Consider the following 70,141-nt stretch of genomic DNA (forward strand, 5'->3'; position numbering starts at 1 on the left):
TCTGTGTGTACCTTCAAATAAATTCCTTTGGTTGTCCACCACACTCACCGATTCTTCCCCTGGAAATGTTTTGTTTTTCAAGCCTGTTTGCTTCACTTATTCTTCAACAAACCATATTGAAAGCTAAATTTTATGAGCAAAGATCATCTGTAGAAACCTCATTTCTGCCACAATTTCTTCTCTGTGTGTTTTGACACTGACTCCAATGTGTGACACATGGGCCAAAGAATATCCTCACATGAGTTCAACAACTTACCCAACATGCAGAGCCTGGCCTATATGACAACACTCTCAAATCAGACAATAATTGTAGTCATATGCCTCCCAAAAGTACTGTAAGGATGGTTGTGGGCTCCAGTTGGGTCAATAAACTGGTATGGTGTGTGGGGGCTGTCAGCCAAAGATCAAGCAACATCATCATAATACACGATTGGATTCTCAGCAAATTACACAATCTCATTCTTGGCAAAGAACACAATGCATTGCTTGCGCAGCCAGTGTACCGTTTCTTATGGATGATATTGATTCAGCAAGAGCTCCAGAGTCAACAATTCAAATTCCCCAACTCTTGTTGAGTACACTTGCTTCCATGAGTCCAAGCACCTACTGCAGCCTTCATCCAATTGCAACTGTTTGCACAGTTCAACAGAAGAAACAAGCAGCAAGACACCCACTACAATTGGGAGTGCATTTTGTGGATTTAAACAATACTAGGCTTAGCAACATGGAACAGGAACGAGCTGCAAAAGGAACCCCGGATAACACACAGGGGAACAAGTTGTGCAAGGAACCACAATCACATTTTGAACCAGATTGTAGTCAAGCCAAAGCAAGATGTCCACCATGGTACCAAGTCACATGGTGTCTCGAATTGCATGTCATTGATTCCTTTGATCAGATCAAAATCTTGCAAACAGCTAAGCTGAGTATTGGCACCGAAGTGCTCTCTAGAGATCCTATTAAATCTCCAAATCAGCACCCAGGTCAGTGCATGGTGGGGGTACCAGTAAACAATCTTTTTGGGAACTTTGATGGTCTTGACTCAGGAACATCTTAAGGTGCAGTTCCATAATCAAGTTTTGACACAAGTGGTATAAACCCATAACTTGTAGTCAGAGTTTTCATACAGTGGGAATTGAAATTGGACTCAATCAAATTCTCAATCCACCACCACTCACATTCTTGTCACTTGATTCTCATCACACATTCTCAAGCATGGGACTTAAAGTTTGAAAATTTCAAACCTTTCAACACAGATAACTATTTCAACAATGACATCCTTTTCAGCAGAAATGAAGAAAACCCAAGACACACTTAGTGCGGCGGGAATAGTTGTGAAAAAAAGACAGCGGGAGAAGGTACAGGTAATACAACTACAAGAAGCCAGTCAAGAAACAGGGAAACAAGCGGACAGAGTGGAAGCTCAAACACAAATTCACAAAGTCAACCGTTACAGAATCAGTCTACAGGAACGGAGCAAACAGCCAATCAAGGAGGCGGTGGTAGACAAGGTGGCAATGAAGGAGGCAACGGGGGAGAGAAGTATAAGAAAACAGAAGAGTGGACAAGAGAAAGGACAAAGATGGTGCAGGCACTGGGGAAGAAGATGGTAAGTAAACCCAGAGAACCATCCAATCCTAAATTTTGCTGAGGGGACAAAGAAGAGGTTCAGCTTCTTTATCTTCCTCTTTCTAAGAAAGGTCACAGGAGGAGTGACGGGGGAGAGAGGAAACATACCAGATGAACCTGTCTCAGAAGGGACCGTAAACTCACAAGACAGAGAGTGAAAGAGAGCAACAATGAAAATATAAAGGAGCATAGAAAGGAGAAGACTGATGAGAGGAATGATTGTCAATGTTCAAACCGCTGTAGAGCCAGAGGACGAAGAGTCAGCAAAGGCAAATTGGTGGGGGGCAATTCAGTTTGCCTTAAACACAAGACAAGACATCCTTGCGGACAACATGTTATGCGGCTTCAATTTGATGTACGGCAGAGAGGACCAGGGCGGTGAAAAGGGTGGTAGTTGCATGAGGCGAGGCAGGTCGCTGGTGAGGTATTGCACGGAACGGCCAAGGACAGAGTCGTTGATAATAGGAGAAGACAATGCAGACAATGAAGTAAAGGTGGTAGGACAAGATAGCCAGCAACCAGAAGATGGGTTTAGAGAGAGAAGAAGGGAGGCAAGGAAAGATAGTGGAAACAAAGTCCTGCAAGAAGCAGAAGGGGAAGAAAGTAAGTGTCAGACATGGAGAATAAGAAGAAAAGGAGGTAGTCCTGACAGAAGAGTGACATTGTGACAATAGATACCAAGGCGGGAAACCGTTGGGGGATTCCTCCTTATTAATACCCCTGACTCCTTACTTCAAGAATAGGATGCAGACACTGAAAGCTTATGGACTGTTGGCAGTTTGTGAACCAAGTCGGATCAAGAGAGATCGTAGAGTGGTAGGGAAGAAGAAGGTGAAAACGCTCAAGGAGCTACAAGAAGATGATTTGTTGGCGACTTACTCGGGACTAGTACCAAGCAAGGAACTCCTCATGACTCACAGCTTCTGGATTGACAATATGGACTTGTTCATACGTTACTTGAAAGATGAGTACAGCAGACCATAAGCAGCTCTGATGTTTGGACAAAAAAAAGAGAATGTGGTGAACGTAAAAAGAATTACAAAATGCTGGATGGTAGCGTTAAGATATGACATAAAAGTTGGATTAGTAACAATGAGGTTAAGGAAAGGAGGAGGCAGGAAGTTGATGATGAAAGATGCCGCCTACTTACATGAAGACCTGTTGAGGGAAGGAAAGCAGGACACAGAGGCAAAAGGAGAGCAATAGTTTGGTGAGAGTCAGTATGCTCCAGGAGGAAAGAATGAAGGGATTGATCCAGTGACGGGATTAGCCTTGAATCCGACATGGGGGGGATACGCCAGTGCAGGCACAAGTAACAGCCGTGGTGAGTGAAGATCTTGAAAAGGCAACGCGGATTCGTGGGACTGAAATCTTCTCACCAAGTAGGCTACAACAGAGGGAGCGGAAGAGGAACAAACCCAAACGTGAGGGGTGTCCTAGCAGCTTTAGGCGGAAGTCAGAGAGGCACGTCAACAAGGGGACACAGCTGGTTTCAAGGAAGAGGAACAGGATGGTGGCCAAAGGAGAGAGGAACAACTAATGGTGGGAGTGGATTAGAAGGCTCTGAAACATCAACAAAAGAGTGAGTTCAAGTCCAAGTGAGAAGGATCAGTAGAGTGCAGATATGTTAAGTAGAGCTTGTAATTGAAATGCATCACCTAATTGTGTCCTGTGATGTTATGATCTAGTCCTTGTCCGTGCTGCAATGACAAGGGAATGAGACCAGGTCACAAGAGGAAAATCCCACCTCCACAGGGAGGAAGAGGAGAAAAGACAACACGCAAGATAAAACTGAAAGGAAGAGAACCAAGTGTGGTGACTGTAGGAAGAGTAGAGGCAGAGATTGAAGAGAGCGAGTCAACAAAGAAGTCACCACTGGACATTCTTGAACATGAGAAAAAAGGTTGACAATCTTAGACTCACAGATGTCAGAACCAGAAGTGGTCAACAAAGATTTAGAAGAGAAGCCAGAAACAAAGACCTTCGAACTAGGTTACAAAGAAGAAACAGAAGAGAGAGGCATCTAATGATTAGGACACCAAAAGGCCTAATATTAGTAGACTTACAAGCTACCTTTGGAGGCGTAGCAGGATGCGGAAGCTTGACCGGTAAACGCCTGGAGGGCGATTATGAAGGGATGTTTTGGGTTTATGGAAGTGTTCTGATGGGTAGATGATAACTTATTCATTCAACCAAAAATGAAGAAGGAAAAAACGTCGATGTTGGAAGTAGTGGAAGGAAGTGCCAGATGGGGTGTGAAAACAAAGGAAAATATGCCAAGCCAGCAAAGAGGAGAGATATATAGGTTTCATATGGAATGGGCAAGAGAGATTGGTGAGGCTGCCAGGAGCAAAGAGACAGGAACGATTGATTAGCACAGACAGAAGAAACTCTGAAGAGGCAGAGAGCACACTCATTCAAGGAGATAGAGAAACTCATGGGCAGACTGATTCACAATACTTACATGCTAACCCAGATGAAATGTTTCTGCGGAAACCTACACTACCTACTAGCTTTGTAGAAGAACCATCTAGCAATGAGAAAACTTCCCAAAGCGGTGGTGACAGACCTTGAGAAATGGTTGGAGGTACTTGGGAAATCCAAAAGCCACAAGTTGATACCAAAGAAGGGCGTAGAAAACATAGGATGGGAGGTGATGCATTGACAGGGTATGGGATAGGAGTAATTGTAGGGAAGTGCTGGACACAACTAAGGTTCAAACCAGGTTGGAACAAAAGAGATGAGGAAGGAGTGACAAGAAAGATTGCATGGATGTTGTGATTCTCTGTTTGCGGTGCTACTTTTGTTCTCAAGTTCGCTTCCAATCCCTTAATGAGATTTCCTTTTGCCCTAAGGAAAGTTGCATATATAAAAACGGAACCTTGCGTGACAACTTGAAATTCAAGCATGAATTTGACAATTGTACCATCTTGCCGAACTCCCTAACCCCATTGAATATACTTTTTTTATAGAAAGATACAAGTCTGGCCTTCATATTTGTCCTGCCAAAGAAACTGAGAACTCTCCTGACACCAGTACCCCTTCACTACTCATCATAACATATTTATCAAATCATTGTACATTGTGTTTGTCAAAATTTCCCTGATTCTTTCAAGACTAAAAAATTGTCATCTTTCTGTTCATTTTGATTTTTGTACTGACTGACTGCAGTGTTTCATCTTATACTTCTTGACTCAAAATTGGACTGTAAAGTAACACAATGCCCAAACCCGACATCGACAAGCCAACTGGTCTTGGGGATTATTTTTTGGGAAACTTTGAAATAGAAAGTGTGGTGTGTTGCTTAACTTGTTTGTCTACAACCACTTTCACGTACTGAGGTACTGTCTTTTGGAATAGGTCCCTGTTGAGCTCGGTAAAAAATCCGGCTATTGAAGCTATGTCGTGTTCATCAACTGCGGTGGTGCTGACCGCGACAAAGAAACTCAATACAAAATTCAGGCTATAGGTTACTCCTTGCCCTCAATGGCACTTACCAAGGGAAAATTCTACTTCCTGTAAGGCTTATTCTTTCCAACCAACACTGTGGAAACCCACAATGATCAGTTCTATTTTGAAGGATCTGACCATGCGTTGCTGGTCCAGCACATGAGTTCAAAGGCAAAGTAATGGATTCTATTGGAGTTACTGGCCTTGGTATTGTAACCAAGCTCAAAACCATTGTTGAACAATGTTGCTCTGGTCTCAAAGATAATGAAGATACACAAGACCCTAAAACTCTTGTGATGACTGTCAAACATACAGACTATCATCCAACCGTAAGTTACTTCCTCTAACATTGTCTTCATTCAGAATTTTGACTGACGCCTGCGAATTGCTCATAGATCAAACCGGTGCCAACGTTTTACATTGAATACCGTGTGCGCCCTTTAAAATATCTTTCAGGTATCCCTTGTATCCACGAATTGGGTCGTGAGGCCATGTTCCACAGTTACCTCAAGGATTCTAATGAAGAGACTCGTTTTACATAATGATTGTAAGTGTTGGCTGTTATGTTCAAATCCAAGTTGCTAATCATCTTTACATCAGGTCAACCGGGTTTCTACTACTTGTGGACATCTTCATGCGAGGGAATTTGAAGGAAAAGTTTCAAAAACCGAAGAGGTCAATGGCGGTGCAGGGCGCCCAAAACCAAAAAAGTAAAGAATTTGAGGACTAATCGTGATTCATTTTTAACTAATTAGACATGAGCAAACTGCATTAGGTTCAATCCAAAAGCGGTGAATGCGCCCTTCAAATCCCCAGTTCTACCACAGCCATCGACTGCATGCTTAGGATCTGGGCCCGCCAACCATCCCATTGCTCCAATGTTGAATTCTGGCAGTGAATCTGATAGTCCTCTTGACAAAGAGTCTAGCACCAAGAAGAGACCTGCTACCACAGTACCTAAAAAGCAAGCTCAAGCCCGCCCTGCTTGCTGAACTTCGAGCTCCACAACTCTTGACTTGACTTCTTAAGAATGTGCTGTGCCATTTCACTGGTGGGTAAGCAGATTCTCATTGAAGTTCAATGGACCATTTGCTTCTGCTTACACATTTTGTTACCCTTTTTTTCATTAGGCATCTATAGCAGGAACTTGAAACACTAGAAAAAGGTGAACCCTTTACTCTCCAATTCCTGATTTTGAACAATTTTCTGTCTCATTTCAACTTTCCTAAGTTCTTGGTATACCGTATGACAACCAAATTGTTCATTACTTTTGTTCTACTACTTTTGATCTTGAGAGAGATTCATATGTCCTATCAAACAAGTCTGACTGTTGTATTTGCCTGAGTTCTTTATATAGTAACCAAAGTTGTTCATTAGTATTGTTTTACTACTTCTGTTCTTGAGAAAAATTTCAAGTACCAAGACTAAGCAACCCTGTGCCAGCAAAGCAGCGCGGCGCAACAAAGGCATTTCCGGCTGTGTTGCTCCGCAACATGCAGCATACATGCCGCAACCTGTGTTACGTTGCGCCTAGCACCGCAACACAGGATAGGTAAGCCAAGTTGCGCGCCGGCTCACCCGTCGCGCAACAAAACACACGCAACAGCGCCAAAAACCCATAAAAACCAACGCTTTTGTGGACCACAACACAAAGAGTGATGTTGCGGTTGGAAAAAAAATCTGATCCCAAGGGCTTTGAACACTTATATAAAAGTTGTGCGACATTGCGGCGTGTAAATTCCGCAACGCGCCAGCAGCGCAGCGCGCAACAGCTGCGTTGCTGGCCCAGGGTTGGACTAAGTGTCAGCCCTGAGCCCTGTGTACAGGACCACGGACTAACAAACACACATGTAAATATATGTAATATGTATGTAATTATATGAAACTTGTCTAAAACCATAAGAATTACAACTCATGGCTCAGTTTCAAGAGTCACTTAAGTAACAAGACTTACTAGGACTTAACTAGTAATAGTAAACCTAACCCAAACCTAACCCAAACCTAACTCAAAGAAAAGCAAACCTAAGCGCCAACCACAAGTTGACACCTAGATCTGGAATATATAAACTCCTCTTCTTCCCACTCTAGAAGAGGAACCAACTTATTATCATTCCACAATTCCACATCACAACTTACTTGATTCTTACCAAGAATATTGAGTATAGTGATCTTATTGTATTTGATCTTATAGTTCTACAACTTTCCTCAAGCCCTTGTAAGCTTTAAAGTGGTGGTTCTAAACTAGTGGGACTATATAGTTAAAGAACCAAGCTTTAGAATTGCATAGGATACCTCCTGAGTTGAGTGTAAAGTATCCGGCGGAACCTTTGAGCAATCAGAGTGTAAAGTTCTGCAGGCTCTATCCCCAACAGAGCTCTTGAGTAAGCTCCTTTGAAGGATTACTCAGCCATCCCACTGGCTTTAAACCCTCTCCTCAGAGGTCAACTAACTGAAGTCTTTACTTGTGTGTACCAAGTAAAGACTATGTTAACCTTTTTTTTTCTTTTTCTTTTGAATGTATTTATAGTGCAATACCTGGCCCTAGGGCATAAAAACACACTGCGAGAACAGAGATTAGAAAGTAGCACAAGAGGATAGCTTAGATACGTGTCTAGCGGCTGTAACAAATCTGTGGGCCTGTATTAGTGCCTGTTCCTGGACGATATGAGGTAGAAGAAAAGAAAATTGATATAGAGAGAGAACATAGCATAGAAGATGAAAAAAGGTAACAACACTGTGGGAGGTAGCTATGTAGGGTTGGTTCAGAGGTACAGCTTTGACAGAGATTTAACGGAATCCCTCCACGCCAGATGGCCAGTGCGGAGGGAACACTCCTAGGCGCCAGTGATGTCCCCATTGGTCTTAAAGACATCTTATGTGTTGGTGGTGGGTTTCGACGGAGAATACTCCGCTATTTCTAAGTCTCAGCTGTTCCTCTTCCCCTCCCCTGGCTCCGTTCCCTACAAGCGCACAGAAGTGAAAAAGATGACAGAGAAGAAAAGAAATTAGAAATAGAAAGAAATGCAGATTGATTTGGTGTGGTTGATTGTGATGGTGGCGGTGTTTGATTTGAATTGTTGGTGGTATTTGGGAGATGGTTGGGAATAGGTGACGGGGGTAGATTCGGAGTTGAAGAAGATTGTGAGTTGGGTTGTAGTTGATTGGGAGGGACGATTAGATGTTGTGTCCTGAGCTTCGAGTCTTGAGTCTTGAGTCTTGCTGTTTAATGTGAGTTTGAAAGTTGGTGTTTGGTTCTTGTGGTTTGTGATGGCTTGAGGTGATAAGTGAGAAGGGACGCTGGGTGTCATATTAGGTTCGGAAGCTCGAAGAAAGCGTTGCTTGGCGTAGGCCCGCTAGCTCGTGGTGTTGGTAGGCGTGTTCGTGGTCTTGCTTGGCGTGGTCTGGGTGTTGGTGGTCTGTTGGGAGGCCTTCGACGTCTTGGTGCCTGGGGTGGTGGAGGTGGTGGTGGGTAGTTTTTGTACCTGGATTGGTAGAACCTGTGTGAGATCCGGCCAAAAGTAGACAGAGCATCATAGATGCTGGGGTTGGTTAGTAAGTCTCGACGGTGCATGCGTATACCGGCAGCTCTGGCTGCCACGGCCAACTCTCGTCGGATTTGTCTGAACTTCCTGCAGTTTATCAGCAGGTGCTTCACGTCTTCGTTTTGATGACAGTGAGCACAGTTTGGGGTATCTGATCCTTTAAACCTGAACAGGTAGCTGTTCAGCGGGCAATGTCCTGAGCGCACTTGGGCTACAAATGTTGCGTCCGATCGATTCAACTTGCTTAGAGCGGTAAAGGTAGCCCTTGGGTTATTAACTCCCATGAGTCAGGTGACCGCTGCCTCCGGAGGTGGCTGATCTGCCGCTGCTTGTAGGTTGGCTTTGATTGTCTTCTGTATCGGGGCTGTGCTAGGAGCGCTGGTAAGTATTTGATGAAGTGTTGTGGCTGTTTTTGCCGCTTCATCAGTGATGATTGTTGCTTGTACTCCAGAAGAGGACAGACACCATATGATGGTGATCTTAGACCTTGGAAAGATAGTCAGCAACTTGTTCAGGCTTTTCCTGATTTGTATGCAGGTGCTCATGCCAGGTTGGGTCTTGAGGGGTTTGGTGATATTTTGTATAGCGTTTTGGCAGTCTGTAATGAACCAGAAGAACTGTGTGTCGCCCGGAGCTGTGTTTCTAACATTAGCTATTGCTAGTTGGATGCCAGCCAGCTTGGCATCGTAGGGGGTGTGGTTTTCTGCTTCGCCTATTCTAATGCGAAGTGGCAGAGAGTTAGCATCAAGGGTGAGTGCTGCGGCTCCCACCCCTTTCCCAGGGATATGTGATCCGTCGCTGGAGGAAATAACTGTGTTAGCTGGGCGTTCGGTAATGTTTTGCAGCGTAAAGATCACTGCCTCCTCTTTGGAGGAGTGGATCAGTCCGGTGATTCGGTCGTCGGTCTTCAAGCCTCCCTTGACGGGGTCTAAGGCTTCAGGTAAACCTGGGAGTGCTCTACACGCGTTGAGAGGGTGTGCAAGTGCTTGGTGAATTGATGAGCGGTGTGTTTTCCTGTTCCTTTTGAAAATAGTTTTAACCAGCTTCGCTGCCGGGTTGGAGTCTGGGAGTTCTAAAAGTCGAAGGATAGCCATGTCTGTTTCGGTGTCAAGTCTGGCATGAGCCGGCGCCGAATGTGTGTCGTGGCGTAGGAAGGGGGTGGGGTGAGTTCTGAAAACGCCCAAAGAAAATCGGTAGGCGATGTGGTCTATCCTCTGGAGTTTGCTAGCCGGTGCCGTGGTCTTGCCAAACGTGTGTCAGACCGCACAGGCGTAGTCTAATCTGGAGTGGATCAGGGAAGATGTAAGTTGTAAGCATTGTCTGAGTGGGATTCCCCAGCCAGTTCTGGCCAGGCTCGCCAGTTTGTTGGCTACTTTGACCCCTTTAGCAATTTGGGCATTGATGTGTGTCGTGAATTTGAGTTTTGGATCTATAAGAACGCCCAACCACTTGATGAGCGGTTGAGGCTCGAGTTCCACGTCCCCAAGTTTTATGGTCGGAGTTTGGTTTGGAGGTTTCTTATGCGTTAGCACCATCCATTGGCTCTTGGCCCTGTCGAAGGCGGCTCCATATTGGCTGCCCCAGGCAAGTTCCCTGTCTGCAAGGGTTTGGAGTTGTGAGGTAACTTCCTCCAGGGTAGGTCTTGCGGTGGCAAAAGCGACATTGTCTATGAAACCTAGGGATATTGTGTTAGCGACCCCATCTGCTTGTCTAAGCAGCGGTGTATTATAGAGAATGTATAAAATAACAGAGAGCGGAGAGCCTTGGGGTAGGCCAATTGTGAGTTGTTTTGGTTCCAATTGGTAGTCACCCAGTTGGAATGTTGTAGTGCGGCTGTCTAAGAAGTTAGTCAGTAGGTTTGTAATGCTTTGGTCAAATCCCATCTCTCCCAGGGTGTGGCAGAGCCTGGTAGGGTTGACGGTTGGGAAGGCTGCTTTGACGTCTACAAAAAGTGTCCCAACTACATTGCCTCTAGCCCACTGGTTTTTAGTCCAGATTGTTAGGTTGAGGAGAGCGTCTGTTGTAGATCTTTTGGCGCGACCACCGTAGTGGCCTTCCGGAAGAATTTGATTTGTTTTGGCAAAGTTTTGCATGTTTGCAGCAATTGTTGCCTCCAAGACTTTGCTGAGAGAACTCAATAAAGCAATTGGTCGGTACGCTGATGGGTTGGTGTAGTCTGGTTTGCCCGGTTTCTTGAGTATAATTGTATTAGCGGTCTTCCACTGGGACGGGTAGCGGCCTGTGGTAAGACAAGCGTTCAGTAAAGTTTTCAGCAGTTCAGCCAGGTTCTTTGGTGCTTTCTTGATGGTCGCGTTTGTGATGCCATCAGCTCCAGGGGCTTTTCCGATTTTCAGTTTGTTGATTGAAGTTTCAATGTTGGATTTGGAAAAGGTTAGCGCGGAAGACGCCAGCTGTTGGGGTGGTCCTATGTCTGATAAATCACAAGGTATGGTAGGTCCCCCTGTTGCTTGGAAAAGCAGCTCTGCCTGCTCCTCTGGGACGCTCGTTAGTTGACCGTCTCCCTTTTTTAGAGGAGGAAGGGTTTGTGAGGCAGTGGGCCCGTTGGTATATTTGGCTGCTGTGAAGAGATCTTTGGCAGATAAGTTAGCTAAGAAAGAGCGCCAATGCGCTACCTTGGCCTCTTTGCAGGCCGCCTGGAATTTATGCAGGGCTGCACGGTAGAGGACTCGGTCCTCCCTTGTGCCCGTGCATTGAGCTTTTCTTTGTAGGTTATTGGCATGACCCTTCATTGGATTGAGTGTTTCTGCACACCACCAGCATCTAGAACGTTAAGTTATTTTGAGCATAGGGGTGGACAAAGTTATCGCCTGTTTGATTGCTGACGTGATATTAGAGGCAAGGTTGTCAATGTCGAATTGAGAGCGTAAAGGGTTGAGTTCAGTGGTGAGGTTGGAGAGTGATGTATTCAGTGTATCGTGGTATTTTCCCCAGTGGGTTTTGGCCCAGTTGGGTCTCGGGTTTGGGCTTGAAGTTTTCCAGCGGGTTGGCTGGTAAATCTAGCTCTGTGAGAATTGCCATGTGGTCTGAAAAGTGTGAATGTTTGAATTGGGTGTCCGTGACACAAGTTGTAGCCCAGTCGTAGCATTCCGGTGATGTCCACTGTAGATCAACCGTTGTTTGACTACCCTGAGCGTTGTTTGATGTGAAAGTTGGAACACCAGCTTTGGATCTGAGGAGAAGCCCGGCGGTGTTCATGATTGAGATGAGGTCTTCCGACTCTCTGTGAGTGTGGGCGTACCCCAGGGAGTTCCACATTGGATGGTGCAGGTCGGAGTCCATGCCTAGCAGGACTGGGTTGGGCCGGAGCTCTCCTAGGATAGGCATGAGCTGCCCCATTGTCCGAGCCTTGCCCGGCGGTAAGTAGGCTGAGATGAGATTGAGTGGTGGGTGTGGGAGAGGGAGGGCAACCGTAACTCCTGCTATCAAAGCAGAGTTGGTTGCTATTGGAGCAAAACTATAGTTGGGCAGTTGATTGTTGACATAGATAACACTTTTTATACGGGTGTTGCCTTCTAGTGATGGCAAGTCTTTCATGAGTGGTGGTATTGTGTGCCAGTTGGGGTCTGACATAGGTAAATATGTGGCCCAGTTGAGGTGCGGTTCTTGGAGTAAGAGAAAATGAAATGAACGTGTGATTGAGGAGTTGAAAAGTGAAAACATGACTTTTTCGGACCTATGTACATTGAGTTGCAGGACCTTTATTGGGTCCCTGTTTGCCCTGCCTTCCGTTGTGCTAACGGACGGCATGGGTGGTGTTGGTCTTTTTCGTAACAAGGAAGAAGTCCCTGTTACGGTTTGGGGCGGCTTTAGCTCTGCGGATAGGGCAATTGGCAGCTAAGGATGAATGGGTAATGGGGGGCAGGGCCTCTTTGGGGATGTCTGAGGTGCAAAACTCTGGTGTTGTTAACCGTTTCATTTCAACATAAGCTATGACACAGTTAACACAGTGAGATTTCCCGTTTCTGGAGGGAGGAGTATTACAAGCCTCTGTGGCGTGGTCGCCAGTACAAGTTGCACATCTAGGGGTATTTGGACATTTGGATTGTATGTGGCTGAATTCTTGGCAAGAGAAACATTGGGTGGCCCCTGCTGATCTTTTAGATCGCTCAGTAGTTTTCAGTTCACCTTTGAAGCTGATTTTATTGACAATTACCGCGTTGGCGTGTTCAGGGTTAGTGAGGCTGATGAAAATTGAGGAGAACGGTTTGGCAATGGCCAGTGAGTGCGTGTTTGCCCATTTCATGCTTTCGAAGGAGTCTAGGAGACCCGCATTCTCCGAGATTAGGTTACCAACCTGTGCTTCATTTCTAATGTCAAACATGGTGGGGATGCCATGGACCATGATTGTAAAGATTTTGTTCTTTACTTTAAGCTTTGAGTTCAAGAAAGGGAGCCAGTTTGCCTCGCCTTCCTGGGCCTTGATTGCATTGTTTTTATCTAAGAATTGGAGGTTGATTTCCCCCGTTCTATGGTTTCTTGTGAAGCCCCTGATTGTTGGGGGGCTTGCTGGGTCAACCGCCGCTAAGGCTCGGTTGATTCTCTTAGTGAGGTCTTCAGGTTCTGTGTTGAGTTCCTCCTTGCCGTCTCTGCTGGTTTGTGCCAGTGTGAGCATTGGTAAACTAGGGGGAGATGGTTGTTGTCTTGGAGCTTTCGGCGCTTGGTTTGGTGCGTCAGTCGCAGGTTGGTTTTCAGAATTTTTTGTCGCATTGGCAAAGGATGTCGGTTGGTTGGGCGTGCTGAGACGTTCAACACGCTCGGTGATAGTGGCCATAGTGGCTGCGTTTTCAGTGAACAAATCGTTCATCTTGGTTTCCATGTCTTGCAAACTGGCATGGACTCCAGCTAACATGGTTTCTGGAGCCAGTTCCGGCGCAATAGCAGCCTTAGCCGTGGCTAGTCTGTGGCAGAAATTGACCAGCGTCTGGACTTTGTTGAAACCGACCCGGTCACATTTGAATGTGACCGGCCCGCCTGGTTGGTTCCCAGTGGGCCTGCTAGGGAGGAGATCCCAGCCGTTGCCGATTTTGGATTCAGAGCTTGAAGCTGTCGCTTGAGCTCTCCCAGAAGTTCAGGCAGATTGCCTGCAAAGTCTTCTCCCACCCAGTCGACGATACGTTGTCTTTTGGGGGTGAGAGGAGTGGTAGGGAGGGTGGTTGTTGCCAGTCGAGTGATGTTTGGATCACTTAGGAGGGTCGAACCGCCCATCGGGTTGGGGTTGGGAGTTGGAGTATCCATCTCTGCCCTGAGACCGAGGCCTCTCGGTGGTACCATGCCGGTAGTGACTTTCTACAAGGAGGAAAGAGGTGGAGTGGTGAGAGAAAAAGTTGTTGATGATGGGATCAAAATTTTTGGATGGTTGCTTGCGCAGTCACGCTTCTGGTCACGTGATATTACGAAAAAATCTGTACGAGCCGGAGTAGCGTTTAGTCTATGTTAACCTTTATTCCACCCGTACTTCACCTTTTTAGTGAAGAGTCAGCCAAAAAGTAGCTGACCCCTCACACTAAGTCAACCTCAATTAGATCTTGGCCCTGTTATGCAGTCAAGTACAATTTGCCCCTTTTAATTTGATTTGTTTGGAAGACTGAGTCTTTGAAGTCAATATATATTATCATAACTAACAACTACAAAATGATTGAGATTACATTTGTAAAATGTGGTCATAATGCCACAAAATATGCTACATTCAAAGATATAATAGGTACCAAGAAAATGTAGCACTATATTTTGGACACACAACCTGGATTTTCTTATGCATCCCTTGAAATGCCTGTTGAGTGAAATGCATTAGGCATTGTGACTACCTGTGTTTGGCTTACAATAAAACCCCTGTAAGGAAAGGAAATGATAGAATCACAAATTTGGGTTAATTTTGGAACTTGGGCGCTAAAACTTGGGATCCACCAAGCCATGAAACATGCTAAAAAAATAAGCAACAAATTTATTGGCACCAAGATTTCAGCTTTAAAAAATTCAAATGTTTATGCACCCATTGGTTCAAATGGCAACATATATCAATTTCACTCTCAAATGGTCGGTATATGTAAAATGATTAGGCAAAAATTTTATTGAAGCAACAATTTGAACTTAAAAGCCAAGTCTGAACCAAGTTTTTCAATATGCTTTCCATAAATTAGGAAAATCGATTAAAGCAATGCATGCACCTTATCACAAGCACAGCTCTTTTACTTGATAGCATGCGTTGCAGCATTGAAAGTGAGGGACCCTGCTGGTGTACAGATTGGGATTGTTTACTCATATTTAAAAACTTAGGCAAACTAATACCAAGACCTACATGGAAAACAAAAGCAGCTACCTTTGAATATCATTGAACAAGCCCCTTCAATTAACAAATATTCCAAACAAAAGACAAATCACAGTGCACATATTGGGATTTTAATCTGAAACTGCAAAGACCATTCTTATAATGTCTTCAACAAAGCCTACACTGTTAGATCAAATCTTGCTTCAAAGCTGGAGTCCAGGGTTGTGATTTTAAAAACCGCTCTTGGCTTCCATAAAATAAACATGAGTCGGTCCTCTTTTCTGGCACTTGATTGAAAAATAACAATTAACAATATCTTGATTGTTGTGAAGATTGCGCTGAGATGAGATTGACCCTTGAGACCTATTGAATTGAGGCCAAGCTGCAGAAAACACGTTCAATAAATCAGAAATCCAAATCATGGTAAAAAGAAAAAAAAGGTAGGCAGAAGATATGATCTACTTCTTGGAATTGGAAGGCTAAAGCAAAAAAAATATGGTCAGAGCCCAGGCTTTATACACAAGAAATGTTTGGTACCTTACTTTTCAGTTTGAATTACGAAGATCTTGGGAGCCAAAACATTTAGGGTGCAAATTCTCTGAAATTTGACAGAGGGTTTTGCAGAACAACAGATACCAAAATTTTGGTGTGATCTGTTGTTCTGTTGCTCTGTCTGCCTTGATATTTGCAACAAACAACAGATCTTGCCAAATTTTGGTACAATATAATAATCTAAGCGCAGAATACAAATAGTATGACTACTGAACGGAATTACAACTTTGACCTTGTGACTGTGCAAAACGAGGAAAACAACATTAGTCACTTCGTTATTGGTCTCATGATCAAATTGACAGGATACTGCATCAGTGCATTTTCTTACTTACAAATGTAAACTATTGACAATCTCATTATATTGAATCTTTGCGAACTTAAATAAGCACTTTCATCTGGCAAAAGGCAACATGTGCCAGACTTTTCAGAAGTTCCAACCAAAACATACACAACAACTAGAATATAGCAACATATGATTTCCACACAACTCCTACGTCAAGCAACAAGATACGATTTCATGTGCAGAAAAGAGGAACAAAGATCTCGTTGGAACCACCAATCCACAGACATTCTTGTGGATTGGCCCAACCAACACTGAAGAAGCAATATCCGTCACTCAAAAGTCAACACACAAACACATACCATTGATCTCAAAGCCAAAAAACTGGTGATGTCCATTAACATCCCACTAACCAGAACATACATTGACACAAAGAGATTAGTTTAAAAATCAAATTGAGTTTGGCAAACCAGGGGTATTTGAACTTATCACTCGGATAGGCAAGATAAAACATATGAAGCCAACACATGTGAGTTCCAACACGACCCAATTCTGAACAGCTCTGAAACTGAAGTTCATCTTTGTGTTGAATGTCTAAACTTGATTTGGTGAATGGATTCTGCAATCACGTTCTTCACCAATTGAAGTGTGGAGAATAAAAATTGATAATTCAGAGGCTTGAAAATGCAAAGTTCCAAGCACTTTGAACAACACATCCCTCTGACATAACATGAAAGTATGAAGATGAGGTCCAGTAAGCCATCAGAATCCTGCAACTACTCCCTGCAATTGAATTAGTGTGAATTATTAAATACATACCAACAATTGAATTTTGCGCAAACCCTAACTGCGTTGCCTGTTGTTTAATGGTTGTGAAGATCGTGACTTATTATTGTCTTGGTTCATGAAGGCCTTGGAGCACAAATGCAGAAAATCATGGGTCAACAAAACTTGAGTTGGATGACTTTGTACCTAGATGTGCCATGAGTCTCAGACTGACGTGATTTTTGTCTGTACCTCCCTTCTTCTCCTCTGCACTACCATTGTACATTTTTTGAAGTTACATCTGAAAAGCATAGCACCAAACTCATGCCTCCAAGAGCTGCAGTCCGGCAACAAGATCATGGGCCTGCAGTCTGTGCTGAAGAATTTGCATCTACGGTGAACCCCTGTATCTTTTTTTGTGGGGAGATCCCTTGCAGCCTTGGACCTCAACATGATCAATGCACAGGCTGTAGCACAAGAAAGACGACTTAAAAATACTAGACTCCTTGGAACGACTTTTTGAAACTGTTGTAACCATGGCCAAGTGGACTTGCCTTTGAGATACTTCCCACAAGACATTGGGGAGCAGATCCCAGAGTTTTATAGGGACCTTTTAAGAAGCAGTGACACGAGTAAGTTATTGATTTTGATTAAAAAGACTTTTGCTAATAACAACATCTTGACAGGATCGAGGAAATTTCAAGAAGACATTCAAAAGCACAACAACAGCCTATTGTTCCCTTCCTTGGGTGCGCAAATTGACGACAGTGTTATAGGACAACCCGGCCATACTATATCTTGAATTCAAGGCCAGATGTTTCATTATATTGGTTCATTGATACCAGTGCCCCCAAATCATCCAGGATTTGCTCAAATATACATTTATGGCCCCGGCGGCAAACGTGAAGCCCAACAAAGAATTGAAGCTACAGGTGTATCACGCTTAGATTTAGAAATTATGCTTCAACTTCAAGAATTCATGTACCAAGTTAGTCCTTATGCCCAACAATTTGAATCAGCAAGGGAGATATTTGACTCAACAGGTCCCATATGCACACTCAGAATTAACACTCTTACGGTACCCGGAACTGACCATTGGAGATACAACCGCCCAACTGCCAATGAGGTTGCCGTGATTATTGAAGGCAATGGGGAGATTGCCCGACACGGACAAGATATCATCTTACAGCGACAATCCAGTATTATAGAGCCAATCTCGGAACTCCACACAGCCTATTTTGCCTTACATTATCCACTTTTATTTCCATATGGATCTCAAATGTGGCATGACGCTTATACAAATCCCACTGAAGATGGTAAGCAAGATTTTTAGTGCCTTTTACTTCAAAAACTCAAACTGACCCACTGGAATTAAACATTGGATCCTGATGGAACAGTCACTTGTTTGAAGTGGTTTGCTTTCCTCCTCTTCAAGCGACCAACATACTCCGTAATCCTGGCCTCAGGGCCTCTTTTTCAAGAACTTGTTGTGGACATGTATGTTTGTGTCGAACATGAGCACTTAAAATTCATATGATTTCACCAGAGAGAACTCAGAGCTCAGCTTTACAGCGGAGTAGTGGAAGCAGTTGTTGGCCGTCGTGTAATTTCACCCTCAAGCTTTATAGGTGGACCTTGCAACATGCAAGCTTTGTACCAGGATGCGATGAGCTTAGTGGCAGAATTTGGACATCCAAGTTTATTTATAACAATGACTGCAAATCCGAATTGGAGTGAGATCACAGAAGCGCTTGAGGAGGACCCTGGCTGGCCCCCTGGGAACCCAGGTATGAATTTAGAATAAAATGAAGGCAAAATTTGCCTCATCCTACATATGATAGAAGAATGAAATTCAAATTTTACGAGTAACATAGTGATCTGGGAGAATAAACCTAAGTCTCCCAAAATTGACAAAAAATCAACATACATATGAATTAAGAATGAGCTGCAGGGGGGAAAGTCTGAGAAAGTGCGTCTCAGAAAGACAAAAATATCACCTCACCAAAAATATCTTCTCTAGAGGCACTCCTGCATGTATCAAACCCCAAACCACCTGAATCAATGCCTTCAAGTCCCCCACTTGATCAACCAGAGACCATCACTTTAATCTTGGATGATCATGCAATGAAATTGTCGATGTCCTCATCACTGATAGGCTGATCCTCTTTGAAACCTTTGCAGGTCTTTTACTCAAACTTGATGAATTTTGACATTCCGCTCGAATAACCGCCCAAGGTACTCTTTGCCCAGCCACTCAATGCCGCGTGCTTCCCGGCTTCCGATGCTTTTGACTTTGCTGCCTCGAAGTGTTTTGGGAGACGAGCCACCCCTTCCTCATGCCTCTTCTCTTGTTTCCTATTAGGCATCTCCGTGGTGGATATTTTGATGGATCAGAGGTTGGGTGCTTTCCAAGAATTGGAGATGGAGAGATGGGACTTGTTGCCTTGATGGGGCGAAATGGGAACAATTGTGTTTTTCTCTTTTAAAAACTAGGGAGTCTCCCTTTTATTCTTGCACAATGAATGGTCTCAGATCTGACGGGACTCTAATTAATACAACATTAGACACTTGTTTCAACAAATCAAAGCCTCTGGCCAACAACAAATCGGCTGCGTTATCTTCCGACCGCACTCGTTTTTGTCTTATGCAGCAATTCAGCCAGAGCATTTCGTCTTGAACCTTCATCCACTCTTGATTGACTCAACGGTTCTTAGACTTCCCGTTCCTTATTGCACCCTCAGTTACCACGTTGTCTGTGAGACATAAGATCTCTTTCCCCTCTACTGCCATGATTGAGGTTACCATCAAGAAGCCAAGGCAGACTGCTACCGTCTTGGCCCAAGCTATGTCTCAAATGGATCCGTTTTCTTTGCGTGAGTTTTCATTCCAGCCTCTCCTCAGCCTAAAACAAGCCCACTTCTTACCCACTATTATGCCTATCCCAAAGGACGTCGACGCATCTCCTACCCAGCCCACGTTCACCACCTCCGGCCATGGTATCATTCGTCAAGGGTTTGCTGTTCTCAGAACCCGGCGCCATATTGCCATGTCCTTGAGGATCTCTTCTGGGATTTCTCTTGCCGCAAATTTGTGCACCCACTCCGACATCCATCTATAGATAGCCATGCAATGGCATTGGAGCTGGGGATACACCAGGGAAGCATGCATCAATCTTCCTACCATCTTCTTGGCATCTTTGTAAGTTGCCTTTCCATCCTTCACAAATTCCTGGATCTGAGATAGTTGTTTTTCTATTTTTTCTTCTGGGATTCTGACCGTCTTCACTTTGCCATCCCAGATCAACCCTAGATATTTTTGTACATGACAGAATTCTCTCCACTTCTTGGAGTTCGTGACCACCCCCATCTCTTTGCTAGCATCCGCTACGTCCTTCATTGACGCACTGTTTAACCCGTCATCCCATTTGATGAACAGTGTGTTGTCAACCCATCAAAAGGCTGCCTTGAAACCAAATTTAGACATCATTATTGACTTCCAAGCGTCAGCGGCCTGTCCGAACGTGCCACATCCCGCCACGCCTCCAAACGTCACCCGCATATCCAGTAACAAATTTCCATCCAGATCAAGCACCATTAGATAAGGCCACTGTAACTCTTTTGTTGGGATTTGATGGTAGGCTTTTGCCCAGTCAAAGATCCCCAACAAAAAGGTTCCGTCCGTGCTCAACATGAACTTCGCCACCCTGGGCAAATTGTCCCAAGACGTCTTGAAATTGTCTTCATCAACGAGTGCATTTACTGAATTGATATACGAATCTCGCCTTGGGAAAGAGAGGTCGTTGATCAGCCTCACTGGCCCATCACCGTTTACCACTGTGCCTAAAGGATTTGTTTGAAAGAACCCTAATTGTTGGAACACCTCTTCCTTCAAAAAAGGCCCGTACATTACTCCAGCCGCTATTTCTTGAGCTAGATTGTCTCTCACCTCTTTCTCCCCATCTTTCACTGACTTGTGGTTTTCTGGGCAAAAATAGTGCTTCCCGTGGATTGGTACTTCTGGTATGCCTTGGTCAAAACCGTTGGTGAAACCTCTTAGGACAAATTCGTGTGTCTCAGGAATGTCTGCGTTGCGCAACTCCTGTCTCCATTTGTCAAGATGCATTTTGCATTTCACCCCTATGGGCCAGTCTCTCCCGATCGGCTGGATTTCTAGATGCTTTACTCGTTGCTCAGTATCACCCATGCTAATTATCATGAGTCCCAGGGAAAACAGGGTTCAGGTGTAGGGAAACAAGGAGGCAAAACATAGTCAGGAATGAGGCTCTTTAAATCTCAACAAATTCTCTCAGGGTACGGGTGCCAAGGTTGCGCGTAATTGAGAGGTATGCGCTTGTCACAATATTTCATTTCAAGACTCTACGAGAAACTCCACTTTGTGGATGGGAATATCATACTCACTGGTACTTCGATTTTCCGCCTTTCCCTTTGGCTCTCCTGCTATCATAACGATTAGGGCTTCTGCTCCTGCTTCAAGCCCAACAATTGTCTCTTCTATCACCTCCTTTACTACGATCGTTATAATCCGACCTTCTCCCTCGTGAGTCTTTCATTTCCTTCCAATCCACCCACTTTCCCTCCGCCTTTAGCTTTGCTTCCCACTTGTCTGGGGGTAACCGAGACTTGCGTTTTCCGCTTGAAAATGCCTCTAACCTCCCCGTATTCTCTTGCGTTCTCCTCAAGGTATTCCCACTACCTCCCGCTTTCAGCCTCGGCAAACCTGACTCTGGATCGAGGTGTTCCTTGGTTCCACCTGGTGAGTAAGGGTTTGATTGACACGCTCTTTCACCCAGATTGTCGCACACCAGCTTCACCTCCTCCAGGATTGTGCGTTGGACTTTGGAGACATTTACAATCTCTCCCCCAACCGTTGTCCGCATCACCCCCTCCCGCACTCGCTTACAATATCTAAGCGCCACCATCCACCCCATGGTGTTCCGAAGTTCCACCACAATCTCCTTGTGCTTTTTCAGGTTTTCGGACAGAGTGATCCAGCCAGTGTTGAGGATATAATGTGAGAACAGAGTGAAACAGTCTAGTCATTGTTTGTATTGCATGGTTAGCTCGTCCATGGGAGGATCACCTCCATACATTCGCAGGTTTGTCCCCCCTTGTTTAGTTTTGACTCTGATGGTGGCTCTGTCCCTTCTCTAGCTTGTTGGTCACAAATCAACCATAATTTATCAAACACGGGAAGTGGCACATACGCCTTGAAAGTTTGGAGGTAGTGCGCCAAGACCGGGCTGAGGGACGGTAGGGACTTCTCCAACTGCTTCATTTTATCTTTCAGCATGAGTCTGCCATTCTCTATTATGTCTCCATTAGCTAACACCATGCAACCTTTCCCAGACTCAAGCATTGCTTTTGCTTTCGAGGCTTTGTCACCAGTAGGATCCCTGTCGGCGGTCTCCCTCTTGTGATTTGTCTCGGCAGTTCTAGGCAGCTGTTCAGCCAACAAGGGAGGTCCACGGTCCAAAAACGGCAACGGTCGTTCCTCATGCAACCGGTATGATGATGGTAGTTCATCTTGAGGTTCAATAGGAACCGTTTCAACTCGATGCGCAATAGGGTGTGCGACTTCTCTTTCCTCATTCCTACCCACTGTTGAGAACTCCAACATTTTCTCTTGGATTAGTCGATGTGGACTGGGCCGCCTGTCTGGTCTAGGATCTGGCGCATGAGGTTGGTGGTCTCCTTGACCGTTTGGAGTACGTTCACTGATGGGTTTGTTGGCCGCTTGTTCTGTGAGATTTGCGAGTAGAGATGTCCCCGGGGCGTAATTTTGAAAAACAAACGCCTCCTGGACTTGGGCTTGTAATAACATTACCCGGTCACCGTGAGCTGTTACAGTCAAAAGAATCAACACATCTCGTAAGTACCCATGTTGCAATCTTCATGCTGCAATCGACATCAATTCGTCTGACACTCTCACCATTGAGCCACACCTTGTTATCAGCCAGGCTAGCTTGCCCATGTCAACTGACTGGGTCTTACGTGGACTTATCGAGGACTGCCACACATATCATGTGATATAAACACAACCTCATTCATAACTTATGATGGTCAAAATTGTATGTCTTCAGGTTCCTATGTTTCCAAGGGTGTAGTATAGCTGATATTCACATAACATGGAAGCAAAAGAGCAGCATAGCAAAAAGTGGAATTGGCAGGGAAATTGGATATGAGGAAAGTAGTGAATCAACTAAGAAATTGCTTACACAAGTCCTCATCTTCTGGATGTAAGTTTGTCTCTTCCTCCGATAGAGGCTCTTCTCTCTTCCCTTTCCCCTTGCTCATACCGTTCTGGGGTAGCCAGGCGTCGTGTTCTGTATCAGAACTTAGCTCGAGCTCCAGTATTGCTACCCCATCGACGCCTTCCTTGGTAATTGTTCCAAGTTGTTCACCAGCTAGTACCACCGAGTCTGCGTCTGCTGGTTCCGTTGGTGGCAACTGTTGCTCTAGATTTACACCTGCTGGTGCGGTAAGGTTCCGATCAACAACCGTCTGGGGAGCGTTGGTTTGGTTGGTGTCCGTGGACACCTCCGGTTGGCTGGTATTTGTACTTGGTCCTGCCGTCGCGGAAGGCTCGTTTGTCACAGGTGTTGCGTTAGCTGCCGCCATAGCTGGTGTTACCCTCTCTAGATTTGCCTCTGCTCTTGCCAATCAATCCTCCATTGATTTATTTGGCTTATCCATTTTTTTCCTTTAAATTTCTTGTTGTTATGAAATCTGAGTTCTTGCTGTTTGTTTCTCCTTCCAATGTTTTTAATTAATTTTTAAATTTTATGTTTGTGGATAATCCGGAACTTAGTCAAATGGATAAGTGTGATCAATTTTGAGCTTGAGGAAAAAGAGTGGTCTGTGTACGGTGAAAAAAGTCTGCGTAAGAATTTTCACGATTATTCTTGACGCGGACCAGCGCGGACCACCGACACATCCACTCAGGGCTTGACCTCAGCTCCACTAAGTCCCCCTGGGCTTTCAAACCAAATTGTGCCGACAGGGTTCTCTCAAGGCATGTCCTAGTATAACAAGCACAATTAGCTCTTAGTGATAGTCTTGGAAACACATAATATGAACAATAAAAATATTGTAAGGGATCAGTTACTAACCTTCGACATGTTGACCACATTAGACTGAATGTCATTGAAAATGGTGGTAGCTGCCCGTGCTGCCCACACACTTGATCAAAGAGACATTGAAACATTGGCCATTTGGAAGGCGGCTCGAAGTGGATGATCATCCATGCGTGCCCACAGTAATGTGTGTTGGAGAAGCCAGATTACCATCACCCCATTCAAAGTTTCAAGACAAAACTTTGTCTTTGGAAAAAAGGTGTCAAGTGTGGCATTTGGTTTTGAACTTTTAGCAGCTGCAGCAACATGTTTGGGGTAGGTTGGCGGCAGATCAAGAATCGTCTTTCCAGCCAATCAACACCCCAGACAAACTGGACATGATTCAGTCCCATCTCTATGTCCTTTGAGATTAGACAATCCAGCAGGCCCTTTTGCAAACACTCCAGTACACCATTTGCAGTGGTAGCCTCTCTTGATGCCCGTGTCTTCCTGGTGATAGATCATTTTCATTATGATTTACAAAGCAACGAGGAGATGATAAGTAAGTTTGAGAGCTTTCTTACCTTGCCTTTGACAAAATCTGGGTCTTCAAAGTAATTTTGAACACCTTCAATGTCCTCCTGATATTGGATGCAAATCCCCTTGAATCAAGTAGAATTCTTGGGTTGAGTGTCTACGTTGTCCTGGTCTACATCGATAACATTGGGAACTGGGATGTGCTGGGTAGAAAAAGAAATCAGAAAAGATACATCGTGATTTAATGATGCCACTGCACTAACTTTATTAGTCTGGCCTTGCTTTACTTGATCTTGCGAGTCCAACGGTCCAGATTGCCTACGTCTTTTACCCTTATTCTTTCAAGTATCTGGGGTAGGTGATTGTTGAGATTCTGCGTCAATGTTGGATTTGCCTTGATTGTGAGAAGAAGATGATGGTGATTTGTCCTTGTCTTGATTACGAGTTGATGAAAGAGGTGACGGCTGATTTTGAGAGAGTGACAAACAAGAATCTGGTGAAGTTGGAATCATATTGGTGGATACAACGGTTGCACACGCTTGTGTGCTTTGACGTAATGGGGTAATAGCTGAAGCGGCTGGTGGGCAAAGAAGTAAAGTGGAAGGTACTGAAGACATGATAGAGATGATATCAGGCAGGATTAGGCAATGAAAATGGATGTTTGTTGACTATAAAGGTAGATAAAGAGTGAGAGATATTTGGTAAGATTTTGGTGTGACAATTATGGAAGTAAAGGAAAGGTAAACAAATGGCAAACAATCAAGAGGGGTGATGAAGGGCAGGAAGAGGGAAAATATGGAAACTAGTACTGACCTTGTATGATCTAGCCCCTGGCTTGAATGTCAAATGTTTTGGGTACAATCGATTGGGAATTTGATACATCTTTGAGGGTTTGAGAGTGGTTGCTTTGAGCGTCAGTTGCCTAAAGAGGACAACAAACTCAAGGAGGTGAGGTGTTTACCAGCCCCAACGTCACAGTGCTCGGGGTCCGGTAGCCCTGTATAGTGCTACATGTAGCGCTTCAGAGCGTTCCAGAGTGCTATATGTACGCGCGCTACGTTATAATGGCTCAATAAAGTTGGCCCAAAATTCTTTGTCAACAGATAGCGGCCGGGTATACAACTACAAATATAGCGCTTGGTGCTCCGCTAAGCGCTACATGGTGCTATTTATAATGGGCCGGACGGACGTTGATTGGATTCAGTTCCCTGAACTGATCTTATGTAAATCTCTCTTCTTTGTCCCTTTTAAAACACTTTCACCCTTTTTTCTACCTATTTGATTCATCAAACATTCTTGAACATCATTCTCACAAAAAAACGCTCTTGATTCTCAATCTCACTTCAAATCCCAAACCACTGATTCATTCTACAACAATTTCTCCCAAATTTTGACCATCTTGTAAATAATCATCATCTAACCTTCTCTGAATTCACATTCAATTAGCACTTCAGATTATTCTGATCACTCAAATCTAAAAATTTTTGCAGTTTGTAAGATATCAAGGTAAATTCTTATCTATCTTCATATTTATTCTTTATACAACCACCATCCTTAATTTCCTAGATTAGTAGCCATGCTTTCAGTATCCTACCCTAGAATCCTTCTACCTACATTTTTTCCTTGAGTACTTCCATACGCTCAGGAAAACTTTCATAGGGGAATGTATTTCCAACCACCATCTTGATGGTGTTGAATTTTTTCCTTCAGTACTTCTGTACGCTCAGGAAATCAAACAACTAAAAGAAAGATGCATGGTTACTGCATCGTTACGAAGCCCAGGAATGATTCCGATTCCGGGTGTGACATCTGATCAGGAATGCGGGGTCTATCCCGCCGTGAAACTCTACACATGCTCAAATGCGTGCTGCATCGTTACAAAGCCAAGGAATTATTCCGATTCCGGGCGTGACATCTGACAAGGAATGCGGGTTTTATCGCACTGTGGACCTTGACATATGTCAAAATGCGAAACTCCAGGGCAATTTCTCCCTGTTGCGTCGCACTCTTCAGCCACCACATTCCGTAGCCTCTGTGAAATCCCCAATGTTGCGTAGTACTTCTCGCCTAATTACTTACCATTCCCCCGCGCGGTGTGGGACCCCCTTTCGCAAGACACGTCTTACGCACTTCAGCTGTGCATCGTGGTGTCCACAACCGTATGAGTGCCGGTATGGCTACGTTCTACTTCACAGCTACGGCCACTTTTCATTTTGTCAAGGGGCTTCTCCATCTCTTACGCACCTCAGCTCGGCCCTGTTAGGCTAATGACCACATGAGTCCCTTTATGCTGCGCGGAGAACTACCACGGTATCAATGTCAGGGTCTCGACGGTGACAACGCCGCGCTGTCGAAGCTATTCCAGACGCTGAGCTCCCTGAACCTTCAACCCCCAAGGATGACGTCAACCTTGAATACAATTTGTGCTTACAGTCGCCTCGGTTGAAGAAATGATACATAAGAGACCCACAATGGAAAACGATATACTGCAAGGAGTGCTTCTTTTCTATTGCGTTATATCACATTCAACGCTTCTTACTCAGCAATACGTTTTTCAATTTCATCGGCGTACCGTGTCACGCTGTCCAACGCTATTTGTACACCGTTTCTTTCGACCAATATTTCACGAGTCGAGAACCGTCCCGTGTTGCATAGTGTGCGCATCAATTATACCGGAGAAGCTGGCAAACCAGTGAGTTAGGTTCCCTGTCTTCAGACAATATCAAATGCTATAGCGATTCTGACGGAATACAATAGGGAACCGTTGTCGGGCCGGCCAGCAAGGGTTTTTTATCTCACCTCGCCTTGATTTTGACATCTGGAATGAATGGCTCACAACCGTTTGCGAATCCGCTGTACTTAACTTCCTATGGCCCTGCGATCGATTCGTTGAGTGAAGGATCTCTGTATAGCATGACGTGTAAGATGATTGGCTCCAATGACCATAATCACAACCACTTCCACTTCAAAAATTCCAACCGCATCAATTTTGGAACCACCGAAGCTTTAGGCAACAATGTACCAGAGGACTTGATTGATAAGATTACTATGATTGCAATGGGAGTTATTGTTGCAATTGATACCGTGAAAGATCCATTGTACAAAGGGAAGACGACGGTTATCGCGACGTTGAAACATACGGATTATGACCCATTTGTAAGTCAAGGCTCTTGATGCGAAACATTGATGCGCTATTGACTTTGTCTCCAGACCCGCATGAATGTTTCGTGGATGACGCAACACCACATACCTCCGATCCGTAATATGGAACGCGCACAGGTCCTCTGTGTTATCGGCCGCGAGGTGCAATTCACAGGTCTCATCCGAGATTACGATGTCGACAAGTTTATGTGGGCATGTGAAGTATGTGCTTCTATATTTCCTTGGAGAACATAGCTGACGATGTGTAATCAGGTGAATGCCATCAGTGTCACTAGCGGTCACTCGGCCAATTCCAAGACGTCCCCGAAGGCACCCGGCAAACCAGGCAACGGCAGAACGCCCTCGACGATGTAAGTCGTTTCCCATGCATTGAGCCACTACTCGGAATTGACGTGAGTTACATGCAGGCGACCCAAAGTCACTGCCGGCCTGCAAAGCAGAACGCTGTTATTGAAATCAGACACCGACGTCTCAGCCTCTGTGTCAGGTGAAGGGAGCGGTAGTGCTGCAGAGACAGAGGCGAGTCTAACAATGGAGGTTGCTGCCGAAGCAGTGAAGGCTCCGACTGGGCCGAACAAACGAGCGAGACGGGAATAGACGCACTTCGACCGATCCACAAGACGACTGTCACCACCGATTGCTACACCTTTTGCGTTGCTGTCTTTCTTTGAGTGACGTTCGAACTTTCTGGATTTGGAAGAGATCGTGTTATCTCTTTCGGAGTAACTCTCCAAACGGCCCCCTTTATGCAATATGCAACTCCATTTGGTTGATTCTCATTTGTTCACATATCTTTTACTCCCCAAACCTCAAAAACATTTAAAAAGCCCGATTTAAAGTCTCAAAAAAGTGCTCCTGTATTGCCACTATTTTCTTGATCTTTTGTTTTTTGTACGCTCTGCTATGTGTGTGACAATTCAACTTTATACATTCATTAGCCCCCTACCTTTGAGACTTGATAGTTGAGAGGTTTATGTCTATGTAGACGCTGATCACAGATGAGGTATAAGAGATGGCAACGTGCATTGTTGATAGACATGTTCGGCAGAAAAGCAAGTACCGCGCCATTATCACTAGACAAAACAAAGATGCCATGAGGACATTTTGGTAAAATAGAATCAAAGGTGGGATGCCTAATTGATTTCGCAATTATATTTGTGTTGACGTCGGCTTCATGTGTCTTTGTGCCAAGTGCCTGCTCAATTTCGCGACCCGCATTTTATGGAGGCTGCTCTTGAGCTGAGAGGACTTGAGGGTGTCAGTAGCGTGATATTCCAGGCATATCAACAGCACATGCCGTACTGGCTATTCATCGAAGAATGGATTCCCAGTTAGAACTACAAGTCGGCGCAATAGCTATTCTCGAAACATACCGCTCGATGCCGTCCAATCTGATGAATTGCCCAACTAAACTCCATATGCTCCGCTGTGGTAAACTTTAGGCAGCACGGTGGCGAGTTTCTGCGACTGACCATTACGCATTGGTAGTTATCTGCTGAAGCTATATTCTGTGCCTGGACGCAGCGTCAGACTTGGCACATTATGCAACATCTTCTGCGGTAGAGCGATTGCATTGCAACAGATGCTGTAGACGTACAGTTTGCCGGAGCAATGATAATGTTCTAATACCGCTGAAAGAATCATAATGCCTACTACAACAGGTGGGGAAAAAGAATGTAGAGTACAAACAACAACGGTCAAAGCAAACACGGCACAAGATACAGAAATCGGTTCAGATGTGAGGGGGACAACACGACGATACGTGGGGTTTCATTGCGAATTTAATGATACTAAAGCATCTGCGACGATCTCCCGACATAGCGCAGAGCAAAGACTGTGCGGATTACAATAGCTACGGAATGAAATTCGCCAAGCTTCAAAGCTTTCCCGCCTTCCGTATACAGAAGGTCTCTTATTTCGGGCCATCGCAATCTACGATGGAGTAATCTGTAACCTGCAGGAACACGACGTCAATGCCAATACATCAGCGAGGGCGCGTAGTAACATACCGTGACAATGAAGCGCCGCGTTTCCTCATCTCTCCCGACCAAATTACCGTGCATCCACATTGTCAATCCAGGAATAAACGTCTTCCATTCATAGGGCAGTGGGGTTTGGTGTTCAAAGTGATAATCGATAGCAAAATCCGACGTTTGCTGGCGCTGCGGATGTTGGAGATGAGAAGAACGTCGTGAGCTACGCCAAAGGCAACAGACAGGAGTTTAACGTACTACCGGGTCCCGGTATTCATGTGTAGCGGTGATAATCATATTCCACGGCAGAAAAGCATCGTCACGTGCAACAAAGAGTACTGAAGCCGAACGGCAGATTCCATTGACCGTAGCTCTACCAGCCAGGATGACATACGTCTCTCTAAAGACGCCGATATCGACTTGCGAAGAGGAGCAATGTTGCACGAACGCGGCGTCTGTCTCTATGTCATGTCCAAAGCGTCCATTGAGACTGTACGAATGGGAACATTTGAGCGCATCTTTTGGTGAAACGTAGCCAAGGGCCGTAATGGGGTGCGGAACAGTGTGACCGTCAGAATCGGTAATCATCAGCTCGGCAGCAGTTCGATGCCAACGGAGGAATCCCTGTGTTACTGCTATAGCCTAGAGTGGAGGTCAGCCTATGCAGAAAAATGATGAGTTTTCGACGTACATTCTCAGTGACGGGCAGTGTCGCCGACATCATTAAAGGGTATGACGTCATCTTAAGGCAACCAATGTATCACGTTATAAACAATTGGGGTAATGAAAAGAAGTGAGCTGGATCAGTTTTCAAAGCAAGGCACGCTGATATTCAGAACCAGAGATACTACCTTTATAATCTCACACGGTGACTGCGGTGTATGACTCCGCAGTGTGAGGCGGACGAACACTTCTCACCCTGTTGCGGATCCAGCTGAAACACAATCCTAGGGCGGTGGTCTCGATCATGTTGCTAACGCTGAGGCAGCGCGGTGGCATTGTCGGGGTCCCTATGGACCATTGAATATTCAAGACGCTGCCAAGTTATCAACAAGACACTAGACCAAACGAATGTTGTCTAGGTTGCGGCGACGGCAGTTGAACCCTGTAGGGAGCTATTATGCATGATATCAGCGCGGAGCAAATGATACGGAGTGATCTTTTCAAATGCCCTGAGGGTTCAACGTGGGTCCATGTAATACAACACCCTAATTTGGAGATGACGCCGAAGGATCAATTAAGCCAGTGAAACGTGATGTCAAGGAACTTTTGCTCAATGGCCACGCCGTCCCAACTTCGCGCTTCGACGTACCCCTAGAGATCCACAGGTTCAATAAACCATTGGCACTCTCGATGGTATAAATAGTGCCAAAGCAATATGCCAATCCTGGAATGACAGAGACGCATTGCATCGCTTCACATTGTTACGTCCAGTCTTTTTACCATTCTCATTTTTCACACACCTGCTATCCTTTGTGCGTTTTGACTATACTCTGTCTCTTCCACATCTCGCGATATAAGTGATATTTCTCTACCATGGCGTCTGCGATCGTAATCCATCCTATCCAAGCGCAATTCACCGGGCGTATAGGAAATGAGGTGAATCCATTCAGCATCCAATGAGGCTGTTTTGCTGATCGTCTTTCGCCGATTTCAGATTCGCAACCTCCGGCAAAACGACAGCGGCTTCACAACATTCAGCGCAAAGATATCCATACCTGGCGCGACAAAGAATGCTGCAGCGATCGTTGACGTGGAATTGACGACACTATTGAAATATAACATTGACATGAATGTGGGTGATCTTTACACGATCAGTTGTAAATTCATTGCCTCCAATACGCCACGCAACGATACTCTGCACTTCTGCAAAGACAGTTGCGTCAAGTTGCTCAGCGCAGAAGAAAGCGGATCGACTTTCGACAACAATGCAATGGGCAGAATCAGTATGGTAGCCTTAGGTACCGTCGTTGCGAAAGAAATTCTACCAAACCCAGAAAACGAGTCTGAGGTCTCGGTCGTGCTGACAGTGAAAGCGGTGGATATTGATCCAGTCGTTAGTCATTTCTTCCCCATACACATAGCATTGAGAACTTACACTGTGCCACGATCAGAGTCGAAGCCCGGTCACATGGATCAGTAGGCATTATGTTGGAACGGTCTCCGGCACGACGACACTCGACCAAGATTGCGCAATCGGAACCGAAGTTGAATTAGCTGGGATGGTCATAGGCTATGACCCAGCCACCTTCACGTGGATATTGAAGGTACATAAAATATTTTAAACTGCCATATTTTGCAGCGTTTCTGACATCATTCAATATAGGCGTACTCAATGACGGTATTCGGCGCCACCATTCCCACTGGGGTCCCTGCATGGAAACAAACGGCGACAGAGACCGCCACGTTAGTATTGCTGTCATCAAAGCAAATCGAGAAGATGATAGGAATTTCTGCACTGACCAAAGTTCTGAATGACAGCGTTGACCGGTTCCAAAAGTTCAATGGATCTGCGCGCCGTCGTTGCCAGCCTCGCTGCTGTCGTCATATGAATGCGCGCCAGAGCAAAATTCGCAACAGATTTGCCGCATGGATGGCTTGCAATCGAATGAAACTGACGTCAGGTAAAGCCGTGGTACGAAGAAGCTCCATGATCTGAAGCATCGGGGTTGGAGAATCCACGGAAGTTGATGTGAACTGGGTGTGGATCGTTGTGTATGACCTCACTGTATACATGTTTCCCTTTGTAGCAGTCGATCTGAATTTCGTGTATCCAGCGAGACATTGAAGAACTGTTTGCGCGGAGGTTACTCTGTTTTGTTGTACATCTTGGCATTGCACTCTGTAACTTGCGCCCGCTGACCGCAATCCACACTATCCGGTTTTGTAGTCAGCCTTGCTCATTCGCGCCTCGCAGCATTGAACATTTGTTCGTGTCACATTGCGACTATGAGATTAGCACATGATTCGCGTCTCGCAGCATTCAACATACGTCGGTGTCACATTGGGAAAATCAGTACATAACCGGACAGTATGTTGACGCCAGTTCTGTGACACCTCATGCGAATAGATCATTGGAAGGCACAAAATTGTCAATATCGATGGGTTAGGATAGTGGAACTACCGACATTGATGAGAAGCATAAAAGGGGTCTCGGTAACGTACATGCTTGGTCTCGCCCCTAGCGTACTGCCATAGAATAAAGCTCCAACAGCTGAATCATGATACTGAGACTCACTTCCTATCGTGATTGATGTTTAAGCTGCGACTCAATAACATCGGTGTGATACCACTGTTCGAGATGCGCGTCGCCGTAGCGAGGCGCGGCTCCATGCTGCCACGGTCGATGGAGTCGTCGACAGAAGATTACGACGGAATGAGAGGATTGCACAATGGGGAGCGGTCATTGTCAAGGGTTCAGAATGGTTGCGGCAGCGAGCAATGCACCCACAGTCCTCAATGTCACCGAAACGAGCATGAACTCGCAATAAGGGCTTTGGCTTCCGCACTCGCAGCAGAAGGCTCAGTGCTTCACAATGTCGCAACTGTCCTCTACTCTCCAGTTTGGTTACGAAACTAGAATGGGTCCTGCCGAATTCGTGTTGGGAAGACCCTGCCATTTTGAGAATACCAGCTTAAGCTTCCGCGTCATTAGGTGAGTGTTCCGTATGATATAAGAATGATACGATTATCAGTAACATTGGATAGTCTTCATCGATGATTTTGGACCCATTTTTACGAGCATCTGTGGAATCAAATCAGAAAAAGCTGCGACTTCACACGGGATAAGTTATGCCTTGCATAGCAGTCAGGCGCACGAAAGAGAACCACGAAACGATACTTCTGAAAAAATTCAAAAACGAGATCCCTTACAACATAGGGGAGTGTAACAATATTTGCGAACACTGCGGGGCAGCTCATTGGCTGAAGGAAAAGGTGGCTGCAAAGGGTATCACATCTCCAGCCCACTATTCAATGTGTTGTCGCGGTGGCCAGGTCGAGCTGCCTCAGCACTATTTCAATTTCCCACCAGTCCCCGAATTTCTGCAAGATTTGTTAACGGAGGATGATGCAGGTAAATCAGATCTTCCCTATCTGGCTATGAGAAGCTGACGTTTTGCATAGTGAGTCGGCGGTTTAGAGATAACATTCGGGCCTATAATAATGGATTGAGCTTTACCTCTCTGGGAACCGAGATTGATCATTCGGTTAATGGGCCGTACGGCGTCCGATGCTTCAAAATGAAAGGCCAATTAGTACACAAAATGGGCACCATTCTTCCAGCTGATGGCAAGGAGGCCGCTTTCGCACAAATATATGTGATGGGCCCTGAATTGGAAGACGAGGCGGGTCACCGCGTTAACATGACGGGTGTGGAAGGACTTGACGTTAATATAATGAAAGCATTGCAGGATTTTATGGACGAATATAATCCTTACGCAAAACAGTTCCGGTCAGCGTACAAAATATGGAAGCGGGACGATACGGTGACAATCAGATTGAAAACGATCCCACCTACAGCTCATATGACGGCAAACCACGACATTCAAACGTATGCGCGTCCTTTGACTTCAGAGGTGGCAATGGTCGTCGGCAACGACAGTGATATTGGCGGTGGCGAGAGAGATATCATTCTCACTTCAAATGAGCGCGGTTGGGAAAGAATCTCTGACCTTCACACAGGATATCTACCCCTACGTTATCCAGTTTTATTCCCCTATGGTCAAGCTGGATACGACAGTTACTATTGGGTTCCCAGTGAAAACAGTGAGTTTTGTTGACCTAACGTATAAAGGAGGAAAACTGATTTGGTGCTACAGATGATGGAGCTACAGTTTCTTCTCTGGCGTGGTTTGCTTACCTATTGTTCCGTCGAGAGGGAGAATTCCCGAACATTTTGGCGTCGCGGTTGCTGTTTCAAGAATTTTGCACCGATATGTATGCTTGCGTCGAACATAGCCACATGATGTACTTTCGGACGCATCAAGAAGAAATTAGGTCAGAATTGTACACTGGGGCGGTTGAAGCATTGGGGCGGAATGATTTTACCATTGGGCGGCGTGTTATACTGCCGGCCTCCCATATCGGTAGTCCTAGAGCAATGGTGCAATTATACCACGACGCAATGGCCTTGGTACGACACTTCGGCCAACCGAGTTTTTTTATTACCATGACGGCAAACGACTTTTGGCCTGAAATCCAGGCAGAACTGCAATACGGCCAATCAGCAACGGATCGTCCAGACATCATGACAAGAGTGTTCGAAATGAGGTTGGCCGAATTGTTGAGGGATGTTAACAAAATGGGACAACTTGGTGATTGTATCTCGCACCTCTCGACGATTGAATTCCAGAACAGAGGAAGACCTCACTGCCATTTTATCCCTATCATGACGCGGGAATCAACGCCTCGGACCCCAGACGCTGTAGATCTTATCGTACGGGCGGAAATACCAGATAAGGAAACGGAGCCTCTGCTGTATGAGGTGGTAACGAAGTTCATGTTGCACGGGCCGTGCAAAAGTGGTAGCGCATGTTGGATTGACGGCGCCTGTCGTTTCAATTATCCGAAAGACTTTGCGGAGACGACAGTGATGACGGATGACACTTATCCAACGTACCAACGGCGCGACAACGGTGTGACCTGCGTGAAGAACAGGTATACCTATACTAATCGTGATGTGGCGCCGTACAATGCGTATCTTTTATTGAAATATAACTGTCATATCAACGTTGAAGTCGCGGTTAGCTTCAATGCTTTGAAGTACCTATACAAGTACATAACAAAAGGACACGACCGTGCGGCATTGTCCTTGGTTGCGGAGAATGAATTGGATACCTTTGTAGATGGGAGAAGTTTGACGGGTACGGAAGGTACGAAGAATGATTTAATCTTTTATGCGGACCTTAATAACACGTTTTTGTCTCCAGCGTGCTGGCGACTATTTCAATTCGTCATGTCGACGCGGTATCCAGCTGTGCAACGATTGATCCTACATATGCCAGGACAAAATCCATTATACTTCACGACGAACGCTGCGCTGAGGCGGCAAATCGAGTCTGGTTGAGCCGAAAGAACGATGTTAACCGAGTTTTTCCGACTCTGCGACGAAGACTACATAATCCACAAAGAAAAGAATGCGAATATCATCGCAGTTGGCGCGAAGAAAGTAGAAATCGCAGTTTGCAGCCTGAGATATCCGCAGATGGTAGAATTTTTTGGTTGGAAAAAGACTACGAACACCTGGAAAGAGAGGACAAATAAGTCGAAGACGATCCCCCGAATATTTTTTGCTTGCATGTCACAAGGTGACAGGTATTTCCTTTGCCTTTTGTTGTTCAACGTCGCGGGACCAAGATCGTTTGAAGACCTCAGGACGGTAGAAGGCGTTTTGTACGAAACATTTAACCAGGCGGCCGCTGCTCGCGGTTTATTGCTGAATGACGACCACTACGAGGCGACTTTAAAGGAATGCGCTCTGACTCATGGGGGTTTCCAACTGCAATCAATGTTCTGCCTTATATTAAAACACAGCCCGCCAAGTGATCCGTACCGGCTGTGGCAATTGTTTCAAAAAGAGTTGTCAGACGACTGCGCGTATGCAATAAAGAAGGTTGACAGAGACTCTGAGCCTACAGCTGAAATGATCACATGCTTGGGCCTCTACCGTTTGGGGGTAGCTTTAGAAGAAGTCGGTCTCACATTAGGGGATGTGTCATTGCCGAAGCCAGATTTGTCGTTATTGGCGGGTTATGGAACATTGGTTGGGGGATCAGATGACGATCTCTTCACTCCGGAGGCAAGCATGTCTTATTTAGAAGTCTGCGTCAAAAAGATGAACAAGGAGCAACGTGTGATTTTCTGCGCTTTTAAGGATGCTGTTGTCAATAACTTGGGGGAATTGTTTTATTTGGATGGCCCCGGCGGGACAGGCAAAACTTTTGTACTGAATGTGATCCTACATTATTGTAATGCTCTGGAAAGAACGGCGGTGGCGGTGGCATCTTCGGGGATCGCGGCGTTACTATTGTACAGAGGCACTACGGCCCATTCCGGATTGAAAATCCCATTGAATGCTGATGAAGACTCAAGGTGTAGGTTGACGGAGAGGAACACAGCGGGCGTGAGGATGATGCAGCGTGAAGTTTTGATCTGGGACGAAGTGGCAATGCAGAACAAATACGACATTCAGTGCGTGGACCAATCATTACGTGAATTACGAGGCGTCAATTCCCCATTTGGCGGCATCAATGTCCTCTTTTCTGGAGACTTCCGCCAGACACTGCCTGTCATCCCGCGTTCGACGATTGCACAGCAGGCGGCGGCGTCGTTCAAGCGTTCGTATTTGTGGCCGTTGGTCAATCAGTTTGCGTTAGTGACAAATGTGCGGTTGATGGGTAACGAGGACGAGCGTACAGAAAGACACGATCAGCAACAGAGATATGCGGATTGGTTACTTAAGCTGGGATCTGGAGAACTGCAGGACGCAACGGATGCGATGGTCGATGTGGCAGCGGTCGATGTTCATTGTGTTCCTCCGACGGCTCTGTTCTCAAAGGAATTGGCCAACACCCTCTACAGTGACGCCGCGGCTATGGCATTGAGGAAGGATTGGAGGCGTTTGGCTGAATATTATGCGGAAAGGTGCATCATCACTCCTCTCAACAAATCAGGGACATCGATCAACGGGGATCTGCTTGAGATGATTGAGGGAGAAGACTTTATTGCCGAATCCATAGATGAGAACGATCCCTCCACGACATGCGAACCTCTGACGCCGGAAACGCTGAACGCATTGAACGTTGCCAATTTTCCTTCTCACTCGATGCGGCTCAAGCCAGGAATGCCTATTATTTTATTACGTAATCTCAATTTAAAGCAAGGATTATGTAATGGAACGAGGTTATTGATAACTCACGTCAAGAAAACTTTTTTGACATGCCACATTATGAACGGTCCTAAGCAAGGAATAGAAGTGATGGTACCCCGTATCACGTTGCATCACGATGGCGACCATAACTGTCCTCTAGCGTTCTATAGATTTCAGTATCCTATTGCCGCGGCATTTGCGATGACTATAAACAAATCACAAGGGCAGAGTTTGAAGGAATTTACGATATTCTTACCAAGTCCTGTCTTTTCGCATGGACAGCTTTATGTCGCGTTGGCGCGGTGCACGTCGGTCGACAAAATCGCATTGTGTATGTCGAAAGAAACATTTACAAGACAAACACGGAACATCGTATTTAAGGCTATCTTAGTTGAATGACTCAGCAGTGACTTAATGTTATTTAGAATGTCTACAAAGTATGGTGAGCAGCTTGAGCTGAGGGAATGCATTGTAGCGTCTGATCAGTATTTGAGTGCTTATACCGTGAAAGTGGACGTCCGTGAAGTGTAGACCTGGGAATTGTAGATACGTTAAGTAGTTCGTGGTGATGTATAGAGCGCAAAGGAGAAAGCATTCTAATATCATGCGCGCCTTCAGGCTGCATTTTCCGGGCTTCCTTCTGCGGCTGAGCTGTGTGCAGGATATTGAAATATCGGAATGATGCCGTTGTAGATGATTTATGCTTCAGCAAAGAGCTGAATATCATACAGATGAAACATGACTAAGAACTGCATTGCACGGTACAAGGGTCAACATCCGTTGAGTTCACTGAGAGAGAACACGCCATACAACTAGGTTTAGACATTGACGTAGCATGGAGGAAGCACAATTCGTTGATGTTGTGAAAGTGTGAAACCGTGGTCTCAGGTTCGCAGCGACGCTATGTCAAACATGAATTGCTCAGTATCTGCATCATCTTGGAACGTTTAGCAATTGGATTGGACTGTGACTAATAGGACATGAGGAGGTCCCCGTCGTTGATGTTTGATATTGACGTAGAAGTGAGTAGACCCGTTGGTGGAGACTAACTGATACGAGTTGTTTCTGGGATTATTTGCAACAGGTGGCTCTACGACCGTGACAGTGCATGGTCCGATGTTGTTATACTGGCAATGGCAGTACAAAATTGTAAGTAATGCTATCTCGGAAGAATGGAGACGGAGCACATACCGACGGCTGATGCGTTTCGTTCATCTATGCTGTAATGATATCAGTTTTGGTTCGCGGAATGGGGATTGCAAGCTGTGGTTGTCTGGGTGTATTGCAATGGTAGGTGCAGGCAATTTCGCAATTCGATTGTGGGTGGGAAGAATGCGGCTTCGAAGCAGAACGAGTGCTTATAAATCTCTACAGTGGTTGGGTTGCGATTGATATACTGATGTTGTATAAGCCGCACGTATCCGCGGCGCGGCAATGGGTGTGCAAGGAATGCATTAATGAACGATTCACGAGGCAGTAGGAAGACTGACAGAATGAAACCAACGGTTGTCAACGCCGAGGAGGGGCCTGAGAGAGGCAGTGGATTTGCGAAAACGACATCAATTAACAGCGGTGTAGATGACGTGGAGGTGGTAGCCGTGGCGTTGCTCGCGCTCGAAGGTTCATCGCAATGGGGCCTTACGTCGGCGAGGGGGTGTTAGGGTCGACACATGGCTCAAGGGTCCGGCGTGCTGCCGTCGCGACTACCAAGAACAATGTCGAGGTTCACGTATTGGCGTGCAGGGCTGGATAAGCAACATAGAAAAGCGGACGGAGTATTTAGAGCGGGACTGACCATCATATGAGGAGTGCTGCATCATCTATAACACGAGACCGGTGGAACGTAACTTTTGTCACTGTCTGATTCCTTCATAAATATCACCTCAGTTAGCAGCATGGAGAACGGAGAAGGCACTGAAAGACTACCTATGAGGCACGCTGGCATCTTCCGCGTCATGGATACTGTCAGTTGGTCATCTCGAATTTGATCAACCATGGAGAATGGCGTTGCTGACGTTGCGTTTATAACACTTTGTTGCTCCATTAGGATATATGGCGTGGCGAGGATTTCGAAGCGGTGGATTATACTCCGACGACGATGGTGATGAATAAAGATTTCGATTGCGCCGAGGTAAAAGTCTTGAAATCCTCCATTGGGAATTGCTTGCAGGCACGTCGTAGCTACATGATCGAAGGTCCTGTGGTGACAAAGGGCGGAGGCGAATGTGTCATTTTTCCAGACGAGAGAAACGTGGCTGAAGTCGTGTTAGTAGACAACACAACATGTGCGAATCCGAAGAGGGTCATCGTCTCAGCGCGGGGTGAAATCTTTGATCGCATAGATCGTTGGTCTTTCAATGACGTGTTAGTGTTTGCGAGGCATCGGGAGTGGGACAAAGTGGTCAGTGTTTTGGATTTGGGGATTGATCTGATACTGACAGTGTTGCCCTTCAGGATGAGCAATGGGTCGAATTCAATGGCATGTATGCCTGCCGTAGAGGGACAATTGCGGACGGCGACGAGACAGTGCTTCGTGTTGGCAACGTCATGGATTTCATGGGGAAGATCAAAGGTTTCAATGACCCCATGAACGCGTGGTACATTGAGGTCAGCTGTTCGTAAAAATGAGCCGGGGCAAGGGAATACTGATGATGTATGGTCCATTCAGGTGACTGAAGTTTTGTTGGTTCGAGGAGTGCAACGGGTTGTCGGTCGGTAAAGGAATGTCGTGTAATCATGAATATAGCTTTGTGTTGCTGAGTAAGAGGGAGATTAGATTGCGAAGTTCGACGGCAGGGAGTTATAGGCGGGAGAACGTGAAATGTGGAGGATGTGCATGTTGTGGTGCATTGGTGCGGTCTTTCGGGCATGATGGTGAAGCGCTGCGTCACGTTCGGCAAAGGAGCTGGGTGTGACGTGCATGTGTAGTTAAGACGCGCGTACATGTAACAGTATTTTTCAAGAATATAGGGATGTGCGTTGTGTTGTAATACATTTTGCATGATAAGTATTATGACAACATGGGCAACCCGTTGACGATGGGGGCGGCCCGCCGCCCCTGATGTTCTAGTTCTTCATAGTAGAATTTATGGATTTTCTATCACCATCTTTATGGCGTCAAATTTTTTCCTTGTGTACTTCTGTACATCCAGGAAATTTTTCACAGCTGCCTTGAATCTTTTCCTTTAGTACTTCTGTACACCTAGGGAATCATTCACACCAGAAAATCCAACATACTTCCTACTTCAAAATTGTTTTCAGATAGTCTGACTTTTATCCTTTGAATCATTATGCTGACATCAGATAACCTTTCATTTACAGATGGGAAAGAACTCTTCTCAGCTTGATTCTTTAGCCCCAAAGCAGGCTGAGAAGCGCCTAAGAAAGAAAGAACAACATAACCAGCTTTGCAGGGCCATTGTCCAAGAGCAACACGGTACCCCAAGTACAGCCAAAGTCCTTCGTATCCATCCTAACCGTCCTGATCTCCAAGAACGTATTATTGATCATGGTCATGTTATCCTTGTTGATGCACTCACCAGGGAATTCATTACATCTATTTATACACTTCACAACAATGACAACACCAACAAGCATCTCAGAGCCAAATTTGATTGGGCTGTACAAATCTTATATCATCATGGCCTTGCACATAAGCAGTGTGATATCAATAAAGCCCAAGAAGCTTTAGGTGATGCAAAGAGTGGTGAGATGTATCCTACCGGCTCTCGTGGTGGGACAGATAAAGGAAAGTCTGGTGGTAAGCTGATTTATCTTGAATCCTTTTATACCTTACTAAATTTGTGCTCTTTCAGGTCCATATGTATTAAATGAGTGGACTTGGAGCAATCCCCAGCTCATCAAGCAAGACATTGACCGCGTGAAACTTATGCCTTCCATTGAAAAATTTATCTCAGAACTCTTTTTGTATCTTGTTCTCTCTGAATTCAAAGCAAACCTCAAGCTTGCACAAGAGTAGGGTATCTCCTCGGCATCTCCAACTTTCTTCAATACACTTGACCAATCCAGCTGTGGTGCCAACCTTGTAATCACTTGAGACAAATTTGCCAATGAATCACATTCAGACCCCCATGCATCTGGATGTGCTATTGGACTTTTTTGTCTCATGGAACGTGATTCAGGTAGAGTCATATACCCCAAAGTAGCCAGCTCATCTCCACCATACCACATCAAGGGAGCTTAATTTCATCTCAACAACTACAACACAAAAATATGTTTAAGCCACCACCCCAAAGTGGTTGTGTGGAATACAAAGATGCATCATCATAGCTCACATTCTCAAACTTTTCATTCCTCTGGAAAACCAGTGACACCCAAAAAGACCAATTGGACTAATTTTGGCTCTTCAATTCAAGTCTCACAAACCATTGTTGATTGAATTTGGTGTATGCGCAAGAAACAAGCTGGTACGAGCAATAAGAGTTGGAATGATTCCAAAATTAAGTGTGTAAACAACTATGAAGATTAGATCAATAAAAGGTTGACTGCTCTCAAGGTCAAGAAAAAGCTCAACCCTCTTATTGAAGCGCAGATACAGGCTAGTCTTGCTAGTCTTTGGCGCTTATAATCAAAGAGGATCTCTTATTTTTCCTTTTCATTATGTTTGAACCACATGTATTCCACTTCATATTGATATCATTGCATTTCAATCCAACATCAATTGACTTATACACTTTGCCTCTTTTAAATTTTGTTTCCTTTTTATTTTTGAATTCTCGATTTGTTTGTATCTGTCAAATAATCAAGGCCAGAGTCATTGTCTAGTCTCTACGTGAGATCCACAAGAATTGGGCATTGGCCTGCAACCACAGGTGTATATTAGTCTTTGGAGCTGCAGATCTCTCAAGCTACATCACTCCCTCACCATGTCCGTCCTGTATGAGTATGTTGACGTGCTCACACAAAACACATCTTGTAGAAGGTTGTTAAACCCTTCAAAGATGTCATTCAAAAATTGGACCAACCACCCTTTGTCTAAGTGAGACGTTGATCAGACATAGGCGGTCTGATCAAGTTGCTTCAACTCTGTTTCTGACAACAGTGATGCCAAACGGTACGAATTACGGAATGCAGTGTTTTTTCAGTTTTAGGGCAACAAGGGAGAGCAAACATTCAGGAGAGTGATACAAGAGCGTAGAATATCTTGTATCTTGGGTTCAATGCTCAAAAGCTTTTGTCATGATCTCTTGTCCCACTGAGACAGTGTCCAAGTCTCAAAGGGGAGGCCAAAATGGCCCGCCGTTGGAAAAGAAAGGGGCTATAGTATGAAGACTTTCTTTCAAAATCTGACAGACAATCAACAAACGGTAGGTTTTTGATTGCCTCTTAACAAAGGATTCACGTTTTCTACAGATGAAACTAAATGAAAACTTGTTCAAATTTTTCACACAACTCTCCGTGTGAGCACGTTGACGTGCTCATGGGGGACGGACATGGTGCCTGTTTATCTCTCCATGAATGGGAAATGTTGAGCAGCAGATCTTTTAAGTAACATCACTCTCTGTTTATCCTTTTTCTACTACTAATACTAGTAAAAACTTCAACCCAAATCCCTGGAAAAGCCTTTCTTTAAAGGTCCACTAACTGCAGCCTATACTTGTTTGGTACAAGTATAGAACTAGAATCTCAATTATCCGCCTTTAAACCTTGTAGATCATAATCCTTACAAGTCTATACACCTTCTTTAGTGATCATACTAGCCTTAAAGAAGCTAGTAGCTCACATCCACAGCCACAATGATTGCACTCACGGTTGGTTTAATCCTTCAATTGAGGAACCATCCGTCTGACATTACTACATATCAAGGATATTATCCTGACTTATCTCATGGCAGAGGATAACCACAGTATTATCAAAATGTCTTGTAGATATTGGTCCGGACCAACAGGATGGCCATCAACTCCGATCTTACTTACGGCTATTCAAAAGCTTCTTTTCAAAAATACATATGGTAGAAATGCATGGAAAATGTTCATTCTTTCAGAGATCTGTATATATGTTCATTATTCAAGAGATCTTTGTAGCACTTTACAATTATTGACACATGGTGCTGATGATGTTCAAAATTGTCTTAACTATAGGCCAAGTATATCACGTTGGAACTGAAGTGTCGTGTTGCTGGTGAGGCCAGTTGATTTGGGATCAATTCGGTAATCAAGTAAAGTGGAAGATTACATATATACTTGTTTTTTTAGCTACAAATGTGCAATTGATTTGCTGCTAGTCTCCCAATGAGGTGGATGTTTGACAAATGCCTTTTTCCCTATTTCCAGCTGAAAAGTGAAGATGTGAAACAAGTCATTCTCATGATGTGAAAAAGGTGCAGACTGGTGTTGCAATCATTCAAAAAAATGCTCAAGCAAGGAGCTGACCTCAGTCAAAAGCAACACATATGATCCAAAACACTTGTTTGGGACCCAGTCCTTGTGATCATAACAGAGAACCTTTGAATCTTGTCCAGGGAAATCCCAACAAACATCGATTTGTAGAGGGTGTGTTTTATTTGACTTGCTATTATTTATGTGGTTATCTGTAATCCTTACATATAAGCAACCACCCTGACTTCCTCCTAAACTATTACATAGTTAAGAAGGGTGTCGGGTTGGGATGGCGGCCCCGGCCGGCCTGGTTTTGCGTGGGTGAGAAAAACTATTTCTTACCCTTGCACAAGTCAGGTTCCGTTTGTTAAGCAGGAGCGCAGGGAGTTCTCAGGCACACTCATCAACACCCATCTTGTTGTGCTCTCAGCATGGCGAGGGTTCCTAAAACTTGCTGTAGGGACGGCTGAAAAACTTCTTCTCTATTTCCTGTTACTTTTAACTCACCTTGTCGTAACTTCCCCATCCTTTGAACAGGATCTGTGTGGGGCGCAAACTTTGTTTGATAGTGAACTTTTAAGGTTCTCTGGTTGAGCTACCTAACACATGTTATGAACAACTGTATTCTTTATAACTCCAGGCACGGAAAGTCAAAATCTTTGATTATAATTCCTTTTGGATTCAATCCCCCCCAATCATGTTTCTCTTGACTATTAATGTTCTCCCGGTTCTTTTCTCAACCTTTGTCGTTATGTCGTTTCTCTCCCTGTGGTGTAGGTCACGACTGAGTTCATTGCGACTAAAAGGGATGTACTTTCTTGGTCATCACTCACCTTTTCCTTCATTTCCTTTATCCCACCGGTCTATCGCCCCTAACAGATCTTTTGCTTCCTTGAGCTCCCCCTTGTTGTACTGTTTGAGGTATACGTTGACTGCGCTGGACCTCCATTCACAGCCCCCAATCACAAGTCACTGGCAGGCCAGTGCCTCCCACCGACCCTAGCAAGTTATGAGAAAGTTATGAGAAAGTTATGAAATGGATATCAAATGGATAACATCCATCAATTGCGAATTTGTTGAGAAGTGGTTGAGATACCACCAAAATTGAGATGATGACATACAGCATCATAAACCTGTACAGACCTGCTCCTGTATCTCCCCACCAAGAATATATAGTTTATTAAGGGCCCGTTCGCTCCGTTTTCACATATTATGTGCCTGGAAAACAAAATTTTGATCTGCCCCTATATGAAGGGGCAGATCGAGATACTGGTAAATTGGATATCGAGATTACCAAACACATAATCAAAAGAGGTCAACAGACGTCTGTTGACCTCCGTTGATCGAATTGCTGTTCGGTAATCTCGATAATGAGATACCAACTGATGTATTCGAATATCAAACTGAACAATTGTTCCCACTGAAGTCTAAAACGGTCATTAAAGACCACTTCATCCTTTTCGTTCATCTACACCGAGATCCATAGCCATCGACTCGCGATGTCTTTGCGCCGCAGCAAATCGATTCTTCCAATCGAGCACCTTCCTCGATCCGTTTCGAGAGCTCTCGTGGTTCATCACCACTCCCAAAATCAAAAACTTTTACAATTGCAATTCATCAAAAAAGTTCTTGCTACTCAAGAACATCATTTTACCATGTTCTCATATCTGAGCATTGGTACTCAGATCTGTATTCAACAGCTCCTTCCACAACTTTACAAAACACCACGCCTCACTTCCATGCTCAGTGGTCAAGCTTGGATTGATGAACTCATCAATAATCCAAATAATTCAGTTTTCTACGATAATCTTGGCATGCAAAAACATGTATTCTTCGAACTACGCTCAGTTCTTCAACATGCTGGAATTCTTTTTGACTCACGTTTTATCACGGTGACTGAGAAATTAGCTCTCCTACTCTATACTCTCATAACCGGTCTCTCTAATCGCAAACTTCAGAACCGTTTCCAAAGATCTGCTGATAGTATTTCTAAGTCAGTTTTTTTTTTAAAAAAAATTCTATCAATTTCTTCTGACATGTCTTCTTTTTTTTGAATAGAATAATTAATCACCTTGTCAAGGGAATCTCCGATAACGGTGATTTACTCGGAAAATACATTCCTCTTCCCGATGCCAACACACCGCTCCCTGATGATTTCTCTTCAAATCCCAAGTTCATGCCTTACTTTAAAGACTGCATTGGTGCAATTGACGGTACCCATATTCCGGTCACTCCTCCGGCTTCCAAGTTCATTCCTTTCTCTAATAGTAAAGGCTACACTTCTCAAAACGTCCTTGCTGCGTGCAATTTCAACATGGAATTTATTTATTTATTCGTTGGAGCTGAAGGAAGTATGGCTGACGGTGCTCTTTGGAGTTTGGCTCGAAGTCGTGATCTTGCAATTCCAGCTGGGAAGTATTATCTTGGTGATGCTGGCTTTGCTCTCACCGAGACTTGTCTTGTTCCTTTTCGAAAAGTCCGTTATCATTTACGAGAATGGGAAAAGAAAGGTTTCAGGTGAGCTTTCTTTTTTTATCATCCTTTTCATCAATCTCAATCTTTTCTTATTATTTCCCATCTTTTCATCTTAGACCTCAAAATGCAGAAGAACTTTTCAATCTTCGACATGCTAGTGCTCGTAATGTCATTGAGCGTATTTTTGGAGTCTGCAAGAAGCGCTTCAGTATCATGGCTCATGGTTGTCAATATACTATGGAGATTCAAATTTCAATGGTTACTGTTATGTGTTTTATTCATAATTTCATACGTGTGAAAGATCCACAAGGTTCTTCTGAAGAATATCCGCAATTTGGAGATGGATTTATTCCCGACATTCAAGATACAACTCAAACTGTTACTCAAGATCTTATGGTAGTACAACTCAAGGTAACAGTAATGCTAAAAAGTTTCGAGATAAAATTCCAGCTGATATGTGGGCAGATTATCAAAAAGGGACTCAACGAAGACAGAAATTAAACCACAGCAGACAAAGACATGGGCAACCCATCCCATATCCAGGCTCTTGAATGATTGATCTCATGTGTAGATACAACCTTATTTAATCTTTATTTTACATTTATTAATCAAAGATTTGTTGCTTTATTCAAGGTCAATCTCACTTTGATCTCAACTCTTTGATCATGGGCATCAAACAAGTCAAGACTACATGTATTTATTTATTTCTGAGCAAACAATTCAAGGCTACTATATATTTAATTCTGAGCAAACAAGTCAAGACTACATGTATATATTTAATTCTGAGCAAACAAGTCAAGACTACTATATATTTAATTCTGAGCAAACAAGTCAAGGCTACTATATATTTAATTCTGAGCAAACAAGTCAAGACTACTAAAGACTACTAAAGACTACTAAAGACTACATGTGTTTATTTCTGAGCATCTGGGTAACAAGATATCAATTTAATTCTTTCTATGTTAGGGTATACATGAAAAGATAGAGAAAGTAAAAGATGAAATAAATAAAAAGTTGTAGTAAGAAATAGTCAATGAATGAATGAATAGTGAAGATAGAAGACTCACCTAAACCTTTGATTTAAGCCAGTCATCACGTTCCTCAGCTGGAGTGCTGAAGTAAGTCTCAGCCAGCAAAGGCTGGACTAAAAATAACTCTACAGCTTTCCAACGTTGATCACGAGTAAGCGTCGACTTGTACACCATCTGTACTGCTTGACCATGGATCAATCTGGGGGTTGTAGGTTCAGCAGTTGATTGAACAGCACTTGAAGTTGAGGAGATCGAGGATTTTAGAAGTGTGCTCATGTCGTGCAAATCAGATGAAGTTGAAGAGAGGGATGACTTGAAAAGGGACCCAATGTCGTGCAGATCGGATGAAAGTCCATCAACGATGTCAACACCGCTTCGTTTCTTCTTGCGAACCGGGTTACGTTCCTTGAGCGCCACCGCAGACTTACCATGTTGGTTTGCGGATGGGGTGTCATCTGAACTAGGATCATTGTCGGACTTGGGATGGCCAGGATTGTCGACAAGGGGCAAGTCGGATGTGGAGGAGGTTGGCGAAAGAGAATGCGTAGTCGCCGGGACATGATCGATGGTCGAAGTGGAAGCTGCCGGAGGTGGAGCTTTGGGTTTCTTGACCGTCGTTTTGGTGTACTTGGTAGTTGCGTTGTGACCCTCCAACAAAGGAGCAAGGTCGTTAAATAAAGGAAAAGGTTGGTCCTTGCATCAAAGGTAGTCTTTGGACTTCTTACTTCCCTGAGACAAAAGCAAATTCAGTTAGATAAAAGAACAAGAATAAAAACATGAGATACTTACTTTGTCAGCAATGATTGGTTGCCAGACCTCGTAAGGAAGGTCAATGCATCCATCTACCCACCCAGCCCCACTAAGTGAATCGAGATATTTGTAATCGGCGTAAAGGTCACATAACTGAGTAGCAATAAAAAAACAAAGCAAAAAAAAGAAGTTTGATTAGTTTGTAATGAAAATAAAAGAATAATTAAAGAAAAAGAAAGAGAGAAAGTGAAGGAAAGAAGCTTACTATGTACCATCGGGACTTGCAGTTCTGAACCTCTTTAGGTTGACTTAGATGAATGACACCATCGATTTCTTTCCTTTTGCTACCTCTGAGTCGTTTGACAACCGCTTGCCAAGTTGGATTTTTGAATCCATGAGCAGTCGTAGCGTTCTCAGGTCCAATGGGTTTGCCATTGGCTGGCTGGCGTTCAGCGGTCAAGATGTCAATCATGGCTCGATCATCATCATCATCCCATTTGACATGCGGTGATATTTGGTCAGCTGCCACAGGCTCCGTCGCAGATTGGGTAGCGGATTGGGTAACAGGCTCCGTCGCAGATTGGGTAGTAGGCTCCGTCACAGGTTTGGCTTTTCGAACAGCTGGTTTAGCACGAGGTCTTGATGGCTTCTTGGTGGTATCCATCAATAAGAGCTAGACCTGTTGAAATCCGTGAGAATCAGCATCAAGTTGTGCATCGTGACAAACAGGAATATGAGAATGGAACTCACCATTCAGACCAAGCTGAAGTAAAATAAGTGATAGTGAGTTGAGAACGAAATAGCAAGGTAAGAACTAATAGTGAGTTGAGAACAAAATAGCAAGGTAAGAACTAATAGTGAGTTGAGAACGAAATAGCGAGGTAAGAACTAATAGTGAGTTGAGAACTATAGCGAGGTAAGAACTAATAGTGAGTTGAGAACTATAGCGAGGTAAGAACTATAGCGAGGTAAGAACTGGAACGAAGTAAGGAAGTGATCACGAAGTAAAGAACTGGAACAAAGTAAGGAAGTGATCACGAAGTAAAGAACTATAGCGAGGTAAAGAACTAATAGCGAGGTAAGGAAGTGATCACGAAGTAAAGAACTATAGCGAGGTAAAGAACTAATAGCGAGGTAAGGAACTAATAGCGAAGTAAGGAACTAATAGCAAGTAAAGAAGTGATGATAGCAAGGGTCAATAGCCATTTAGAGTGATAAAAGGGTTTGATTGGATAAGAAACCAATAACGAGTTGATGACGGTTGATAGTGAAGATCCAGCTTGATGAACTAGAAGGTGAAAGGGTGAGTGAGGATAGCTGAGCAAACGAAGGAGTGAGGAATAAAAGGGGATTGGTGGGGGGTGTACGAGTATTGAGATTGGGAGAGAGGGATGGATGAAGGGATGCATTGGGGCAGGGGCACATAGAGTTGGGGGCCGTAGATACAGCCTAAAGGCTGTATCTATATGTGAACAAATATGTGATGATTTTCAATCACATATTCTTATCGCATATTGTTTCCGAACGGATATCTAATCCAAAGTATTTGGTCCAGTTGGGACCAATATACTATGTGACAGTGTGTAGAATTTTGGTGTGAAATTCGGTCACATAATATGTGACCGAGGGTACCAAACGGGCCCTAACCTTTGTGACATCAATTGACTGGGTTATTGAGGTTTGAAAAAAAATCACGGACAAAAAATACTATTTTTGTACTATACCTAAGAATTGATTCTGGAATATCTTCTGGATTTATCAATATACATACAAAAAAAATTGATAATCCTTTTGAAAATATGTTTCTCCACATTTTTGTCCCCTAAAGCCTTCCTGTATGGGCAGTATTTCTACATGTAATTCCTGAATGTGTCTGCAAGTTTGGTTCTCTGAAGTTCTTTGCCCCAAGACAAAATTTTGAGAGACCATATTGCCAAAATCATTCTGAATTTGATTGATATACATGTAGATGGTATTTGACAAAAATTTCTGCCATAAACTTTGCCATATTCTGTCTAGAATCAAAGAATCAACGAAAATGTTGACTGCACATGTACACACCACAATTACATATAGAAATACTGCCCGTGCAGGAAGGCTTAAGGGGACCAAAATGCGGAGAAACATATTTTCAAGAGGAATGTCAAATTTTTTGTGTATGTGTATTGATGAAGCTGGAAGATATTCCAGAATCAATTCTTAGGTATAGTACAAAAATAGTATTTTTTGTCCGTGATTTTTTTTTTCAAACCTCAATAACTCAGTCAATTGATGTCACAAAGGTTAATAAACTATATATTCTTGGTGGGGAAATACAGGAGCAGGTTTGTACAGGTTTATGATGCTGTATGACATCGTCTCAATTTTGGTGGTATGACATATTTTGCTGGTAACTGACCCAAAACATCTTGATAGCAGATGGATGCTATGCTGAAAACAAATTGAAGTTTTGTTGAAAACATTTTGGAGACATCGGATGTACTGGCCTGCCAGTGACCAGTAGTTGGGGGCTGCGATTGACCTCGGCGCATTATCTTTTCCTTTTCCCAGCCTAGGTTCCATTTCAGCGACACACCGCCTACTCTGAAGGAGTGTCCAGACCAGACGCCTACCTTCACACCGCTCTTTCCCCAGAGGCCCTTGAGTCGGTCAATGAAAACTTTCCTTGTAATGGGTCTGCCTCCTGATGATTCGAGATCTATCTGTATGACTCACGTCTTGTGGTTTCTAGATCTGGCGTGTTTGTTATTCTTGTGCTTGTCTCAAGGTTTCTCTCCTGCACCTCTACATCAGGAGTACTTTCCTGGTTTCCCTTGTACTCATTCTTGTTTGGTTCTGTGACTTCTGCTTGTTTGACACTCTCTCTGGCATTTTTGGGGAAATGATTGGAATAGGGATGAAATCATGTGAGTATCAATTCTTGCTCGTCTCACTGCCAGCATAGATGCCTTGGGTTGAGAAATCCGAGGCATCATCAGAGGCAAATCCTCGGACAGACCTTGTCCAAGGTTTTTGCCCGAGGTATTTTTTGCCCTGAGAATTACCTCGGGAAGCTTCTGTCCGAGGTTTTGCATCCGAGGATACCTCGGATTACAAAATCCGAGGTAAATATGTTGGTGGTGTCTCTCCGTTATCCACTGTTTCTCTTCACTCATTTTTCTGTTCTACAATTAACACATCAACTGTGACGGTTTAGACAGATAGAGACAGGAGGTACAAATTAAAGTGTACTGTAGATAGAAAAAAAAAGGAGAAGCAAAAAATAAAAAATGAAAATTTTGAAATCAATTTGAGAATTGAAATTAAAGATCTGGAAGGGTCATTGGTCTGATTATATATGTGAATACAAGAAACATGACTTCCCTGAGGGATGATTTTAATGATAAGTTCAGAGAGAAGGCAATTTTTGTAATGAGGAATATTCATTTTGACTTGGGCCTTACTAGGTTTGCTTCCCCCCTCCATTTTGTCTACTCACTATAGCTAGAGCTCCTCCTTGGTTTCCTCCGTATGGTTTTGGCACTATTTGGTTGTTTGCTAGGACCGGCTGCCGTGTTTGCTCGGTTGTAGCTGGTATGGTAGGTGTTTCCGTACTCTGACACGTATGGGAATGGTGGTTGATAAGTGAAGGTGTTTGTAGGGTATCCACCACTACACAGACTCCCTTTCTGATGCAGGCTAGCGTGATGGCTAGTGTGGTGATTTTGACTCTGAACGTAAGGATTTCCGCTCATACCATAGTCAATTTTCCAGTTACGCTTACTCTTGTTGATGTTGTTGTTGTTGCTGATTTGGTTCCTCTTGTTGTGGTTATTTCCTCTTCCACCAAAATTTTCTTTCCAGCTTCCGTTGTTTTGTCCGTCAGAATTTGGTTCCTTTTTCACAAAAGGTTTATCTCTGGACGACAATGGGTCTGCCTCACTATTGGCTGTTGCATATGGATTCTCGGCATGACTTCTTTCTCCACAGGCTTCCGCTTTATCTTTTGCAACTTGTAGGATGTCCTGATGTAAGATCCCGACGTTGCTCATTTGTTTTCCGCCTTTGGTTCTATTTTGCATGACTAATTTTCTCACTTTGATGCAGTATTGAAGAGCAATCATCCAACAGGAAGTGGAATGTCTAATGTCGATTACGTTACTCTTGTGCTTTCAAAACATCTCGGTGGTTCTTTCCATATGATAGAATTCATCTATGTATTGTATGAACAGGTCTATACAGTCCATCCACTCTCCGTAGGTTAGGAGCAGTTTGTCTTTAGGGGTTAGACCCAAGTAGGTGGGAACGTCATCTCCTTCCTGGAGTTCTTTAACGGTCTTGACCTTCTTTAGACCTGCCTTCTCTACATCTTTGTCTATCCAATCTGCGTTAAATACGGTCAGAGGTACATAGGCTTTTAACTATGTCATTCTCTGATGAAAACCATTGGATAGTTTGAGAAGGTGATTATTCAATAGTTCCATGTTGTCTACAAAGGTTACTTCTTTTTTGGGGTCCAACAAGTCTTCCTCTTCTGCTGGGGACTCAGCTGGCAGTTCTTTCTTTTTCCGCTTGGCTGGTGTCTTGGTGTTTTTGGTTCTGTTAGTCATCATGGATGTGCCTTGGGTAGGACAATGAATGGCTCTCTTAGTCTTGGCAGGTCTTTTTGACGGTCTGACAGGTTCGTCTGATTCTTTGTCTAGTATGAGAGATTCTGTCCGTGGTCTCCTTCCTTTGCCGTGGTTGATCTCAACGTCACACTCCATTCTTCTGCATCTTTTGGCTTCAGGGTCAAAAGGGATCTTGCCGTGCATTGCTCTGAAGGCGGCTAGCATCGTTCTACCAAGCATTACGTCTTTGTTGTCAAAAGCGTTTACGATGGTCCTCCACCAGCTGTTTTGGCTTTCTGTCTGAGCATCTATCGCAAGCCGTGGAAGGCATGGTGTTAGTCCTGTTCTTATTCTGCTTGTGGAATTGTGTTATGAACAGCATTGGATATGTGATGGGTGTCTAATAAATCTATTTAAGCTAACAATGACTTTTCTATGCATGATCTTATCAGCCTCTGGTTCACAGCTTCAGCTGGTTGGTCATGTTGAGTTCATGAGTGGTTTGTGATGGTCACTTCCACATCAGATTTGTCCTCTCTAGATGGACACATCAACATCTCTTTCTTTGGCTTGATGGACACGTCAAACATTGTCTTTTTGAATGGGACTTCTATCCTCTAGATGAACACTTCAACATCTAAACTCTTGGTGTGATGGACTCTTCAACATCATCTTCAACGGGTTTACTTCTTTAATAGGGTTAGGTGTTATGAATGAATTAAATAGATGGAGAGATAACAAAATGTGATTGGGTTTGTTGGACAAAATTATAAAACCAGGGGAAGTTTGTTGTGATGAGGGGTTTTTGGACTCTTGGTGACGGAAAGGTGACTTTTTTCTTGATATTCCTGATATCAAACTGAGTGATACTCACCATTAATTGTGTCTCTTCCTACTCCTATCACCGGTGCTCCTCCTGTGTTTTCCTCTTCCAGTGAATCTCTAGGAAGCCTTACAGTCCCCAGAGCTAGATATCCGCAGGGTGTTGCTATGTTTCAGTTGTGATTTCCGTCACGTAGGACTTCATCGCTCTCTAGTCCGTCTTGGTCAAATTCGTCCTCTGGATCATCCTCTGGATTATTGATTAGGACGACGTCATCATCGTAGTATTCTTCACCTCTGGGGGGTTCATTCTCATCGTCGTCGACGTCTTCAACCTCGTCTTGGCTGTTGTTTTGGTTTCTCAACCTACTTCTTGTTCTGGGTTTTGAGTCCCCATTGGTCAGAGCAAGTTCTGCCAGTCTCCTGGACTCTTCTAATTCTTGTGCAAAAGTAACCGTAGTTCTTTTCCTTTCTTGGATTATCAAATTTTTGAGGGGTATCTGTGGTTGAATCTGTTGTATGTTAGGCTTTGATATTTATGAAAGAACTTAAGATAAAACACAAGGATTGATATTTTATGAATTGATATGAGTACTTGACTAGCGTTAGTTTGTCAGACTTGAGAGACCAAGAGACTGTGAGAGGAAGGATTTTCTTAGACCAACTTGCGGGGGAAAATTTCAGTCTCAGAGTCTTCCTCTCGGTATCAGCATATGCTAACGTCTGTTCTAATGTGTCCCTCATTCATGGAACTCAGCGCAAAGTCAAGTCTTTGTTTGCGCCACCAATCAATATCCAAAGTGTTTTTTTTATTTTCACAATTCCTACACTCTTGCAATGTACTCCGGGTCAGACAGAAGACCAAGCTCTTCAAAAGGTATACCAGAATTCGGAAAGAGTTTGATGCATATTGAATAATGTACGCAACACGAGCTATGAAATGCAACCTGGACAGACAGGTGAAATAAGTAAAGCTCTATGTGAACTCAACAAGGTAGACTCGGCAGAAAAGATCACGCTCTTACCTGCGGTAGGGCAGGAAGAATGAAAGAGACTACGTAGAGAGAAGTGAGCTGTGTCCAGGCCAATAACAAGTAAGCAATGCCTAGAAGGAAAAACTTACTCTGAGTTTAACATGTTCCTAACGGTGAGGAACAAAACTCAGAGCAAGAGAGAGACAAGGTATATAAGACTCAATCAGACACAAAAGAAAAATATTGAACTACACAACTGGATAACGTGAACTACAATATATTGAGAAACTTCTGTGCCAAAGGAGAACTATCACGGAGAACAGGAAACAACACTGCACAAACATCCCAAAGGGGAGATGATTAAACATAAGCCATATTACTTCTTTGAGTGATAAGTTTCCTGCTGTCTTGAAGCGGACTGTTCTGTACTGAGTCAATTCATCTTGAGGTGATTCAGTCTTCTACATTCTTGAAACCAAACCTTTCTCTTCCTTCACACCATATCTACACTTCTAACTTGTGATGTACTTGACCAATTCATCTCTTTTACCACAACAAATTCTTGACGTAGAACACTGACTTTCTCCAAAAGAAACTTTGAAAGCAACAAAAGCAGTGAATTCACAATGTTCTCTCTGCCTTAAAAGGCCAAACAGGTAATGGTTATGAAATACTGAATCCCCTTTAAGCTGCACACAATATTTCACAACTACTCCTTAAAACTATTCTTCCCCTTACGGAACAGAATTTACTTGTCAACCCAGTACCTTGATGAAAATTATGTTGTGGAGACAAAAACTTTCATCTAATCCTCCCCCCTCATAAGAACATTGGAAATTTGAATAATTCTTTTTGACAGATAGTTTCACCTCCTTTTGAATAATGAATACCTCAACACCTCACATCATTAACACTTGGGACCCACCCCCGCCCAGAAAGCTAGATTGCTCATCTTGCAGCTGCCTGGTTCCTGGTCTACAAACTACATTCTGTGGTTACTGCATTGCCGCACGCGAAACCACCAACATGACTCTGGTCCACTGTGACTCCTTTACAATTGGCTATCCGCAACTCACTGGATCACCTCCCATCTGCGGACCATGTTGTGCTAATAGGCCTTCAAGCTCTACGGTTCAGCCCCCCTTTCCGAGGCGTAAAGCGGGTCATTCATTGCTTTTAGGATCAAGCCTTGCCTCTAAACGTCCTTGAACATCAGATACTTACATTGAGCTGCCGCAAATGAATCACCCATCATTGACTCAATCCCGCTTAGCAAGTATGTGTCCACCTGACACTCAAGCTACCAACTACACCTCTTTGACACAATCACACTTAGAAACTATGTATCCACCTGACACTCAAGCAGCCAATCTTGCTGGCGAGTTAGAATCCTCTGATTGGGGACGCCGTCGCCAATTGAGCAGCTCAGAAGCCAAGAAGGTTGGTTCCAGCGGCACACGTGGAGGCGCTTGAGCAATTCCAGGCTGATTTTCCAGTCACAATGCTTGTACATTCAACGTCACCGGACAGCTCTTCATTGCAACAGCGCCTTTTAAACTTGCACATACACAAGGAGTCAAGACACACTACACCACGGTCAACCTTTTGGAACACAATTGGACATCAGGGTTTGCTAGGGAAGCCTGGGCAGATATCTCAACCTTTGCCCAGCGTATGATATTTTCCTCAGTAGATTTGTGCAATCAGTAAGATATTTTTCTCGTTCCACTGGCCTTTTCCAACCAGTACATTTCATTGGGCATTGGCAAAGATCACATGTCGCATGACCAGGTTCAAGAACATGTCAATGTGATGGCCAACCGCAGGTCTCACCAGGGCCCAACACCAAAATATGTCATTACACCAATTTTCACCCCGGTAATATACTTGCAAACGGCTACACAACATGAAGTGGATGTTATAACTGCTTATACCATGGGCCTCACTTTGGAAAATTATCTTCTTGAAAAGCAGTACCTTGACGAAAAGCAAGAAATTCAAAAGGATTCTGGAAAAAAATACAAAACTGTCAGTGAAAGCTCAAGTATGTTCCACATCATCAGATTATTCCATCTCTCTGCTTTTCAATACTGATATCATTTCTATCAAGGTCTCTATGATGATGATGATGAATTTGACCGAGTCCAAGATGCCCTATGGCTATCACTTGAAGACACTGGTGCACCTCCGTATGTACTCCGATCACACACATCCAGCTGTTTGAGTGCCATGTCACACAATCCCAAGTCTACCTCATGGTGGTGCGACCCAACAAATGAGGCTCTGGCACTCTGGGGTTCCAAAACTGATCTAGTCGACAACAGAGCAGTTGAAGTACTGGTTGTCAACCAGCCTGTGGTACAAGACATATTGTTCCTTGCTGGGTTCTTTGGCTCTGGTATTTTTGGAGATCTTGAAGAGGTCAAAGAGCTGCAATGATTTGATTATTGACTCTGTTTCTGTTAAAATTGCGGCAGACTTACGCTCTGCTGGTCAGAAGATCCCTGACCTTTGTTTCTTGGGGGGAATTGCAATTCCTATTTCAACTACCTGGGCAAATTCCACACGTGTTCCCCTTTGGAAGAACATGATTTTACTTGTGATGCACGTTTGGACTGTCACCAAAGAGTCAGAAATAAGTTTTGATGCTCCTGCGGACGGTGGCACAATGTTCAGGAGTCTTCAACAAGCGGGGATATCCATCAAGCCTTGGCAAGCAAGCTTCTTTGCAGACAAAGGCAACCCCTTGCCCTCAAGTGCATTGGAATCTTGGTGTGGAGGACAGGTGTATTTTGATGGATCTTTAATCAATGTGGTGGCGAGACAGCGCTTGAAAGGGGCCGCGCTGTTGCAATATCTGGAGGAGTTTCAGATGAATTTCCAGGCGTCAAAGCTTCTTGTAGCTGGGTACCCTGGGGTTCCCAAGCCACTGGCTGCGCTTATCAAGACGTTTGAGGTCAGTCAATTTAAATTTTCACTACAGTTACATTATATAGATTTCAGTGCACTAGTCATTGTGTTCTTAGGTGGTCAGGCTCTTCATAGTTGTAAGGATACATATAGTATGGCTTTAGACATCCATTCTCCTCAATGCGCGTTGAGTGAGTTTGGGTAGGCTGAGTTTGTCTTGTTTTAACCAGAGTACTCTGGTTAAAACCTCTTTGTGCTCTTACAAGCACACGTGTTACGTACATCCGACCCATGAGCGGTCTCTTTACTGAGTTAGTCAAGAGAGCGCGGGTTGGGGTAGTGAAGGCCCGGCCTGGGCCTGCTTGGTTTTCGAAAACCAACCCTGGTTTCCAACCACCAAGTTGGCCCCGGCGTGAGTTCTCCATCTCAGACCCCCCCACCCCCCTTGGTCTGTCAGTGCGCCTGGTGTGCCTGTCGTGTGTGTGTGCCTTGGTCTCCCGTTCTCAGGAGCGTGTTTGTGCATCCTGAGCCTACCAGGCACACCCCAACACGCACATCAGGCGCCTGGGCTCCTGGCGTCTTCTATCGCCTTCTGAACTCTCGCATCTACGTCGATCTCATTCTGACGCCACTTACTTCTCTACTGAATTGGTCTGGAAATAAGGTTTCGATTCCTTGTTCACTGCTCTCACTTCTCACACGTGGTGTCTGGTCTCTCAAGTTATTGTCTCAATTCTCTCCTCCCCTTTTTCTTTTCTTTTCTTTTTTCCAATGTGTGAGTGCGACAAATGATTAATAATCTGTTTTATTCTTCCAATCTGCATTGTGAATTGCTAATAGAAACTGTTCGGTATCTTCAACATCCTCCTGACTATATGCCTTCAAATACCGTAGGTATGTCAACGACAACCATCTACCCTGCTTGGCGATCTTCTCCATTAGTGTACCTAGATTGAAACGTAGCGAAGCACCACCAACCCAGAAAGAGTGGCCACTCCAGGTTCCAACGCTCGATTTCCCCCAAATTTTCTCCACAGCATTCACGAACCATGTCTTGGTCAACGGTCTAACTTCCCCTCGCTCTCGAGCTGTGAATAGGAAACTATCTGGGCTCTGATTTGGCTGTCTTGCCATCCAACGTTTAATTGCGGCCACCGGGTCGAGGACGTTCATTTGTTGCTGAAGGTGTATTTCTTGTATCTTGCCCGGTGCTGCCGTCTTGGCCTTCCGCAGCTGTAGCTTCACGAACAATGTTCCTTTCTTAGATCCAAACTCTACATGTCGTCTCAAGATCGCCCCGCTTTTGAAGGTTGTTTGCAAGAGTTCACCTAGCCGCACCATCCCCCAGAAGGCTACTAAGCCTACTGTTCCCGCCAACTGTTCCGTCTCTGTTCCTCTGTACGTCTCCTCTAATAATTTGAACAGTTGCCGTATCATGATGGGGTTTTTGATTGTTACTAATTCCTTTTCTTCTTCCCAACGTTTCGTAGCTGCCAGGAGGGTCTTTACAACGGCTGGGTGTGCTGTCGGTATTGCCGTGTGTCGGACAATGTTCCATGCACGTATACCGTCAAGATACTTCTTTACTGTCGTGGATCCGATGGGTTTCTTAGGTCCGTCTTCCCCTGATTCCCCTGCCCATGCTATGAAGTTGTATACGTCGGTATCTGAAATTGGTTCGTCTGCGTTGAAGCCAGCTGAAGTCTTATCTTTAAATTCTATAAACTTGCTCATTCCAGCGCTGTAACCTGCGAGTGTTGTTTTCGCCCAACTCCCTGATGCAGCATGACGTCCTGCTCTCGAGGCTCCCTGTGCTGCGTCTCTGAAGTGACTCGGTAGGTTTGTTGGTAGGTCTGCCATTTACGATTGTTCGATGTTACTGGTTTGGTCTGACTCAGTCGGCTGGTTTTCCAGGTGCTCTTTCTAACGTTCTTGGACGATGCGGTGTCGGAGGTCTTGCGGGATTTCAATTTCAACCATGTTTGATACGTGTTTGGAAGAATCAAAGCCCCGTGATAGTCTATCTGCGGCGTTATCCTCCGATGACACTCGGCGAACCTCGATACACGATTGATCCCTGATCAATAGGTCCTGTAGTTTTCTCCACTCCAAATTTACCTGGCGATCTCGCGATTTCCCGTTTCTGATGGCGTGTTCTGTCACGGTATTGTCAGTCAGCATCAGGAACCGCTCGCCCTGTACCTTTCTCAGTCTTCTCAGGATAATGTAGCCCAAACGTGCAGCTACTGTTTCCGCCCACGTGATCCCCCGGTTTTTGCCTTCCCCGGTCCATTCCCATCCCCGCCTCAACTTAAACTTTGACCACCTCTTTCCCAATATTATCCCAATTCCGTAAGACGTGGATGCGTCTCCTACCCATCCAACGTTTACTAAACTTGGCTTTGGGATGAGACGTCGAGGTATCGCTGAACTGAGGACTTCCAACCAAAAGAGTAAGTCTTCCCTCACGGGTTCTGGTATGTTGTGTGTTGCTGACTTGTGAACCCATTATGCTGTGGAGCGATAAATATCTACGCAGTAGCAGCTCATCTGCGGAAAGACCATCGATGTGTGGTTGAGTCTACCTGCCAGGCTTTGTACGTCTTTAAACTTGTGAGATTTAGATTGTAAGAAATTCCTGATCTCCTCTATCCTGGCATCTATCTTTTCTTGTGGTAGTTGGACCGTTTTATCGTCACCATTCCAAATGAATCCAAGGTAATGTTGCTCGACATTGAAGTCATTCCTCTTCTCCACGTTCTCAACTACCCCCATTTCAGTACTTAATTTTGATATGTCTGTCAACGTAAACGGTGAAGGCTCATCTACCGCTTTCACAAACATTGTATCATCCACCCAGCGGAACACCGCCAGGAGTGGGAATCTAGCTAACATGATTGCCTTCCGAGTATCCGCGACTTGGCCAAATACTCCGCAACCGGCAACCCCCCCGAACGTAATCCTAGTATCCAGGAGGACTTCGTCGTCGAATGTTAGTATCATCAGAAACCTCCACTGTCCTGGAGCCGTTGGCACCTGACGGTACGCCTTTGCCCAGTCGAAGATCGCCAACAGAACTCGACCTTTATATGACGTGAGGAACTCTGCTACTATTTTGAAATTGTCCCACGTTGTACTGAAGTCATCTTTATCGACTTCTGCATTCACTGATCTTATCCCTGGTTTGTTTCTAGGGAAGGACAAGTCGTTTATTGGACGAGTTGAGCCATTTCCGTTTACTACTGCTCCGATCAGACTGGTCCGGAAAAATCCTAGCTTCTCGAAGGCTTCCTCCTTAGAAAACGGCCCCGCCATTTGACCAGCTTCCAGTTCGATCCTAAAATTCTCGAGGATCTTCTCCTTTGCTGCCAACGCCGATGGGTGGTTAGGAGGGCAAAAGTATCGCACCCCTGGTACAAAGGTGTTCCGTACACCTTGGTCAAAACCATCGCGTAGGCCTTTAAGGATCCTTGTATACTTTGATAGTAGACCACAACTCAGCAATTCTCTCTCCCACACCTGCAAATTCATTTTGCATTTGACGTGCGATGGCCATTTTGGCGAACTTCTCAGCTGTTCTTTTGGACTCGAATTTGGGTCTATTGTGGATCTGTGGGCATTGGCGAAAAGTTGGGTGTACATAGGTGATTCCTTTTGGTAAGTCAATCAATTCTCACATGTCTCACTCTCAGGGGTTTGGGCTACGTCTATGGACTGTAGCACATAAGGCGTGATTTCTTCCATAACTGAGGGAGGAACTTTGATTTCATTACATCAAGTTTTGGTAGGGCTTACTGTCTGTTGTTGCGACCTTTCCCCTTTGATCCCCTTGGGCTACGACTACGCAACGAGCTTCTCCTGCGGTACTTCGACCGATCATCTCTCCTGTAGTGTTCTCTTCCTCCGTTTCTGTCACACTCTCTGTAAGACTCCTTGTACCTTCCACAATCATCCTCCCAACGACGGTAATTCAACCTGCCTTCTCTCCCCATCATTGCGACTTGTCTTTGCTCAGTCGACATGGTTCTCCATTGTGCCAAAGGAATCCAAGTGCCCTGTGTGGATGGTTGTGAGTAGGAGGGCGTTGTCGTCACTGCTTTCTGATACACCGTGTCGTAAGTGGTTTTCTTCGCGGTTGATGCGAGCGTAGATGATTTGGGGAGGCCGGACGATGGGTTCAAGTGGGCCAGGGGGCCTCCTCCTGCGTAAGGGTTTGTCCGATAGGCCCGTTCATGCTGGGTGTCGGCTTGGATCCTCGCTGCCTCAAAAATGGCAGTCTGGAGTTTGCTGAAATTGCGGATTCGATTGTCGATTGTTTCCAGCATCACTCCCAGTCGGATCCGTACACAGTAGCGAAGGGATACCATCCACCCGAAATCATCTCGTAAGCCTATCACCACGTTCTTGTGACCCGCAAACCGTTCTGACAGTGTCTGCCAACCTGCCTCCTCCACATATTTGATGTACAGGCCTATACAGTCTATCCACTCCTCGAATTGCATTGTCAATTCATCGGGAGGAGGTTGGCCACCGTAAACTCGGAGGGAAGCACTGCCATCATCTATCTCCGACTCTGTTGGAGCCTTTCTCCTACTCCACTCCGTTTGGTCGTCCATCAGAAAGTACTTATCAAAAGCGGTAAGGGGAATGTATGATTTAAAAGTTTTAAGCCAATGCGTTAAAACCGGGGACAGTTGAGGTAGGCCTTTTTCCATCTCCTCTGTTGTATCTGCCACTAACAACCGTCCGTTCTCAACTACATCCCCGTTCCTTAGAACCATCCAGCCCTTCTTTGCCGCCATCAGCACTTTCACCTGCTCAGCCTCGTCAATATCCTCTTGAGTCAGTTGGGGGATTAGTTCCGATCTGTTGACGTAAGGTGTCTCTTCAAACCTCCGCTGGGTTGGGAGTTTGCAAGACATCGTGATGGTCTGTGCTGGAGCGTAAACTGGTGCCGGTTGTGCCCGCAACGGCGCTTCGTGATGTTGGTAGAGGGGGGGTGCTAAACCTGTGGGTCCTAGAGGAGCCGAGGTGAACTTCGGAGCCGGCCTGGAGGTCTGAGTCGGGCCAGGTGCAATATGTGTCGAGTAGAGCGCATGGTTCTGGGTTCGAGCCGGGAGGGGGTTGAGGTGGGTAGGGCGTGGTTGTGCTACTACCTCCTGTCTGATCTGACCAGCTAATGGTACGGTCACACTGCTCTCGGTGTTTGATGACAGCTCCTCAGCTACCAGGGTGTACGGGCGTACGTTTGGGAGACCACTACCGCCTGCGGCCGGAATTCTTTCGCCGTTCTCACCTCTGGTGCTTTCGGCGGACTGGTTCTCGATGTATGCCTGCAGAGCCTTGGCTTCGGAGTAACGGCCATCAGCATGTAGCTGGTCTACCCTGTCGTTCAGGCTTTGGTTTGCCGCCGGGAAGATTGTCTCTTGAGCTGAACAAACGTTAGGTAAGAGAGTTCACATTATCAGATATCTTTCTTCAAAACTTGGCATGATTTTGATCTTCGTCGCTGACTCCCCCTCTCTCCCATAGGGTTCTTGGAGTGTACTCCACCCCTTAAGGGTATCTTGGAGGCATTTTCTCGTCTACCCCCCCCCACATGGGGATCTTGGGTTTCTCAAAACAGGTTCCTGGGCCTCTGGCCCCCTGATCACGATGATTCTTTCTCCTTTGTCTTGGATCTCTTGGGTTCTAGTAGTGGGTGGAGAGAGAGAGAGGGGAAGAAAAGAAAGTGGGAGGTTGTTTTGAGAACAGAAAGCTTACCTGGCTCGGAGAACCGATCTGTGTATTGATCACCCTCCCTAGATGGAGTCGGGCTTGTTGGACTGAGGGCTCGTTCTTTCCCCTTATCGGCGGATGGGCGCCAGGAAACTCCGTCATCATTGTTGGAACCGATGAGGGGGCCTTGCAAGACCATCGCGGTGTCGTCCATTAACTCCTCTAGCTCGTTGTCTTCCAGAGGTACTCCGTCAAGCTCGTCCTCCCCTTGCAGGTTTGAAATTCAGGTTCATTGATGTCCGGAAATTGGGGGACCATTGGTGTTCCTTTGTGGCGTGGCTAGGGGAGGACCTGGAAGCTGTCCAAGAGCGACTGATCTTGATCGTGTCCAGGTTAATTGTGCAGCCCGTTGGGCGGCTTGTTTCATCGCTTGTTCTAATGCCGTTCCTGAAGTCATGTTTAATCTTTAAGAAATATATAACTTCAATGATTTTCTCAGCGCAAAGAATCGAGCTACCGTGTTTTGGTAGCGTGAGAGGTTAGTCGAGGTGATCTCTTGCAAGGGCTTGCTGACGGATGTATCGATCCGTCTGAGAGTGACAATTCAGGTGGTGAAAAAGTGCCACGCTGTATTGCGCCAGAGTTTCTCAACATTCTGAGCAAGTGGCCTTTCACAGCCTGAACTTTCACGTCTCGTGCAAGCCCTGATCATGGACAATCAAACCACCTGTGTTATGGTGGTTCTGGCTAGGAAGGATTCTGCTTACTCTCACTTAGCCCTGGCTCCACATTGGGTTCTCTTCTCTTCACGAACCCCGACTGGAGCTAGCTAGCTAACTTGTAATGCAAAACGAGTCCTAGATAAGTTTCCAGTGGTTAAATCCACTGTGAGAAGTCTCCAAGAGTCCTAGTGAAGGTTCCCTTATTGAGAACCTTACACTTTTTTATCCAGTTCTCTTAAACCTTATTTCTCTTTTTCTCGACAACCTTGACATTCTTGACACCTTGAACATTGCAAACCACAACTTGACTGCCAATCTTATGTCATTCAATTTGCCATCCAACTTCATTGCCAAACCTGACGCCATCTTAAGAAAATTGCAACCATCTGAACCTGCCAAATCCCCGCCAGCACCTTGTCCACTTTGTTACAATTGGGTACCCAAAGGAGAAGACATTGACACACCCAATAGAACGCTACAAACTATCTTTCCTTTGTCATCTCATACATTATACTACGACCACAGAAGCCGACCCAACTCTTACGCCTGATACACAAGTAGCCCGAGAATTCTTCAGTAAAGCTCAGTTGACAACACCAATTGTATCCAGAAGTTTCATTTTCACGCCAATCACAGGGGCCAAAATTGATGCTCACATACATGTGATCATTGTAGACTTTTTTGAATTGTCCAAAAAAGATTCATTTTCTCTCAGATTCATTCAATTCACCTTTTGGTTGTGTTCAGGTGATTAGTGTTATGAGCCATAGCCTTATACTTAGACAATATGCTTGTACCAGAACCACCGTATACTTGGGATCCTGGTGGACAGACTTCTGTCTTTCCTCACGTTGCAATCCATATCTACTAGGAAGGGGACCTTACTACACTCTTGCATCTCACCAACTCACGCCCAGTCCTAACATATTGCAACGTCTATTTCGAGATCCAAGAGTTCAAGAATCGAAAACGAGTAAAGAAGAAGAAAGAAAGTCGACTCAAGTCCGAGAAGTTTTAAAAGAAAAAAGAAATTCAAGATCTAGATTTACAAGAAGTTTAAAGTTTAAATTAAAGTATCCCCACAACCAAGCAATCAGTATCAAATAAAGTTTAAAATTGGTTGAACCGATCTACATCCGCAACCCACATAACTTAGTCACAACGCCGGAATTCACACTACCTGGAAGCCCATCCTCCGCAGGGCTGAACTTCGAAGATACAGTCGAAGACAACATGTCAAACGTAAACCTTGACAAAGTCATGCGACAAATCAACGAACTGAACAACAGGCTCAACAAAGAAGCTCGACTCCGTCAGGAGGAAGCTATTCGCCGCCAGAACGCTGAACGCTTAGCAGAACAAAGGCTTATGCAATTAGAGGAGTTGAGAAACTCGACTCAAACGCACCCTCAAGCTCCTGTATCGTCGAACCCTCATCCGAGCATCCCTGTAGTATTGCATGTAAAGCCTCCGAAAGTAGCTACTCCGGATAAATTTGACGGGTCTAAAGGACCAAAGCCGAAGTTTTTTTAAATCAACTGAATCTTTATATGCAGATGAATGCGAGCTCGTTTGCAGATGAAAAGTCACGAGTCATTTTTGCGATGTCGTATATGACTGGCAAAGCAAGCATTTGGAGTCAATCGTTAACGGATCAAATCCTAAACGAAGACCAGGCTCATTTAGTTACCTGGAAATCTTTCACTACCTCTTTTAAAGCGACTTTCTTTGATACGGAAAGGGTAGCCAAGGCTGAACGCGAACTTCGTGCATTATCACAAACTCAATCTGTGTCCGATTACTGGATCAAATTTGCTGAACTAGCGCTGGTAGTTAAGTGGCCTGAGTCAGTCTTAAAATCTCAATTCGAGCAAGGCCTTAAAACAGAAATATCTGTATACATGATCCGAGACGAATTTGAAAAAGTTGAAGAAATGGCTCAAATGGCGATCAAACTTGACAACAAGATCAACAAACGTGTCAAGGATATTGGTAGTTTCAGTGCTGGAAACTCAAACCCGACTGCCCCAACCCCTGCTCGAGACCCTGATGCCATGGATTGTTCTGCATACCGACTAAACATATCGTCTGATGAATATAAACGAAGAGGTGCTACGTGGTCGTGTTACAAATGTGGAGGAAAGGATCATCTCATTGCTGAGTGTCCGATGTTGAAGAAGAAGGTCTTTGGAAATTCTAGATTTAATGAAGTTGCAAAACTGAAAGCAAGAATAGCTGAACTTGAAGGAAAGAATGATGGGAATGAGGAGGGAAGAGCTGAGTCGTCAAAAAATGGCGAAGCTCGGGATTGTTAGTTGTGCCAACCCCAAGCGATGTCAAATGGGGTTTGGAATTGGGTGATATTAGTAGTCTTGAAATGAATGATACTCGCATGATAACTCAAATTCCTATCCACGACCCCTACTCTGACACAACAGTATTCGCGCGTGCCCTGGTTGACAGCGGAGCAACGCACGAAGTGATAAGTACAAGCTTTGTAGAGAAACATCATCTCTACACTCTCCCTTTGCCGCATTCTCATAGCGTCACAGGATTCAGCGGACACAAATCCAAAGTGACGCATATGGGAGACTACCATGTTCTTAATGACTCAAGCATTACCACATTCATTGTAACCAACCTACGCGACAAATACGACGCAATATTGGGTATGCCGTGGATAAGAAGAAACCACCCAAGGATCGATTGGAATTCATGTCAAGTGAAAACCAACCACGAAGTTGCCGTTACTCTGTTAACGTCGTCAAGTCCGAAACCAGCCTTAAAGGACCAAGAAATGGAGCCCAAAAGGCATGCTAGGAACTGTGACGAGGGGGTAGAGTTCGTAGATGACTCATTCATGCCCCCGCAATGTGAGTATTTCTCGCATATATCTAAAAGTTCCAAGGAAGCAGTCAGCAAGCCTTTACATCACTTAGAACTCTGTGACATCGAGAACACCCCATCAAGATACGTTGAATCACCTGCAGTTATACCAAGTGTAACTTTGTCCAATCCGATCAAAGCCTTGGAGAACCACGAGTTGGAGCCAAAGAGGCAAGTTAGGAACTGTGACAAGGGGGTAGAGCGCGCAAGCGTCTCATGTATACCCCCGCAGAGTGAGTCTTTTAGTCCTTCTCAAAGCGTTAAACGAAATCAGATGAGCCAGCAGACACACCTTCTACAGAACAAACCTCCCGGCACAATATCAAGGCCCAAGCTACGAGCCACTCGAACCACACGATATAGCAGCAAGTACATCTCACTGGCACGACCAGGAGCAAGCCAAGTTGATACTGCAAAAGCCTCATGGAATGTGTCAGCTAAACCGGCTGCGCAGCAAGTGAAAGACCAAATTGAGAAAACAGCATTCAAATTAGTTCCAAAAGCTTATCATGGTTATCTAGACATGTTTGAAAAGAATAGGTCTAATGTGCTTCCACCCCACAGGCCGTATGATTTCAGAGTTGATTTACTACCTGGAGCAAGGCCTCAAGCGGGACGTGTAATCCCGTTATCACCAAAGGAAAGTTTAGTTCTTGACGAGATGTTGGACAAAGGACTCAAGAATGGCACAATTCGACAAACTACCTCCCCGTGGGCAGCTCCAGTTCTGTTTACGGGAAAGAAGGATGGTAATTTAAGACCGTGCTTTGATTACCAAAAACTCAACGCTGTAACCGTGAAGAATAAGTACCCACTCCCGCTGACAATGGAGCTCATTGATAGCCTATTGAATGCGGATCAATTCACAAGTCTAGATATGCGCAATGGCTACAATAACTTACGAGTACGTGAAGGCGACAAAGCAAAACTGGCCTTCATATGTAAACGTGGACAGTTCGAACCACTAACCATGCCATTCGGACCAACGGGGGCGCCAGGATTTTTCCAGTATTTCATCCAAGACATCTTAAAGAATCATATTGGAAGAGACGTGGCTGCATACCAGGACGATATCTTAATTTATACGCAACCAGGAGTTGACCATGAAGCCGTAGTGAAGGAAGTCTTAGACATACTTAAAGCTCAAAATGTATGGTTGAAGCCTGAGAAGTGTAAATTCAGTCAGGAGGAAGTGTCATACTTAGGTTTAATTATTTCAAGAAACCAAATCAAGATGGAAGAAGCAAAAGTCAAGGCGGTAACGGAATGGCCAACACCACGAAATTTGTCTGAAGCTCAAACTTTCATTGGATTTGCGAACTTTTATAGAAGATTCATAGACCAGTTCTCAAAAGTTGCACGACCTCTCCACGCATTATCGCAAAAGGACACCAAGTTCAGCTGGACACCTGAGTGCCAAGCCGCCTTTGACGGTCTGAAGAAATCTTTTACAACAGCTCCAGTTTTGAAGATTGCTGACCCATACAAACCGTTTGTACTTGAATGTGACTGTTCTGATTATGCACTAGGTGCGGTGCTTTCGCAAATATCCGACGACGATAACGAACTACACCCTGTTGCCTTTCTTTCCCGGTCGCTGATCCAAGCGGAACGTAATTACGAGATATTCGACAAAGAGCTACTGGCAGTGGTGGCATCCTTTAAAGAATGGCGTCAATATCTGGAGGGGAATCCTAACCGCTTGAATGTTGTAGTGTACACTGACCACAAAAATCTGCAGTCATTGATGACCACTAAAGAACTTACTCGAAGACAGGCTAGGTGGGCGGAGACATTAGGAAGTTTCGATTTCAAAATTCAATTCAGACCAGGTAAACAATCAACGAAACCGGATGCCTTATCAAGAAGACCGGACCTAATGCCTAATGTTAACGAAAAACTGACGTTTGGACGCCTACTGAAACCACAAAATTTACCGGTTGATGCGTTTGTGGACAAGTTTGAGCTGATGGAAATAGAAGATTTCATGACATCAGAAGAGGTACCCATTGTAGTGGAAGTTGATCAAGAAGAAGAGGACAGAGAAGAGCAAAATCAATTACCAGTATGGAATGATAAGCAAATTCTGAATGAAATTAAAGTGAAGTCCCAAATCGACCCAAAAGTGAAAGAAATACTAACCCTGTGTAGTGAAATGCCAACGTCTATACTACTGAAAGATTACAGCAGCGAAAACGGAATCCTTTATTTCAAACAGAAGGCGCTGGTACCAAATGACCAAAATCTCAAGCTGCAAATCTTAAGGTCAAGGCACGATAGTTTACTTGCAGGACATCCAGGACGGGCACGGACACTAGCGTTAATCAAGCAAAGTTATCATTGGCAATCTATGAAAGCATATGTAAATCGGTATGTCGATGGATGCCAATCTTGTCAACGAGTAAAGACACGAACAACGAAACCATTCGGAAGCCTACAACCCCTCCCGATACCACAGGGACCGTGGACTGATAATATGTTACGACCTCATCACTGACTTGCCGGAATCTGAAGGATATGATAGTATCCTAACGGTAGTGGACAGACTAACTAAAATGGCGCACTTTATACCATGTAGGAAAACTTTGGCGTTGGAAGAACTGGCAGATTTAATGATTCAAAATGTATGGCGACTTCATGGCACACCAGTAACTATCACATCAGACCGGGGTAACGTATTTATATCTTGCATAACCAAAGATGTTAACAAAAGATTAGGTATCACTACCCAGTCATCAACAGCATATCATCCCCAGACCGATGGTCAGTCTGAAATCACAAACAAAGCAGTTGAACAGTTCATCCGACATTTTACGAATTATAAGCAAGATAATTGGCGATCTCTCTTACCAATGGCTGAGTTCTCATACAACAACAACCAGCACGTCTCAATAGGCATGTCGCCTTTCAAAGCCAACTATGGTCACGATGTAAGTTTTATGAATGTCCCGTCAAGCGATCAATGCCTGCCGTTGATAGAGGAACAAATGAAGCAAATCAAGGAGGTTCAGAAGGAATTAAAAGACACGATGCAATTAAGTCAAGAGGCAATGAAACATCAACACGACAAGGGAGTAAGAAGAACACCGAACTGGACGAAAGGAACCAAAGTATGGCTTAGTAATAAGAACATCTCCTCGACGAGACCAACTGTTAATTTTGCACACCGATGGCTTGGCCCTTTTCCAATAACCAAAAGGATTTCCACTAATGCGTATAAGATCCACTTACCCAAGTCTATGGCAAAAGTCCACCCGGTTTTTCATGTTAACTTGTTAAGAAAGTTTGAAGGTAGCAGCATTAGAGGTCAAGACCAAGAACCACCGGCGCCAATCATTATCGAAAACGAGGAAGAATATGAAGTTCTGGAGGTACTAGACAAAAGAATGATGAATGGCAAGATTGAATATTTAGTCAGTTGGGTAGGGTATGAATCAAATCACGACTCATGGGAGCCAGAAGCAGGATTGAAGAATGCACAAGAATTGGTACGAAAATTCAATGAAAAATATCCGCAAGCTGAAAAGAGATACCACAGGGTACGGGGTAAATGAGAGGGTGAGGCTTTTTTCCCAATGGGTTTTTAATGCCAACCCGGGGGAAGATGCTAACCTGTCAAGAGGAGGTTGAGTCATAAAGGGGGGAGTGGTGTTATGAGCCATAGCCTTATACTTAGACAATATGCTTGTACCAGAACCACCGTATACTTGGGATCCTGGTGGACAGACTTCTGTCTTTCCTCACGTTGCAATCCATATCTACTAGGAAGGGGACCTTACTACACTCTTGCATCTCACCAACTCACGCC

The 70,141-nt window shown here is 44.6% G+C and overlaps 12 protein-coding genes across 12 annotated transcripts; 7 read left to right on the plus strand and 5 right to left on the minus strand.

Moving 5' to 3' along the window:
- Window positions 1–317: 317 nt before the first annotated feature.
- Window positions 318–1,787, plus strand: MELLADRAFT_104594 (uncharacterized protein; the record flags this gene model as incomplete). Its single annotated transcript, XM_007407681.1, has 4 exons — window positions 318–374; window positions 398–983; window positions 1,485–1,609; window positions 1,701–1,787. The coding sequence occupies 4 exons, from the start codon at window positions 318–320 to the stop codon at window positions 1,785–1,787; spliced, it is 855 nt and encodes a 284-aa protein (XP_007407743.1).
- A 3,471-nt stretch (window positions 1,788–5,258) lies between these two features.
- On the plus strand, window positions 5,259–6,071 carry MELLADRAFT_104595 (uncharacterized protein; the record flags this gene model as incomplete). The annotated part of the gene is made up of 3 exons (XM_007407682.1): window positions 5,259–5,408; window positions 5,680–5,789; window positions 5,855–6,071. 3 exons carry the CDS (start codon window positions 5,259–5,261, stop codon window positions 6,069–6,071), a joined length of 477 nt encoding a protein of 158 aa, XP_007407744.1.
- A 2,837-nt stretch (window positions 6,072–8,908) lies between these two features.
- Window positions 8,909–9,715, minus strand: MELLADRAFT_61520 (uncharacterized protein; the record flags this gene model as incomplete). Its single annotated transcript, XM_007407889.1, has 1 exon — window positions 8,909–9,715. One exon carries the CDS (start codon window positions 9,713–9,715, stop codon window positions 8,909–8,911), a length of 807 nt encoding a protein of 268 aa, XP_007407951.1.
- A 1,804-nt stretch (window positions 9,716–11,519) lies between these two features.
- On the minus strand, window positions 11,520–11,978 carry MELLADRAFT_61521 (uncharacterized protein; the record flags this gene model as incomplete). Its single annotated transcript, XM_007407888.1, has 1 exon — window positions 11,520–11,978. The coding sequence occupies one exon, from the start codon at window positions 11,976–11,978 to the stop codon at window positions 11,520–11,522; it is 459 nt and encodes a 152-aa protein (XP_007407950.1).
- Window positions 11,979–20,773: 8,795 nt separating this feature from the next.
- MELLADRAFT_84299 (uncharacterized protein) lies at window positions 20,774–23,142 on the minus strand (the record flags this gene model as incomplete). The annotated part of the gene is made up of 5 exons (XM_007407887.1): window positions 20,774–20,785; window positions 20,897–20,961; window positions 21,005–21,556; window positions 21,613–22,362; window positions 22,740–23,142. 5 exons carry the CDS (start codon window positions 23,140–23,142, stop codon window positions 20,774–20,776), a joined length of 1,782 nt encoding a protein of 593 aa, XP_007407949.1.
- Window positions 23,143–26,936: 3,794 nt separating this feature from the next.
- On the plus strand, window positions 26,937–27,872 carry MELLADRAFT_84300 (uncharacterized protein; the record flags this gene model as incomplete). Its single annotated transcript, XM_007407683.1, has 4 exons — window positions 26,937–27,269; window positions 27,324–27,476; window positions 27,528–27,625; window positions 27,683–27,872. The coding sequence occupies 4 exons, from the start codon at window positions 26,937–26,939 to the stop codon at window positions 27,870–27,872; spliced, it is 774 nt and encodes a 257-aa protein (XP_007407745.1).
- Window positions 27,873–29,187: 1,315 nt separating this feature from the next.
- MELLADRAFT_104600 (uncharacterized protein) lies at window positions 29,188–29,990 on the minus strand (the record flags this gene model as incomplete). The annotated part of the gene is made up of 4 exons (XM_007407886.1): window positions 29,188–29,229; window positions 29,285–29,437; window positions 29,507–29,890; window positions 29,940–29,990. The coding sequence occupies 4 exons, from the start codon at window positions 29,988–29,990 to the stop codon at window positions 29,188–29,190; spliced, it is 630 nt and encodes a 209-aa protein (XP_007407948.1).
- Window positions 29,991–30,784: 794 nt separating this feature from the next.
- Window positions 30,785–32,358, plus strand: MELLADRAFT_104601 (uncharacterized protein; the record flags this gene model as incomplete). Its single annotated transcript, XM_007407684.1, has 5 exons — window positions 30,785–30,847; window positions 30,906–31,304; window positions 31,363–31,515; window positions 31,575–31,654; window positions 32,229–32,358. The coding sequence occupies 5 exons, from the start codon at window positions 30,785–30,787 to the stop codon at window positions 32,356–32,358; spliced, it is 825 nt and encodes a 274-aa protein (XP_007407746.1).
- Window positions 32,359–33,040: 682 nt separating this feature from the next.
- MELLADRAFT_104602 (uncharacterized protein) lies at window positions 33,041–34,029 on the plus strand (the record flags this gene model as incomplete). The annotated part of the gene is made up of 2 exons (XM_007407685.1): window positions 33,041–33,323; window positions 33,374–34,029. The coding sequence occupies 2 exons, from the start codon at window positions 33,041–33,043 to the stop codon at window positions 34,027–34,029; spliced, it is 939 nt and encodes a 312-aa protein (XP_007407747.1).
- Window positions 34,030–38,611: 4,582 nt separating this feature from the next.
- On the plus strand, window positions 38,612–41,322 carry MELLADRAFT_104603 (uncharacterized protein; the record flags this gene model as incomplete). Its single annotated transcript, XM_007407686.1, has 6 exons — window positions 38,612–38,738; window positions 39,006–39,082; window positions 39,166–39,345; window positions 39,797–39,970; window positions 40,440–40,878; window positions 41,204–41,322. 6 exons carry the CDS (start codon window positions 38,612–38,614, stop codon window positions 41,320–41,322), a joined length of 1,116 nt encoding a protein of 371 aa, XP_007407748.1.
- A 13,801-nt stretch (window positions 41,323–55,123) lies between these two features.
- Window positions 55,124–57,212, plus strand: MELLADRAFT_104604 (uncharacterized protein; the record flags this gene model as incomplete). The annotated part of the gene is made up of 7 exons (XM_007407687.1): window positions 55,124–55,250; window positions 55,371–55,537; window positions 55,628–55,786; window positions 55,844–56,141; window positions 56,208–56,495; window positions 56,575–57,053; window positions 57,081–57,212. The coding sequence occupies 7 exons, from the start codon at window positions 55,124–55,126 to the stop codon at window positions 57,210–57,212; spliced, it is 1,650 nt and encodes a 549-aa protein (XP_007407749.1).
- Window positions 57,213–60,798: 3,586 nt separating this feature from the next.
- Window positions 60,799–63,182, minus strand: MELLADRAFT_84306 (uncharacterized protein; the record flags this gene model as incomplete). The annotated part of the gene is made up of 4 exons (XM_007407885.1): window positions 60,799–62,438; window positions 62,522–62,623; window positions 62,771–62,992; window positions 63,041–63,182. The coding sequence occupies 4 exons, from the start codon at window positions 63,180–63,182 to the stop codon at window positions 60,799–60,801; spliced, it is 2,106 nt and encodes a 701-aa protein (XP_007407947.1).
- Between the last annotated feature and the right edge of the window lie 6,959 nt (window positions 63,183–70,141).

This window comes from Melampsora larici-populina (assembly GCF_000204055.1).
Source record: "Melampsora larici-populina 98AG31 unplaced genomic scaffold MELLAscaffold_10, whole genome shotgun sequence".
In the NCBI taxonomy this organism is placed as follows: domain Eukaryota; kingdom Fungi; phylum Basidiomycota; class Pucciniomycetes; order Pucciniales; family Melampsoraceae; genus Melampsora; species Melampsora laricis-populina.